Below are 71,484 nucleotides of genomic sequence, written 5' to 3' on the forward strand. Positions count from 1 at the left end.
CGTTGCCATGGCCGTGTCTGCTGTTGTGGAGAAGGTGAGACGCAGAGCTGCTATCCGACAGGGTTTGTCCGATCAACCACAAGCCATCGTAGATATGTCAGCCATGTGGTTGGTGGCACAACATTGTCTGACTGGCTTGGCTGAGGCCTTCAATGCAATAGGGCAAATGGAGTTCTATTACTCTCAGCTCCCAAAAAGCATGTCTAGCATTGCAACGGCTCTGTTCGGACTAGGCATGGCTATTGCCAACTTGTTGGCCAGTGTTATAGTGAAGGCTGTGGATGAGGTTACCAAACGAGGGGGAAAGGAGAGTTGGGTGTCAAGTAATTTAAACAAGGGTCACTATGACTACTACTACTGGCTTCTGGCTGTAATGGGTTCAGTTAATTTTCTCTATTTTCTTGTTTGCTCTTGGGCTTATGGGAGTTCTGAGGAACCAGTGATGAGAGATTCTAATGAAGGTGCAGAGATGAGAGTGAGAAACTTGTCCAGGTCTAGGGAATTGAGGGTGATTGCTTCACCTTGATTTTCATGTTCTCAATACTCGGTGGGGATGTGCTATAGGACGTTGTGGGGGCACTCTTGTGAGGGGCTGATTTGAAGTCGTCATATTATTTGACAAATGTACTTCAAGAAATGTAATTATTGTAAATGATTCTCTTATTTGACTTTGTTCCTCAAGCAAAAGACTCAAGCATCCTAAAGATGCATTTCATTGGACCACGTTCCCTCTTATGCCAGGCTAGATTAGTCGGTTCAATCACATCAATGATTGATGTTGAGATAAGTTACAAAATGCCATTAGGGTTTCTAACTACCAAGAGAAATGAAACACATAAACCCATTATTTCAAAGGTAAAGCACACTACCAAGAAAAGAAAAATGAAACTGATTGTCAATTTAGAACTCCGGGGACATAGGTGACAAGACGACAATGAGCTCCACCATCGGCTATTAAAGAAGAAAATTAATCAATACATCTGGAAAGGTATTGTAGAGTCTGGAGATCCAATCTCAGGTGCCCACAGTTTCACGGTTTCCGGAAAATATGTTGTTTCTGACGATTTTGGCGTTTTAATTTTGTCTTCATTAATAGATCCATATGTGTAAGCACAGGTTACGTGACGCAGTTTTTGGGATTTCACGCACCACCTAATTTTAAACGTCTTGATTCATGCAATTATACAAGTATCATGCTTACGGATGCCAGCTATGGGATGGCGGTTACAGCGTAGTGGTTGTAATGTTGTGTGTTTTATGAATGATGTACTCCAATTATGCTATTACTGATTTTTTGCAGTGTCTTTTGAGAACTTTTTCTATCAATTTCTTTTGCCGTTATGTGTGGATTGGAGGAAGGAAATGTGCTTGTTTACTTCTGTTGATGATTTTATTTTACTTTTATTTGATCGTAGAACTTATTTATGTTATATTTCATCCATTTATATATATATATTTTTTGAAAAATTGTATTTAATTTTTTTAATTGACCTTGTTGGCAATTCTCTGTATCAATTTCTTGAATGAATGACATATGCCTAAAAGCGTTTCCAAAAAAAAAAGTTATAATTTTCAAAACTGGAGATTGATATGGAGAATCAGTTCTTGTTTTTCTAAGAACAAGTAATTAATGAAAAGAAGAAAAATAAAGGGACATAGATTTCAAAATGGGGATTTGAACCCCACTACCACCAAATTTGGGGAGGGGGTTATAAGTTTGGTACTGCACTATTCAAACGGCCCCTATAACTAACTTGGGCATATCACCAAATACCAAAAAAAGGCAATATTTGATGAAAAACAGGTAAAGCCCAAATTAACTGTATTTTAAAGCCACTGTGCCCTTCATTGTAGGTGAGATCTCATCCTACAATTACAAACATAGCTCCCTTTCTCATGACTACGTTACTGCAGCCTTTAAAACCAAGCATTTTCCACATGACCTTGTTTTTCGCCATTCCTTCTTTTTTTTAAAAAGGAGCAGAAGTTGTTTTAAAGATGCATTCCTACTTGAATTAGTGACTCATGCACAGGAACCCAAAATCTTTTAAACTCTTGTGAATGCTTAGATGGATTAGTGGTAAAACTAAAAAAAAAAAAAAAAAAAGATAGGAATAAAAATGATATCGTAAGGAACTCAAGAATAACTTCAATAGGTGATAAAATAAGAAAATGTAGATTGAGATGATTTGGTTATATGCATAAAAAACCATTTACTTGTTGACCGGGTTAAAAGAATTAGGAGTAGATAGAAAAAAAAAATGAATAAATAAGAAATGATTAAAGCGCAAACAATATATAAACATTGAACAGAATGGAATGGCTAAGCATGATTCGGAGGGTCAACACCATATAGAGGGGACAAGGCCCAGATGATGATGGTGATGGTGATGCACATGCACACGAATCAATCCTGATTGCTTAGTGGTTTTCAATAGGCAGTAGCTCTCCACGGCAAACTTGTTCTCTGGATCATCATCAACCAGTAAGAAGAAGATAATGATAATAAATTAGTGGAGTGATAGAAAGTTGAAGGTACTTCATAATAATGGTGTAGTTTATTTTAAATGTCTTTGATTACTCAACGGGAGACATGTACTCATCTCCATATTGGAAAAATTCTTAAGTAGAGATGGCACAAATCACTGGTCCAATCATAGAAGAGTTCGATTCCCATGATCCCATCTCGTGCAGATACTTTAAGTTTATTGTGCCTCGTCATAGAAAAAAAAAACTGTCCCTTGAGCAATGAAGTCTTGTAAATTGTGATAAGAGGGGACCAATGAAGTTAAAAATGTAATGTGAAGTGTTTTAATTTTTTTATTTAATATTGAAAATTATAATTTGAGGTCAAAAATGGTTTTTTATTTGCAAAAATAGCAGGACAAGCCACTTATGACTCTTTGTGATGTATAGATATTGAAAAGGTACCCAAAATAAGAAGAAATGATCACTTCAATTGAAAAGGTACCCACTTATGACTCTTTATGACCTCCGAAAGTTTGAATGCATTGAATGTGCAATCCATGACCTAGTGACTGGGTCAAACAGGTCGACGGTTGAACCGTCTGGATTTGATGTTTTTTGACCAAGTCAACGTTTTCTGACTGAATGATAGGTCTTAACAAAACTGGACCTAAAATCCTGGCCAGGTGACCGTTCAAATGGTTCAACCAACTGGGTCAACAGCAGGTTGAAAACACTGGTTATGAGTGTAGATTGGGTCCTTTTATTGGCGGATTCTGTAGCTATGAATCTTGTTCATTTAGTTTAAGCCCAAATTTTGCACAGAACAACATTGAAAGATAAGAGAGTAGGCATTTAGGCAAGAAAAACGAGCTTGACCTAAGTAAATCTTTTTGAGGGTTGAAACAGTTCATACTTCATACTTCACATTCAACTAGTGCTCACGACCCTCTGAACGTGCACCATCACCATAGGATGAATCACAGGGTCCCAAATCCCAATTCTCTCAACAGTCCATATATGCCACGTCTAAAACCAGACCTAGCCATCAAAGATTACAACATAGTTTTAAAAAGGGTCATTTAATAGAACACTCTTTATAATTTCATGGATTTACTTAAATCTACCCTGTAGTTTTCATTTTATTAAAACACCCCTATAATTTAATCAACCTTTCACTAATCAGTGTTTGTTTTTCTATCTGAAAATAGTAACATTATAACCTAAATTGAGTGAAAAATGTTCAAGGGCATGTTCTCATTGCTGTTTATTCCAAAAGTACCCCTAATACTTCTTCGTACATAAAACAAAACAGAGACCAAATAGAACCAAATAAAGTGGTTGCTTGTGTCTTATTAAAATGGTATTTTTATTTTCATTTTCTTTTTTATTTTATTTATTCAAATGGACATTAGGGTTAAAGCTATCATTTTCCACTGTCATCTAATAGAAGGTCGATTAAGTAAACCAATTGCTAACTATAAGGGGTGTTTTAGTAAAACCATGAAATTATAGGGGGTATTTCGGTAAATGACCCTTTTAAAAACCAACATAGAAATTAAGCCATTTTGACCATCAGTTCCTGCATCAAATGGTCCAACCATCCGAACCCCAACCCTGATCAAACGGTTTTGTAGTCCAAAACTGGATCTGGAGCCATGACCAGTTTCCGGGTCAACCAATCCGACCATCCAGTCCGGTCTGGTTTTCAAAACCATGGATTACAGTCCTTGAATCTGTAATAGGGTCGCTACCCATGCCTGCTGCCTGCACATGTTATCAGAATATTGGATATTGAAGCGATTTTCCCCTACCCATGTTTGGATTGGAAACCATGATCTGATTATATTATAGGTCTCCTATTCCAGGATAACTAATTAAAAACTGAATAATTTTAAACCACCTTTTTCGATGCAACACTTGTGCCGAAAGTAAATTAGTATCTAAGCACATTTTTCTAGTTCTTATTCAAAGACAATTTAGAACATATTCCATTGATATCTCATTTGGATGGAAACAATGTAGTAGAAATAAAGCAATAAACACACAACTTCCGCTTCTATTTCGAATGTCTGCCCAAATTTATACGAGTTTGTTTCTGCGAAATTGCAAGAAAATTTATCTCAATTGAATCGTTTTGAGCATCAGTATGTATTATTGGCATAGGAAAGGAGAAGCCCCCGGGAGGATTGGAAGTTCAAGAGGGGGATTTGAGCCGAGACGGGAACAAGGCTCGAATGTTTATTTGTCAGCACTCCAGCAATTTTTTCAGTTCTTTCTTATTCACCTGAAATAAAATACTGAATGGTAAATATACATGCTCAACGGCAACTTCCTTTTTCCCCTTTATTTTATTTTAGGTTTTTGCATGGGATGCACTGGAGCATTGTCAAGAAGAAATGAAGAATAGAAGGAAAAAGAGACCACTCACCTTCCCCATGGCATTTCGAGGAAGTGAGTCCCACAAGAACAATCTTGTTGGTATCTGGAAATGGAGAAAAGGTGCAGTCATTAGTTTCTAGTAATATAATAAAACCAATTGAATTGAGATCCCAAGTTCAAATGAATGCTCAATTTTTTCTTGTGGAAAACACAATTGAGTTAAGACCAAGGTTGAGATATACAAAAAAGTCAATTATTTAAAAGAAAAAAAAAGACCATTATCCAGTGTTGGTCTCAGCTATTTGGGGTCTTGGGAGGGGTAGACTGGATACAAACCTAGCATTTGGCCAGTGTTGCATGGAATGGACATGGGTCTACTAGAAAAAACATGGATTCATGGGCACATTGAAAAGTAATATACTATAAAGATAGTTTATATTTTTTGAATTCTAGCATTATATATCTGCTGCAACCTGCAAAAAGGGGTCTAAAATGTTTTATGTTACCAAGTAACCTCTGATATGGAAAATGGCATCCATCTTGTATATTGGCTGTTCATTTATGTCAGAGAAGTTGGGAGGTAAAAAAGGAAATGTAACTTCAAAATGTCCCCAAGAATCAGTGGAGTGTAAGACCGAGTGTGTCCAACATAGACACATTATCCATTTACAGAAGTCCATGTTTCTATGCACAAAGTGGTCATTCTCGTACCCCAAACCCGTGTTCTTATTTATTTATTTTTGATCAATAACAGAAACTTTATTAAGATTTATGAAGCTTTAGGACAATAAGGGGGAGATAAAGAGTCTTATCTCCTCATCAGTAAATTACAATGAAAGAAGATTAAAAATTAGCCCAAAAAATAGCCTCCCTATTCACCCCCTGCTTGGCCAACCCAGTGTTCTTATGCTTATCAGTCCAAGGTTTTACCATTATACCAAACAATGGCCAATTAAAAAAACAATTATTTCAACTCAACTAAGTCTTGCCCAACTATATGGGGCTGGCTACATGAATCTTGTTCCACCATTCTGCTCTGTTCAGTGCCATGTTAAAAAAAAAGTCAATTATTTAAAACCAAAAAAAAATAAAATAAAACAGTAATAATAATCAATCCTTAAAGGAGAAATGGACTACTACTTGAATACTGAAAACCGAAATTGAAGATGATGAAGAAAGCAAAAGGGAAGACAGTCTTTGGAACTCAAAAGTTGAAAGGAATCAAAACAGGCACAGAATAAGGAACACCATATTGAAAATCTAACTTTGGCATTCACCCTTCAGTCGAGATCTTTCAAAATTTCAGATGAATAGTGAAAGTTTGTGAAAACAGGGAACATGACAAAAGTCTTTTTTTTTTATTTGAAAAGGTAAAATGAGTTTCACTTGGTAATTGAAGATCCAGGTTGGGGTGCTCATGACAAATAAAAAAACTGAGACCTGGTAATGGATTACACACTATGTGTGTACAAACTCCAGGAGTCCATAACTTCGCACTTGGTTGTCTGATTAGGGTGATCTTTAATCTCAATTTTGGGTAACTTTTTTCGATCTGCATGTGCCGAAGGCACCTTGCGCTGCTATTTTTGCTAAAAAATTTTTGGCCTCAAATCGCAATTTTAAGCATTTATTTACAAATAAAAATATAAATATAAATTAGACATTAAATAATACATATATATTACATGTAGAATGTAATTATGCATTACATTCGGTTTTTAAAACACTGATTTATATTATATATTTATAATATATTATAAATATAAAAAACTAGAAAACCAAACTGGTCAACTGGTTAATCGGCAATTTGGTTCGGTTTTGGTTTTGACACTAAACAAAAACTGAAGGTACCAGCTCAGTTTCAAAAATGTGCTCATGGACCGTGAGTACCTCTAGATCCAGGTCACTCTTTCAGTTCATATTTATACAATCACTGGGTGCCACTTTTTTTTTTTTTTTGATTAATAAAAATTTGGACCATTGGGTGCCACTTTTGAGAGATAATACATTAAGACACATGATAATACCTTGTATGGTGCAAGTTTCTCTTTGGCCCAAGTACGAAGTTCTCCCAAGCTTATGGCTGGCTTACAGTCTTCCTCTCCTCTTCTCTTTGCAGCTGCCTCTGGCACAATTATAGCACATACAGCTTCACCATAGTCTTTGTCTGGTAAGCCCAGCACACAACACTCTGAAACTGCTGGATGCTATACACAATGAACAGCTCAGTTATAACCATTAGTTTCCTTCCCACACCCACCAAAGAAAGGTTTAATTTAGAGAAATGTTGGCATTACCAGCCAAGTCCTCATGGAACCTCTAAATTACAAGAGGACAACGCCATAGAATCCCATGTATTTTACACTGGTGACCCTGTTTACACATATTCTTTTGGGTTTTAAAGGCCCATGATGGACAATGTAATATCCTTACATTGCTCATTAGTTATACAGGTAGCAGGAAATGAAGAGCTCAAATGGAAAGCAGTACCTCTAGAAGCACTGCTTCAATATCTAATGCAGAAAGCTTGTATCCACCAACTTTCAAGATATCAGCACTTGTACCTGCCAAAATTTCTGAAGGTTTAAGAAAATCACCCAAGAAAAAAAAATGCATACAAATCTACTCTTCCCTTGCACAATTAATCTTGGTACATACTGGTTCTGTAGTACCCTAATTCATTGAGAAGCAATGCTCATTGAGGCAGCACATGGTAAGTGAATAGCAGCCAAAGATACGGTTAAACTACTTGTTCCATGCTAAATAACAAACTCTCCATTTTCAGTGCAGGTCTTTGGGGCTGAAAATGGCTGAAATGGCTAACTGAATAACTGATTGACTTACTTCTTCATCCTTTAATGGAAAACTAATTAAATAATAAAATATTTAAGGTTATGCTAATCATCCCAACTTCAGCTTCAGCCTTAAGGAGTTTGCAACCTCCTCCTAAATAACTCATTCACTAAAAGGCAAAGCATTCAGCCACTTCAGTTGTTATCAAATGGCCCCTTATGTCAGACCAACTAAGCACTCTCTTCAATATTACTAATTTACTATGCATGAGAAATAATATGGTGAATACCCATAAGGAAATTCAGTCAAATAACCTTATAACCTTTCTGATCTTTGATCATGTGGTTGTTAGTTTACCACCTACACCTACAACTCATGATTTGACAAGAGCAGATTGTAGGAACTGGTAGAAATAAGACCAAGAACAAAAGAGCAATAGTAGAGGGGAAGAGTTCTTTTAGGCCTTCTACCAATCGGTAACATATCGGTATGGAGTTGTATGGAGCTGGCGAGCTGCCATCAACAAGGGAAACACATTAAATCAAATAGTCAAGGTTGCACTCTCTCTTTGAAAAGCAAAAAAACTCTTCCATCCTATCCAAGCCTCTTCTACGTGCAAAATGGAAACGTTTCACTCAGTGTTCTATATCATCTCTTACCAGATATTTGCAGTCTTTATTAACTTAAACATGAGATTGCATCATTATCCTAAATTCATAAAATACTCATTTTTTATGGTCAATTAGTCACTGCATCACTTAGGGAAACCAAAATGACTAATCATTGCCTCACCACATTGATAACACTGGATTCAACTTGTGATAGGTTGACATAAACTGAATCTCAGTTCAAATTTTTTAAATCACGTGGTGCATTGATGCAAATTAATTATTTCCCACCATGTAAATAGAGTTGTTATACCTAGCTGAGCATATTTCCCATATTTCATGTTTTATTGTATTCACATGTTTGTATATCTGTGTGTGTGTGTGAGTTGGTTTTGACTAGCATACAAAATGCCAGCAAATGATGGGCCAAATGTTAAAAGAATCAAGGAGGAAGGTCCTCCTATATCTGGTGGCACTAGAGACAACTATCAGAGACCTCTTTAACATTTAAAAGCACTTGCTCAAATGCCCACCAGTCTAGCATGCCAGATAGAATGAAGGAGAACAAGTGGTAGGAACTCATCAGTTGCTTCAGAAGACTTCTTATAGATTAAATTATGTCATGAGATGGAAAACGCAACCAAAGTTGGAGATAGTTGGCATTCTATATATGATTCAGGTAGAGGAAGGACTAGGAGAAACTCAGTAGATGGGAAGAAAGAGGGAGCCATTGGCATGTGCAACCCCTTTCATTTATCTTCCTGGATGAATAACTAAAGTAATGAAGATGCTTGATTGAATCTTCCTCATCCAAAGTAAAAGATGCTTAGTTGCAGGGAGAGACCTCTAGGAAGGAGATCACTCTCCTGAAAAACTAGAATTCTGATCTATCAGCCTATCTATGTTCACCTGTACTTTGTACCAAAACCCAGGTCATTCTGTAAAAAGTAATAGGTTACAAGTTCTAGAAAATCCAAGTTTGGTAAATATATTTAAATATCGTAGAAGATAATTATAATTCTCCACAGCCAGAGGTTCAGAAGGGCTTATCTTCTAAGAAAAAGCAGAAAAGAGTATCAACTTCTATGGCAATAAGAGTTATCTTACGTCCCAAAATAATGTAGTATCCATCTTCATCCACCTTAACAGTGTCTCCAGTCTTGAAGAATCCACCATCAACAAATGATTCCTTTGTTACCTACATGGATTATCACATGTGTAAGTCAAAATGAACAACCACCAAATGATTAACATAAAAGACAGAAGACATAGTTGCGCAACTTTAGGCATAGAATGTTCCACCCACTGTTCCTGTTCAGAAAATTTCAGGAGGAAAACAAATATCTCAGGACAAGTCTTGATTTTAGGTTCTAGAAATTATTTTTTAACCTATTTGTTCATTGTTATAGCTTTTCCTGATGTATGGTTCTGAGTAACCTACATTTCACTTCAATTAATATATATATAGAACCTTCAAATCTTACATGGATGTACCTTTATATTCCTTGACTTGTAACAGCAATGAAATATAAAAAAAAAAAATCAGAAATTACTGAACAAGAAGAGCGCAGTAGAGAGAGAGGAAGAGAAGAAGAGAAGAGAGGATAAACACCCCTGTCATGGAACACATTGTGAGCCCCCACTATCTTTTATGTTAGATGTTATAACCAACCAGGGAATTTACAGGATGCCCCTGGTTAGGAAGCAGCACTATAAAGACCAGAAAAAGAATATCAGAAAAGCACTGAAAAGACCAAAGTTCTTTTATTTTTTATAGATGTTTACGCAATCAGAGAAAACCTTATTAATCGGCAAACTTAAGATTTTTATGACATAAGAACCATTTTCGAACAATAGATATCAGGATTGCAAAGCTCATCCATATTGTCTTGAATATGGTCCCAAAAGTAGCAGGAAAAAGGTGTAGTCATTAAATTACAAAACAATTAAAGTACTTGATAAAATACTGGAAGGTCTAGAAAGTACCTCAGGTTGTTTCCAGTATTCCTTGAACAGTGAAGGACTTCTAACGCAAAGCTCACCTACCTCCGTTATACCATTTGTGTTTCCATCTTCTGCAAGGATTTTGACCTATCGTACATCAAAAGAAAAGATTCAGAAATATAGGCACTAATTTTCCACATGCTGCACATCAGTGGCAAGAAAAAAAGTAAATGTACCATTCTCATTTCTCATCAATGGTTACCATAAACAAGAGTCGCTTGAATTTTGGCATTTCCTTTAATGCAAGATGCATGTATCAAAATATGATTCAGTGAGATATACATAAAACTGATGATAGTGGAACGCTTTGTGCAAAACAATGCCAAAGGTTAGGTCCGTATCCAGTCTACCCCTCCCAAGACCCCAGATAGCTGGGACCAACATTGGCCAATGGCCTTTCTAGGATACACATGAAGCACTTTTTAGTAGATAAGATATACATAAAGCTGATGATACCAGAACATTATTCTTCTAGACAGCCCCAAATAGTTAGGATCTGAATTATGACAAAAAAGATTCAGGCTGCACCTCTAGAAGAAAGAGAGAAGATAACACACTACCCACAGCCACAGGTAACTTCAGAATAATTTTTTTATTACATTAAATCAATTATAAAGTCTAATATTTAAGTAACTAAAAATAATAATTATGGGAATTATCATAATGAATTAGTCCAAAAGTTACTATAAATAGTAATTTTTACTTTTACTAATAGCAGTAAATTTATAAAAAAATAAAATCTCTATTTACACCAAAAAAAACTAAAAGATTGCAAAGACTCAAAAATACTAAAAATCAAAGCACCCAAAATTTGTGAAATTTCCATTGCATGAGGAATTGGGAGAAAACTGATTTCTTTCTCCATGGACTCTTTCCTTGATTCCAGTTAGACAGTAAAAGGAAAGTAGAAACTCTGAAAAAGCCTTGCTAACCTCTACACCTGGAAGTGGTTTGCCAACTGTGCCACCCTTCCGCATGCCTCGTAAGGGATTAGAAAGTGCCATAACAAACTACAAGAAAACCAATTGTTTAGAGGACATTGCAAGAATATTAACCAAATGAACACCTACACCATGTTAACTACACAAGCAGTCTGAAAGGAGATAATGAACTTTAAACCAGATAAAACAATTTCACAGTTTTCACTTACCTCAGTCATGCCATAACGTTCCAAAAGGCGATGACTTGTTATACTTTCCCACTGTTGCATAATAGGATAAGGAAGTGCTGAGGAGCCACACATCTGCAAAACTAAAACTACCCAATCAGTGTCAAATTTAAAATATCAAAATGAAGTATAGAAATAGATAGTAAATAAATTTTACTAGTTCACAGAAAACTGAAGACCAATGAAACCTAGTTCAATATTTATAACATATGGATAGGAATCCCAAACAGCTACGTAAGACATCAGGGAGGTTCTGTGCTAGCTTTTCAGTTCTAATAGGACATGATGATTGGAGGTCCACCTTGTATCTTGAGTGACTTTTTAGTCCTATTTTTCCTTTTCTTCTTGTTTACAGGTAGGAGTATTTGGTTTTTGTGCATTTGGTCCATATTTGGTTCAGTGACTTCAGTCAGATCAGAGGGTTATATTTGGACCGTGAGGTTTATGTTGCTTTGGCATTACCGTTGCATGGACACTCTCTCCTAAATGGATGAAGCGTCCATTTCAGACATGTCAGATATCACAACTCCACAGATGCTGGAAGGACACTTCTATATAATATTTTCCTTTTTCTGCTTGCTTATTTGACATTATAGCTACTGTACATAATGAATGTTATTTTTTCCTATAGAGCATTACCAATGTCAGAGATGCATTTAACTTTATTTTCTATAGATGTACTATGTTAGAGTTCAAAATACATGAACTATTTTAATAGTATAAACTCCCCAAGTCCTTTTTCTTTTTACTTTCTTCTTTGTCTTGTTGAAACAGGTTCCTAGACATGAATCTTATTCCAATGCCCATGTACATATCCATAAAACACTAATTTGGAAGCAATTTTATGTTTAATATTTAAATGGTCTTCTGGATCACGTATGAACATGGATGATTAATAGAATTGTTTTGTTTCTTCAGAATAATTGAGATGGTTTAGTCACGTGCATAGAAGACCATCTACAGCACCGGTTAGAAAAAGTGATATGTTACAAGTTGAAGGGGCTAGAAGAATGTTTTCAGCAAGGAAGAAGAAGAAGAAAAAGAGGAGAAAGGTATGAGAGCCAAAAAGTCACTGTTGGCGGTGCCAACTTTTGATTAAATAGTAGGGTGACCAAAACATAATAAAAGAAGAGGAAAAGACAATAATGTCCCTCAAGTTGGGACATAGATGTCAATCATCTCCAACTTGTCACAAAGATCATAATGCGACAGTAAGCATAATCCTTTAGTAAAAACATTTGCAAGCCGTTCATCAGAGCTAATGTAGGGAGTGCACACTTGCCCCTTTTCAATTTTCTCTCTGATGAAATGCTTGTCAATCTCAATATGCTTGGTTCTATCATGGAGAATTGGGTTGGCTGCAATGTTAATGGCAGCTTTGTTCTCACAGTAGAGTGACATAGGATCATCAAAAGGAAATCCTAGTTCACTCATGTGCCCATGTTTCTAAAAGAGCAAACATGTCCCTAGGAATTTCTTCAAGTACCTAAGAACTCTGTCTACTACCTCTAGGTATGCCTCCTTGGGTGCATGCATGAACTGACTGAGGACACCCACAACATATGCAATGTTGGGCCTGGTCATAGATAGGTAGAGAAGCCTGCCCACAAGTCTTTGGTACTGCCTTGGATCTTTCAAGAGCTCACCATTGCAAGTCTGCAATCCCCAAGTTTATGATTTACATCCTTGGTGTGTCAACAGGTTTAGCTCCTAACTTCCCTGTATCTTTTAGGAGATCTAGGGCGTGCTTCCTTTGGGAAATGAAGATGCCTTGTTGAGAGCGAGCAACTTCAATACCAAGGAAGTAGCGCAATTGCCCCAGATCCTTAACTTCAAACTGTGTAGCGAGGAATTTCTTTAATCTCTGAATCTCTGAGACCCAGTCTCCAGTGATGACAATATCATCTATATAGACAATCAAGGCTGTTTTTTTTCTTGTTCCCTCTTTACAAAAAGTGTGTGATCGGATTGGCACAGCTTAAAACCCATCTATTGAACTGCCTGGTGAAACCTGCTAAACCAAGCTCTCGGAGACTGCTTTAGACCATACAAAGATTTCTTCAATTTGCAAACTTTTTGTTCACTTCCCTTAGGAAAAAAAACAGGGGGTTGAGTCATATACACTTCTTCCAAATCACCATTCAGGAAGGCATTCTTTATGTCAAGTTGATGAAGCTCCCAATCAAGATTTGTAGCTAAAGATAGAAGAACCCGAATAGGGTTCATTTTTGCAACTAGAGCAAAAGTCTCGGCATAATCAACTCCATGCACCTATGTGAAGCCTTTTGCAGCTAGTCGAGCCTTGTACCTTTCCACAGGCCCATCTGCCTTATGTTTTATAGAGAACACCCATTTGCACCCTACATGCTCCTTTCCCTTAGGAAGATCTACCAGCTCCCACGTGTCATTCTTGTGAAGAGCATTGATCTTTTCTTTCATTGCATCTGTCCACTGAAGAACAAGTAAGGCCTCCACAACACTCTTAGGAAGGGGAACACTATCAATGGTAGATAGAAAAGCACAAAAAGAAGATGAGACATTCTCATAGGACAAGAAGTGAGACATGGGGTGGTGTGTGACTGTGTGGTGCATGATCTGACACCCTTCCTTTTTGCAATAGGGAGGTCCGGATCACAACTTGAAGTGTCAATATCAATAGGTTCAGGAATATCAATTGGAACAATAGTACTTGGGTGAGGTGAAGGATCCCCTGAGGTTCTGATGGTATTGGTGGCATAGCTTCCGGTGGTTCTGTGGCAACTGAACTCTGTCAGCCTTGATTTTTTTTAGCGCAATCTCTGAAAGACACGAAATGGAGGAGGATCACAACTTGAAGTGTCAATATCAATACGTTCAGGAATATCAACTGGAACAATAGTACTTGGGTGAGGTGAAGGATCCAACCCCTGAGGTTCTGATGGCATTGGTGGCATAGTTTCCAATGGTTCTGTGGCAACTGAACTCTATCAGCCTTGATTTTTGTAGCGCAATCTCCGAAAGACACGAAATGGAAGAGGATCATGAATGAAGCCACAAAACTTGAGTCCGACTCTGTTTCTCCTCAACTATACTTTCCCCTCAAGGAGAAACAAGAAAATAGAGGACATCTTCAAAGAAAGAGACATCCATAGAGACAAAGTATTTTTTAGACACAGGATCAAAACAATGATAGCCTTTCTAAACAAGGTGATAACCAAGAAAAATACACACAATAGCTTTGGGATCAAGCTTACCACGAGTAGGAGATAAATCATGAAAAAAACACTTACATCCAAAGACACGCATAGGTATAGGAAACAGTAGAGCTTTAGGGAAGAGGAGTTGATGAGGGGACCTATATTCCAATACCCAAGATGGTGTTCTATTGATGACAGGCAGCAGTTAGGACAGAATCCACCCAAAATCTTTTTGGGACATTCATCTATAACATTAATCCCCGAGCAACTTCAAGGAGATGTCGATTTTTTCTCTCTACAACCCCATTTTGTTGAGGGGTTCTGGCATATGAGCTCCTGTGTTGAGAGCCCCAAGAGGCAAAGAAATCTGTGAGGTCTCCATGGAAGTATTCCTTGGCATTATCTATTTGAAAGATTTGGATCTCGGATTGAAATTGGGTGTAAACCATATGCTGAAAGTCTTCACAATTTTAGGAACTTCCTCCCGTGAATGCATAGGATAAACCTAAGTGTAGCGGGAGAAGACATCAATAAAGGAAATAAAATATTTGTAACCATTCTCAGTTGGAATATTAACAGGTTCCCACACATCCGAATACATAATGTAAAAAGGAAATTCTTATATTTTATTACGTAAAGGGAATGAGGTTCTATAATGTTTACTCAGTTGACACACTTGACACTGAAAATCACTAACAGACAAAGACTTAAATAAATCTAAAAGCAAATACTTCAAAGACTCAAAAGATATATGGCACAAACGGTGGTGCCACAAAATAACCTAACTCTTACTTGACGGACTCAAAGACTCTAAAACTATAAGACCAACTTTGTTCTCCAACACATAGAGACCATCCACCATGTTCCCTCTACTGATCATCCTCTCGGTAGCCAAATCCTGAAAAACATAAGAATGTGGAAGAAAGGTTACTGAGCAATTCAAGGCATGAGTAATACTACTAATGGATAACAAATTAATGGGTAACTTTAGAACATGTAGAACATTAGATAAGGAGAGGCCAAAAGGCAAAGATATAGATCCTTGACCAATAATGGAGGAAAAGGATCCATCTACTAACCTCACTTTATCTCTGCTAGAGAGAAGAGAATATGTTTGGAACAAGGTTGACTTACTAGTCATGTGGTTAGATGCACTGGAATCAATAATCCATGGGGATTCTGGGTTATCAGTAGACACATGGAAAGGTGAGGCAGGATTACCTAAAGAGGAGGCAAAAGAAGTAGAAGGTGTGGGTCCAGAATCAACATTGCGGAGAGCCCTACCATATTGCTCTAAGTGGTCACGAAAGGAATTGATAATATCTTCCTTTGGGTCAGAACAAGGGAAGCAATCCTGAGAAGTACTCTGATGCTCATGAGATGCTAAGTTTGTTGAAGTAAACTTCTTTTGGTATGGCTTCTTGCTCGGTTCTTGTGCTGATTTCTTACCTAATTCCTGTGCCCATTTTGGTTTCCCATTCAATTCCCAACAGGTTTCATGGGTGTGCCTAGATTTTTGGCAATGAGTACACCACAGTTTGTCTTTATCATCTGCCTTTTTCTGATTTTCCCCTTTTCTTGGTGCCCCAATGTTACCCCTCACAGCAAGAACAATAGTCTCCCCCTTAGGAGGATTCATGGCAGACTTCCTACTCTCTTCAGACTGAACAAGTGCATAAACCTCTTGGACAGACGGAAGATCCTTGCTGCCCAAAATCTGAAGACAAATAGGTTCATACACAGGATTCAAACCTAGAAGGAAAGCAAATGCTCTTTGCTGTGAAACTAGCTTTTTATATGCTTTAGCATCCTTTTTCACTTTCCCAATCAATGTTTTGACAATAGTCTAGTTGTTCCCAAACTAAAGTGAGAGCAGAATAATAGGTCGACAAGCTCCTTTCTCCCTGTTTACATGTTGAAGATTCTACTTGTAACTGGTAAATTTAGCATAGTGACTCTGCTCTGAATAAGTTGCTTGCGCTTGGTCCCGTATTTCTTTTGTTGTCTCGGCCCACATAAAATTCTGTTTGGCGGAGGGTAACATGGATGTCAAAAGCCAGAATATAATCATGCAATTCTCTTGGTCCCACTTATCATATTCAGTAGTACCAGCCCTAGATTCCTTTATTTTCCCATTAATATATCCTACCTTACCCCTGGCTGTGATATACAGCCGCATCTCCTTCGATCATGTCAGTAGGGCTGTTCATAAGAATGCCCAACCCAACCAAACCGACCAACCCAGACCGACCCAACCCGAGTCGACCGGGTTTTCATCAGTACTGGTCGGTTTCAGGTTGGGAAAATATATAAACCGATATATCGGGTTGGTTTCGGTTTTCTTGTGTGAAAACCGAAACCAACCCGACCCGAACCGAACTAGTCTTCTACTAGTTCGTTAGTCCCTAGTTTGAATAGTTTCCTACTTAACTATAACTAGTCTTCTACTAGTTCGTTAGTTCCTAGTTTGAATAGTTTCCTACTTAACTATAACTAGTCTTCTACTAGTTCGTTAGTTCCTAGTTTGAATAGTTTCCTACTTAACTATAACTAGTCTTCTACTAGAACTAGAAGGCCCATTAGGCAATTACAATTAGAATAGGCAATTTATCCTAGTTTCTAACTTTCTATAATCTTTAACACCAAATAGGCAACCCATTAGGCAATTACAATTAGAATTCAATTAGGTGTCCTTTTGTACAGGAGCAAAACCAAAACCGACCCAACCCGACTCAAACCGACCAGGTCGGTTTGGCCTATCAGTGGGTCGGTTTCAGTTTCCACCTCAGGTAACCCGACCAGGTCGGGTCGGTTGGGAAAACCCCAATAAACCGACCCAACCCGACCCGTGAACACCCCTACATGTCAGGTAATTCCTACCATCCAAAGGGGTAATAGTCATTGGGAAATTCATGGAGTCATAACCACTACTCATTCCACCTTGATTCATGGTGGTTCTTGAAGTTGCAGAATCTTCAATATTCATGATTTCAGCCAATACACACCCACAAAAAAGAAATTCACAGCCCTCACTCTAAGTGATTAACAATCAGAACACAATTCCAGTTCATGTAGAAACACACTTTGACATGTCAAATAGGTCTCCAAGGCTAATATTAAGCCACAACCATCAGTATTCTGCTGCTATGCCGGTCACCTGAGCACTCACAGGTGTAACAGATCCCCAAGGCTAATATTAGCCACAAACATCAGTGAACTACTACTGTACCAGTCAGCCAAATCAGGTCACTCATTGACCTACAAAATTTCTCACAAGAAACTTGGTTTCTGGATCATCCGACCCACAAAGGGGTTAAACCCACACTATATCATTCGGTTAGGGCAAACCTTAACCTGTTCTTGGTATCTACACCAAGAACCAAAAAAAAAAAGTGTTCAAGAAAAAAAGGTCTCCCTGTTCAGTCTGAGAGAATTCTGGGTTTACCAGTCCAAGACAAAGAAAGAAAACAACAAAAAAGAACAGCTGACCTCTTAGGAAGAATCAACCAATCATCAACAATTTCTGGAATCACTTCAGTTTAGTTTCAGTCCAGAACAGATGAGAGAAAAGCAGATGAACAGTTTTCAGGTCCAGAACGAGTTTGTTTCCTTCATTCTCAATCCAGAAAGAACAGAGCAATCCTTCAACCAATGCAGAGAGGAGATTTACAGAGCACTGACCTTCTCTGATACCATGTTTTCAGCAAGGAAGAAGAAGAAGAAGAAGAAGAAGAAGAAGAGGAGGAGGAGGAGGAGGAGGAGAAAAGCATGAGAGCCAAAAAGTCACTGCTGGCGGCGCCAGCTTTTGATTAAATAGTAGGGTGACCGAAACATAATAAAATAAGAGGGAAAGACAAGAATGCCCCTCTGTGGCATATGGTACAGATTACATCAAAGAGCTAGGGGCAGACCAAAAAGAACTTGGGTGGAAGTAATAACTAATAAGAAACTATTTAAGCACCCATAATTCAATAACAGATATGACACTGAACAGAATGGAAAGGTGAAACAGGATTCATGTAGCCGAGCCTATATAGTTGGGACAAGGATTAGATGATGATAATGATTTTTGTTTCTTCAGAATTATCTTCTCTCTTCTGTTATCAAAAAAGAAAAAAAAAAGCTTTCTTGGTTCTCATTTCTCTATGTTAACATACAATCCTTTTTAATATTTTTATTTTCCCTATATTCGTTCAAGTTCATGTTGTGTACCACTCAATTCCACTCTTAGTCCAGACATTAAATTTTTATCTCCAAAAAGTTTTCCATTCAACCCTACTCTACATCACAAAGATATCTTCAGCTTTCTTCTTTTTCCTTTTTTTGAAGTTTCTTTATTATTTATCTCCCAAACCTTTGTTGTATGATTACATCTTACCTTGCCCAGAATGGCTCCATAGCTAGGGTTTGGAGTTTAAGCTCAGATGCTTGGGCTACAGGTTTTCCTAACCTCTACTAAATCCAACTGATAGCCATCCCTATCCTATCCTCCTAGAGTGACACCCACCCATGATTCCATAACTTTATCTGCCTATAATTCCTTGATCTTCATTTTATGAGATTTCTCAACCATTCCATGCTGTCAACACATCTTTCCTCTGTGTTTCTCTGGCTATGTATTTCTTTTTTTTTTTTAATATGTGATGACTATCCTTTGTATGTTACAAAATTCTGTCTGCATGTTAGACCTTCCAGTAGATAGTCTCAAAGATGAAATAAAGATGCCAGTGAGTTGTTCATGCAGACAAGAAATGGAATTAGGTAAAGCATAAATATGGAAGACCTTTGTCACCTTGTAATTTAAGAACATCTTGAATTGACTCAAACAAAAAGTAAGCAAGTTGTGCAACTTCTGTGTTGAGAATTGAAACTTCTCATCAGATTGCTCTGCAGGTGATTAAAGAACGCTAGAGAAAGGGCCAAGTGCTGAACTGGATATTATACACAGAACAAAGAGATTTGATTTTGAAAGCATGTATGATTGATATTTTTTATTGGTCATATAAGGTTGGCATTTTGCCAACAATTTTTGGTCATTTGAATCAAAATGACACCATAGTGAGAACTGCAGCCTCAAGATTACCAAAAGCTGACTATTATTATGAAATGAATCATATTTAAGTAAAAAGAACACAACCGTATCTTGTTCCTCAATGGCATCATCTGTACAATGTACAAAACCAAGACATTCACGGGAAAATTCATACCACCAGACAAGGGTCTTCTCCCTTTTTCTACCTCTTTAAAGCCAATTAAATCAAGAACTTTGTCTAGAACCTTTATTTTGTGATACTCCAAAAATTCTTTGACAGAGTTCCATTTCTAAGAAGTTGAAGGAAGTTGACTGACAGGAACAAATGCTAATAGGTCCCACAGAGAGTCTCCAAAGAGGGACTACAATGACACCAAGAGAAGATGGAAAACTTACTGAACTTCAAAGAAGATATGTGCAGCTGACAAGCTAACAAGGTCAAATTCTTCAAAGAAGTTGTAATTGATGCAGGACAGCCTACAAACTCAATGCCAGCTCACAAGCCAATTGCCTTGGCAAAGGTCTAGCACGTAGCACCTTATTTTAGGGTTACCAAAAAAAATCTACCTTTCGGGATTCAATTTGATCTTACAAAACACATCCACCTGTAGCTAGCCTATTCATTAGATACTTTGGATTTTCTTTATAATTTTCTATTTTCCTTTGTTGTTTAAAAGCTTCCACTGTGGTTTCCTAGTAAACAAGTTTCAGATTTCAAGGTTTCTTTCCTACAAACAGCCTTTTATTCCCAAGCAAGTAGTTATACACTTCTCTTTTCAAGATTTTAGTGCACAGAAAATATTGTTGTCTATGAAGTCATCGGCTTCAGTTGTTCTTGCACAGAAATGCAATAAATGAAGGACTTCTAAAATGGAAGTAGTTTTCTACATGGTACCAAAAATGAACAGAAACATGGAAGAGCCATCCAAGTATCCAACCAGGACATAAAAGGGCAAGTAAAGGAGGGAATTCACTCTAACTACCATTAGGCGTAACTGTCTTGCCGCTGAGGCTGACTGAGATTGAAATTTTGGATCCATTGCTTCATAGCCTTGTAACAATCGAGTATACATTGTTGGAACCTGTGTATCAAAGTTCTATTTAGTTCCAAGCATTTATTGGAACAAGTAGAAAGACTAACCACACAAAAGGCTCAATTGAAATCATTTACATTGTTGTAGGAAATTAGAAACTTTCTATTTTTTTTATGGAAAGCAAGAAATTGATTACATTCTAAATATTCAACCCCAACAGCAGGAAAACAATGATAAGTGCTTAAAGAATCTTTGACTCTAGGGAGATTAAGGGGACATTTTGATAACATTTGTAGTGGCTTTACTGAAAAGCTTATTGCTTTGCCTCTAAATGAACAAGTTTTTAAGGAGGTTGTGGCTCCTTAATGGCTGAAGCTGAAGTTGGGTAGACTACTATAATTTAATTATTTTATCCACTAAAAGACAAAGCAATAAGTCTTTCAGTTCAGAAATTTCAGCTGTAATCAAATAGTCCCTAATGTAAAGATGGTCCTCAATTTGTAAAGCCACTATTAAAGCACACTTTATCTAAAGCTACCTAAAAATTCAGTCATTATCAAGGAGCACAGGCTCAATAAGTTGAGTAATAGAACATGTAAGACTTAAATACTACAAATAATATTTGCCGCTTTGGCTAAAAAAATGTGGGAAACCATATATGCAGATTATAAAAGATTAGTAAATAAAAGAAATAATAGAAATAAAAAACTTATATATATCACAGTCATTGCAAACAAAAGACTCAGATGATCATTATTTTCACCATTCTGAATGACAAGGATGATGATAGCTCTAAAGTAAAGTACTTCACTTACTCCTGTGAACACAGTAATAGCATCATCAACCTTAACTCCGTCCTTTGGACATGATTCACGCCATCTTTGCCAGATTCCCCTAACACTAAATTTTGGCATGAATTCAACCTTCAAAGACACCAACAAACATATTATAACTGAAACTAGAAAGGTCAAACAAGATTAATATTAGTTGTTGGGAAGAGCTCTTGTAGCAGACAGTAGTAATTCAACGCCATTAATTTGGTGAAACTAAAAAGAAGGGTTAGAATTTACCAAAGCACCAGCGTAAAGAGGCGCAAGTAGAGCATTGAAAAGACCATGAACATGTAAGTAAAGGTTAAGTATCCAAATTTCATATTTATGCCTTCAAGTGTATAGTAAACATGACAAATATAAATGAAAAGTCTGCAATAAGAATACCAAAATACGCAAAACAAAATGAACTGGTTCTTTATTCAAAAAATGCATTATGCTCAGTGGATATGGTGTAAGGGTAGACAATGCAGAAACTGATCGGAAGAGGTATATCCCCAGGCTTCTGTCAACATCTGAACCTGCAGTTTGACCCAAAATTGCAGCCAAAAGATTACTAACAAAACCAAATAGTATATGAAGGAATTGAGACAGCAAGAGGAGAATCAGAAATTGTAGTTTCTGAGAAAGTGTATTGGCAATACCACCTTGTATGCTAATTCTGAGATATCACATGCAGTAAATTGTTGCAAATATGTGAAACAATAATTTTGTCAAAGTGCACATGTAAAAACAACCAACTACAAAAAGTAATGTAAATACACATCTGCAGTGTTATATGTATAATCAGCAGCAGCAAATAAGAAACTTTCTTGGAAAAAGAAAAATATGCTTCGTAACACCCAGACAGCTAACTATGATGGACATAGCTAATAAGTATCAAATTTCTTAGTCTGTCAACTCTTTGTATTCCCCTATACATAGAGTAGAATGACTACAGAAACGGATATACAGAATTTCTGTTATTTGTATTAATAGCTACTCTAGGATTTTCTTGAAGAATAGAAGTCCTTAGGAGTTAGAAAAGGCCTTCTATGAAAGAGAAAAGACAATTGAAATTGTTCATTGATTCCCTCTTTTTTAATGAGCAAAGAAAATTTATTAATTTCTCATTAAAGTTTAGTATAACAGGTTGGAACTTCAACCGCCCAATAGTACAAGAAAGACTACACAAGTGTGATATAACAAAAAGAGTTACATTACTGCCCAAAACAATTGTTGTCTATAAACCCCCTGTTTTGCTAGAGTATCCACATCCTATTTGCAGTCCTTCTCACCCAATTAAAGGTGATGCTTAAATCCTTTCAGAGGCTTTCTATCTCCTGAAAGCATGCCTGTAGATCCAAGACAATTGTTCATTGGGTTTTTTTCACTTTTTTTTTTCATGCATCAGGAACAACAAAGTGGGCACATACATGATAAGGGAAACTGTAAAATTGTCATTGGAAATAGTAACACAATACAAATGGACTCCATAATTGGCTAACTCCTTAGCAGACGCTTTGCCAAAATCTGGGGTTAAAAGAATTAAAGGTTTTGCCATAGTTGTCAAGGCGTCGCCTAGGCGACTAGGCACCCTTGGCTGGGCGCCTCGCCCAAACGCCTTGACTTTTAGCAACAAGACACCCTTCTAGGCGACTAAGCACCTGCCTAGGCAACAAAAATGACAAGGCAGGTGCCTTTTATAATATCATTTATATTGCCGTATCTTATTAATGTATGTGTTAATACATTTTATCATATGCTATATATATCAATTATACTTTGTTTTAATGCTTTACTATTGAAATTTAAAAGATCAAAGGGTTTTAAGGAGAGAAAAAGAAAGAAAGAAAAGAAAGAGGAAAGAAAGAATAGAATAATAAAGTTCTTTTTTCTATTCTCTCTCTCCAATTAAATAAAACAGAAACTCCATCCTTGTTTTTTCCTTCTATTTTACTTTCTATCTTGAATATTTATCATATAAAGTTAATAACCTTCTTTGGCTGCTAATTAATATGAATTTGCTCTATTAAATACTTATTATAGTAGTATTATTTTCGAAAATAATGAAATTAATATATGTAAAAGATTTTTATCTTTTAGATGTGATAATTTGCCACGTTTTTAGAGGAAATGTTCTTAATAAAGAGAATTGCTATTTTTTCAATTAACATACATGCTGAATAATATATAAAACTAGGAAACTAGCCAAAAGTCAGTTTTTTTATATTATAGAAAGTTTATCACCTAGGCCGCCTAGGTGACTAGGCAACTAGGTGCCCCAGTGTCACCCAGAATTGCCTAGACGCCTTGAAAACTATTTGGGGTACCATACCAAATGGAGGGAATGTGTACTCCAGGGGGTTATCTGAGGTAAACGACCCAAAATAGGCACAATGCACTTAATCAGTATATGTAATTTTATTCAAAGCAATAAAATTGTTTTACTGTTACCATTCAAAAAAAAAAAAAAATAGAGACACTAATCTTAGACTATGTGTTCATAATTTAGCAATGGATATGGCATTAAACAGAATAGAATGGTGAAAAGTGATTCATATAGCTAATCCATATAGTTGGCATAACGCTTAGATAATGGTGATTTTACACTACATCAAAATTACTGCATTCAGTAGGTCAAGAATGATGATGTACTTTGTAATTAGATTAGTACCTGTGCTGCGATGCTTTTGTGTGTGTGAACAACACCTTTTGGTTTACCAGTCGTACCACTAGTGTAAACAATCAATGCCGGATTCTCTCCTACACCATAAAGATTATTATCACTGAACTTTGTTTTACAATCCTATAAGTTGTAAAGTTATGAACCCTCGCAAGGCAGACAACCTTCTACAATTTTTGAGTTTTCAATTTCCTTCAACAGATCTTTCTCCTCTGTTTCTTCAATGGAATAACCACTGGGAACTGGTGGAATAAGAGAAAACTGAGCAGCACATTTAGAAGCAACATTCTCCATAAGCTCTTGATAATCTTCAGTACTCAGAAGCATGGAAACGTCCTGTAAACAAAAGTGATCTAAGGCCTGTGTACATCATCCTGTGAGAAGACTAACAGCACTCAATTACAATAACAACATTTACTAGAACTTGGAAGTGGAATGACTTTCAAGCCTGTGCAGTTTTCAAATGAAATCTTCATAAGAAATAGTTCCAATTTAGCTTTGTAAGATTATACTACAAGCTAATTTGATCATCTTATCTTAATAATAACATGCCTAATCTGCTACAATCTCTGTATTGAGGAAAATACTATTGAAAAGGTGGGAAAATGATCCACAGAATCAGCAATCATATGAATGCTTAGAAAGAATGTATGAAATCATATTCTGATCAGAAATATGAAACCTGAACAGATTGAGTAAAACATGGGAATCAAAGTTTGGATTTTATGAGATAAGTAATACTAGCATGTTTAAAGTAATATTATTCAATATACATAATAACCATTGGGTACATGGTTTTAAATTTCAATGAGATTTGTGGAATTTGGGGGCCCCATTCCAGCTTCAAAGTAGGTGGACTTAGAAGTTCTTAAAGAAAACAAAAAAATGTAAAATTAAGTTCTAGATAAGATAATTAAGATAAAGATAAAGATCAACAGAGAAGAAACAGGAAAGATATGGAAAAGTAGAGAACAAATAAGAAGGATAGAGATTAGAGAAGTAGGAAACATAGAGAAGAAATGGAAATAGAACTACCATTTTTGAGGGGTGGAGGGTAAGAAATCCTTCTCATTGGATTTCTAATTCAATCTAAAAGTTTTAGTCAAATTTTCAATTGTAGTCAAAACCTTGTATTGACACTTGGTTTGAATATGAAAATCTCAACTTTAGAAAAACAATGGCAGCATTTACTGAATTCTGACGATAAGAAGCCTTCACAAAAATCAAGAAAAGAATGTGAAAGAAAAAATAGGGAAACCTATTACATCCAGATATCTGGTTTTACTATAATGAAACCAATGAAGAAGAAAGGGAAAATGTTGCAGGACAAACCGAGTCTTTCATCACATGGAAGAGTTCAGCTTCTGGGTAGCTGAGTGCAAGTGGAACTGCAACTCCTCCACTAAGCCAGGTCCCAAGCATCCCAGCAACGAATTCAGCTGAAGGTTTAGCCACAATTCCTACCCGTGCTCCACCAAGATCTTCTATTCGATTAACCCCTTCTGCTGATACTGGAGATATTTTATTATTACTCCCATGGCATGTCTGAGTGACCAAGAAGCATAATATTAAGGGGGGGAAATAAGAGAAAAACATAGAAATGAAGAATAGAAAAAAGGTGCACATGGTATTACAACTGAAACCTGCAAAACGTGATAAGCATTTCATCCATATGCATTTAAAAGAAATGATGATTTTTGACTTACAGTTTTAGAGCTCTCATTGCGTAAAAGATTTGATATTTTGCAAGCAGAAGAGATGAGTTGAATGTAGCTGTAACTCTTCTGCTCTGCTCTAACAGCTATACTTTCACGTGCTGCAGATCCCTGCCTAATAGCTGCTTTGATCACCTCCATGAATGTACAAGATGATGGTACTGTACATGTGGATGTAGAGCAGAAAATGTAGATGCAATTAATAAAATTATTTCATTACTGGATAATGTAATGAAGTATGAGATATCATCACGACATCATCCAACCTTTTCACAATAAAACAAAGTAATAATAAGATCAGGACTTCAGTTCTCTTTTTCAGGTAATAACAAAGTAGCATCTTGGTTCAGTTTAACTAATTTGATCACTGACAAACAACAACAGGTTCTATCTGTTACTTCCTATTAAATGAGCTTCCACTATATTTATATTACCACAATTTCAGTTTAACTGCTGTAAAGTTAGTCACAGTCTAACAGGTATGAAAGGCTGCAAAAGAAAACGATAATTAAACATCCATGGATGCATCAAAATCCATTCTTACTTTCATCTACAATTAACAAAATGTAACCAACGTAGTACAGTATAGAAGTGAATTTTTAAAAATGCAAATCATCAGCGAGGAAGCAAACATCATTTTCTCGAGATAAAGAAAGCAAAAAAAAAAAAAAAAACAATTCCTAAAAGGAGAATGAATTACGGAGCTACAAACTCATCCAATCGGTTCCATTTCTATCCATTTTAATCTCCAATGTTCATCATCTGCAATTCAGAACAGAGAATGAGGTTGGAACAACTTACTTGAAAACAAGCGAGACTGAGAGATCGAGAAAGAGGGGTTTCTCTGACGAGATACAAACGGAATCCCTAAGTGTCTGAAACTCAAAGAAGTTGTAGTCTCTGGAAGTAAGCGAAAACTAGAGAGCGGCTTTAGGTAGGTAGTTGCCTTAAATGAGCTCATTTAGTCTTATTAATGGCCGCCCCTTCTGTTTTGAACTTTCACGGAAAGAGAGAATTGAATTGACTCAACAGGTTTAACTGCTGGCTTTGCAAAAACTGTATCTGGTTAGCTCTGACGGCAAAGGCGATTACTGATTCGTAAATCCGGAAACGGCGGACGCCGGACGCCGGACGGTCGGAGGATGGTCCCGGGTGGCGAATTTGTTCGATTTTAGTCATTTGACTCTGCCTTGTAAGCTTGACCGGACCGGATGGTTGAACCTTTACCAGAATGGGCTGACATTGTTTATCACGACTCCGGACTCCCTTATCACATTGTTTAGATAACCGGACCCGGGATTGAACCATGGCCTTCCGCCATACCCTAGTAATTGGACTTGCTCAAAACCCGCTGAAAACCGGCTAATCGGCCAGTTGAATCAGAAAACTGATGAATCAGTCCCGATTTCATGAAACCGTTAAAGTCCTACATAAGTGAAATTTTAAAATATTATTGATGAAATTTCAATTCAAAATCTCTCATTTATTATATATATTACATTATTATGCATTTATTTTAAATGAAATGTAAATTAAAAGGTTTATATAGTATTTATATAATCCATAATATATATATGCATATACCACATCATCAAAATTCGACCCTAGTTGAATTTCTGACCCATGAATATCTCCCTTCTTCAGTTCTATGTTCGATCCGGTTTTATGAACATTGGTTTATCACAATATTTAGGCTGAAATGGGGTTCAGACTCTGATACAAGCCATTTAAACCGTTCTCACAAAACCATTGGCCCCTCATAAGGTAAACTCGGATTCATTCCTCACAAAACCGTGTTACAGTCACAACCTTTTTGCAGCCGTCCACCGAACTCCCTATTTCTCATGTACGAGGAAATATTTCCAATGCAAAATTGTAATGCTCTCCGATCTCTGGACTTAATGTTGAATGATGCTCACCCCGCAATATGTGGCAGTGGGATGAATTGAAGAAAGACGTTGGACCCCAACAAAAAAGAGATCGAATAGGGTTTGAATTTATTTTAGCAAAATCTCTGATTTAACCATATTTGCACGAGTTCAAATCAGCCCCCACAACGTCCCACAGTACATCTCGTCATGTATTGAAAATATCTCTTGATGATGATATCTAGAATGATGATGTCATCATCGGGAGATGTTCCCAATACATGACAGGGATGTGCTGTAAGACATTGTGGGGGGCAGATTCTGTCTCTATTTGCATATGGAACTGTGTACACGTGTTCGCAACTAATGTAATACATTGTGGGAACTGCATATTCCTCTCATGCTATTCTTTTGGAGTGTCAATTTGTCATTCTTAAAGAATAAGTTTTTGTTTTTACATTGTTTTCTCTCGGGAATGACTCATTTCTTATGTTTCTTTGACAAACATGTTTTTGTTCCATGAGGGTATCGAAAACCATGGTTTTCAAAACCGGATCGAACTGGATGGTTAGACCAGAAAAACCGGGACCTGACCAGTTCCGTTTTTCCCAAAAATCAGATTCCCCCCCAAAACTGTTGATTTTGGTCACCGAACCACTGACCCAGACGGTTAATCGTTCAAACGATTTTAACCATTTTTTATTTTTTTGAATTTTTTTATTTTTCTATCAAAATGGGCCTAACGGTCAGACCATTCGACCCGGTAGCCAGACCTCTAATTAGTTCAATCACTGGATCAGTTTTAAAAACCATGCCGAGAACTAAAATAACACTCTCACTAAACGTTGCCAAACGGTTCTGTGAGCACTGAATCCGTATTCATATATGGAGGCCGCAAATCCGCTACTACTCTAACAACTCAGATTTATTTCCCAAAAACACGCTATCCTACAACCGTGTTGTGGGAAGCAGTGATATCCTAATTGGTCAATCAGCGAAGTTGGTTGTATTTGTAATGGGATCCCCTCCTTACAAAAACTCTGCACACACCCTGAAATCGCATCACAATAGGATCATCACCATGATTTTAACACACATGAATGGAAGATAGGGAGGGAATCCAGGCCTATTTATCCACACCTTTTGTTATGTTCGCTGGCCATCAGTTCTGCTACTAACACTACGTACCCACAAGACATTACAGCCATGCACCAGCAACATAACATGATCTTGGATCTACTCCCATCAGGCATTGCAGAACCACTTCCAATAACATATCTCATTAATGACAATTAAGATGTTTAGTCAAGATGCAATGTATTGTGAGTAGCAGATCCAAACTCTGCTTTTTTAATTATTATTATGGTAGATAGTGTAGATCTTCTAGTAACAAATAAAGTTGCATACATCAAGTTTGAACACCTACCAATGTATTAGAATTTAAAGACACACGCACATGTTTATTTTTTCATATGTCCGAGAGAGGTGGTACAAAGCTGTTTGCTTTGTTATTACCACCAGATGTAGATGTAGTCATGTAGATATAGACTTGGCAATAAAATCACCCCATAATCCTCTCCCAATCACAATAAATCATGTCTACGTCCCATGCATGGAACTGACAATAACAAGATGTATATTGTTACTAGCCCAATTTACTAGTTGTGTTGTGAATATTTTGAATTCATCCATCCCCAAGGGTTTAGATAGAAGTAATAAAAAATGATTCAGGGGCTGTTTGGTAATATGGTTATTTTCATTATAAATGGTGTCACATCAATAAGAAGAAAACCATTTGGTTAGTCTGTTTCAAACAGATTTGTTAAAAAAAAAGAAGGATCTGCATTGTATTTCAAGACATTACTTTGCTCCAATTAAGGGTGTAGCTTAGGTTAGGTTGGGAATTTGTTAATTTTTTAATAAACTTGAACCCTCTAATCCTAGTTGAAATTATTCAAATCAGGCAACCTAACCTGTAGTCCTAGAAAGGTTTAAGGTGAATCGATACCTTTTTATTTATTTTATTTTATTTTTTCAAAATCGGTTAAAGGGGCCGATTTAGAGCTCCTCCACCCCCTGAACCGGTCAGACCCCTGATACACCCACTGTAGGAGCGTATCGGAGAGGTCCTGGAACGATACGTATCGGCTGATACATGTCGATACTTTAAACCTTGAGTCCTAGTTCTGACCACCTTTTTTTTATTTTCATACATATGTAAACCCTAAACCTTAAAATCTAAACTCTTGATTCCTAAAACCCTAATTAAACCTTAAACCTTAAAACCTAAACTCTTAATAACATTTCATGGGGTTTTTGGTGAATGTTACTTTTAACTACGACGTGTGGTTTCAACCTTGGGCCAAAACAGTATACCACAGCCATGATTTCATTATTTTAGTCCAGGGTTAAAATCACAGTGAAGCAAAAGCAAACATATGGTGTTTGGCAATGTGTATGGTTTTTGTATTTGAAAACAAAAACAGCACATAGATCAGCACAATTATATTATATGATACTTGTATTTGTTTTATAAATAAATAAATAAAATCACACATTGCCAAATACACCCTAAAATGGCTTCCTCAAGATTACCAACTTTGAGGCATTTGGAATCACTAATTTCTAAAAAAAAAATAAGTGTTTAAGCATTTTTTTTCGGTGTTTTAATTTGTTTAAGTGAAATAATGTTCAACTGAACATAGTACTGTGTTTTTTACAAAACACATGCAGGTGTTTGCACATTAATTTCAAGATTGGATCACCTACCAACAAAACATGTTCCAACCCTCTACCAACATCATCTCATACATGGCAGGTCCTACTTTTATGGTGGGTCTCAGTCTCAAGTTAAGATGTACAGTGTGAAATGATGTTGGTAGAGGGTTGGAACATGTTTTATTGGTGGAATATCACAATTCGCATAATATTGCTGCTGACATAGACACATTGCTTTCATGTTGTAAATCTCTCTATTTTGGCTTTTGATGAACAATCAGCTTGCCAAATTAATTTATGTATCAATGTTTTTTCTTTTTGGAGAAGGTGAAATCATCAAATCAATTCTTCTTACTGAACGTAACTTTGAAACTGCTGCTAGAGCCCCTAATAATATATTATCTATATATTGTCTTGATTAAGACTGCATTTGTCATTCCTTATTTTAAAGATTTATCTCTTTTTTAGTAGTTAAAGTGCCCTTATGAATACTCAGTTTTTAAAAGAATGCCAAATGCACCCTAAATCATTTCTTATTACCTCCATCGAATTCCTTTTTTCAGTCCACCCCTAATTCTTTTAGTCCGTTTGACTTGTAATGGATCACTTTTTCTACTATTTTTATTAGGTGGTCTTCTATGCATGTAACCAAACCATCTCAATTCTTAAGTTCCTGTTCCTCCATATGACTTCATTTCTAATATATATTAGAGCATTCATATTCCGGTCATAGTACTCATTTCTAGAGGTGTCAACAGTATTCAAAAATCCGATTTCAAATTCGATATTTGATATAATCGAATCGAATTCGGATCATTCGAATATATAATCAGTCAAATTCAGATATTTTATTCTTACCGAATAGTTAATCAGATTCGAATCCGGATATGACCTAATTCGATTCGATAAATATCCAAATTCAACCGATTATTTAATTCTTATATACAATATATAAAATATTTTATATATTTATATATTTTATATCAATAAAATATTTATTTTTATATTTATTAATTATCTAAACTAATTAATTAATTGAATTCAAATCAAATCAAATATTCAAATATTTAATCGGATTCGAATTCGGATATTGCTTGATCCGATTCGAATTCGATCCGTTTACACTCCTACTCATTTCTAACCCTCGTAATATATTTATTATGAAAATCTTTTGCTGATGTTTTATCCTTCATGGTTACCTTTGCTATGAGTAGTGGAGGTAGTTTATGTTTGTTTACTTTAATTTGGTTATTTGAATTAGCTACTAAAACTCTACACATGCTAGGGTATATAAACTCTGCACAAACTAGTCATTTCAATTCTATGATATCTAGGTAGGGATGGAATTCATATCAAAATTCACTCGCATAATCCAAACAAATCCTAAATTATATTCAATTCATTAAAACAGAGATGCACCATGAATAGAAATCCATCTCTTTTTTTTTGTGAAAAATAGAAATTTATCTCATAGTTTTAAGAAATTAAAAAAAAAATTGTGTACAACTTATTGCATACTTGGCATAAATCAGATCTCGAATTGTTATTTTATTTTGTAATTGCACTTACACATGAAAATGGTTTAATTTTTCTTCTTGATTTCTATATAGATAAAGCCCAATATCTACACCACAATGAAAAAAATCGTACAAATAGAAGAAATTGTAAAAACATTTCAATAATCTTTTTTACTCTACTTCAGTATAGAAAAAACAAAGATGCAAAGAATACTTGCACAACCAAAGTCATTTGGCACAGCTGCCAACCATTGCTAAATTCTGTCAGATGGGCTTCCAAGAGTGGAATCCTGACCTGCTGCACTAAGCATGTTTCAATCCTCTACCAACACATGATCTTACACCGCACATATCATGCATCGCGAGTCCCACTTTTATGATGGTTCTCAGTCTCATGGTGAGATGCGCCGTATTAAATCAAGTTGGTAGAGGATCTCAACTCTCTAGACTCGGTGCAGAAGTCACTTGGACATGTATTATGGATCACCTGTCACATATGGATATAGAAAAGTACAAAGATTCCACTGATGTTAGGGTGTTATTAGTATTGAAAAAACAATGAGTGATTTTGGATTAATAATGGACCCTTCACATGGATTAATCATGATATATTTGTTTGGTTTATGGTTGACCTGGCCAATGCAGCAGTTTCCGTGGCCACCTTATTTCTCCAGCTATGTCAGTACCACACAGGATAGATAAGCGTGACCGAGTGTTCCATAAGACGAAGAAATTAACCCTGTTAGGGAAGAGGAGTCGTTCCAAAGACTTTGGCAGGCAATCTCATCTGAGTAGAACATGGACTTCTAGTTATAAATAGATAGTTTCTACTCAGGGTAAGGGATTTTTGGACTTTGATACCTCTATTTTAACTCTTATGCTCGAACCAACACTGTTCTTACCTACTCGGCCCGACCACCTACCCTTCCATTCAACTGACTTGAGCATTAGAGTGTCTATCCGGGGAATAACTCCTCAGGCCTTTGACTTTCCCTCTTGGTTGCAGATCACAGTGCACGACTTCATCCTTCTACATCAGCCTCGTCCAATTGGCAAGATTATCTGACTACATCCTCGATTCGAAACACCTTGGATCGAACAACATCAAATTTGGGAAGAGTGCACTAAACTCACATTTGGCAAGATGTGAATGTGCATTTAGTGCAGATTCAGTTTTGCTAGTATTTGGTAAGAATGTATTTATATATTGAAAGTGATAGTTTTCACAAATTACAAGGCATATTTGCACCCAAAATGAGAGCAAAGTTTTCACAAAGTGCATATATGCACTTTGCACTTAAAGTTGATCAATGTTAAAAAGGTATATTTCAATCTTGTGATTCGTATTTACCTATTACAATTAAAATCATTGAATTGCATTTGCATGGATAAGAAGCACTCTACATATTTGTATTTGTACTCTATTTGCATTTTTCTCAAATGAACCTTGGGAGTGAACATCGGGAGTTATTTCCTTCTATTGTAAATGAGGATGCTATACAAGAGGATAAATTCTGTGATGCTTTTTTTTTAAGATGAACGAAACAAGCCTGAGGGTTATTTTCAAAAAATAAAAAAGAAGAAAGAAGGAAGACAAGAAAAAAAAGCAGGGCTCCACATGACTGAGAGTAGGAAAGTCAGTAGTAAATGGGCAACGACATATGGAAAATGTTTTTACACCGATTCAAATCTTCTAAGGCACAAATCTATGCAGATATAGCGTGTGTTTGGAACTGTGGGCGTATATTGAATAAGCGCTACCACATAGGCATCGCTTCAGCATTTTCCCATTTTGTGAATCCGTACGCATAAAGAATTGCAAAAACAGGCCTTGATTTATATGCATGCCTACCGTTGGAGGAAACTTCATTTTAGCACTTCCCTCAACAGGTAGGCATTTATTCACTGTTTTGCTCGGTTTTGCAAACAAATCAGGTACAAACGTTTAGCGAATAAACACCCATAGTTCCAAACACATATATAATCTTGTAAAACAAAAAGTATTCTATTGGAACCCAAAAGGGTTTAGACAAAGATGTACAAATCGTGTGCTCCAAAACCCTATCCCCATGCTCTTTAGGTGTATGTGTGTTGTTTTGAGCATGAGCAAAGTCTGACATTGGACCATTCAGATCCTTGTCCAATAAGCAAGTTGTAACTTGTAAGTAATGCCGTCATGTACCCTATTCAGATTCAATTCGCATGTGTATAAAATAAAAGGATAAAAAAAACTAATATATAGGATATGATGCGGTTTTTTTTATTTAATGCAAATTAATGTAGTGATTTAACTTTTATTGCTTTCACATAAACAAAGCAAGTATTCGCTTTATATAAGTGTCATGTAAGTGTTTTTTAAATATTTTCTGACAGATTTGACAGTCAAAAGGCGATGTAAGCTTTTGCATTAAGATCTTAACAACCTAAAGATTGTTTGGTTAAGGCCTGTGTGTTTTTTCACGAAAGTACAATGAGAAAAGTGAAAAGCTCTATTTGGAACTTCCTGAAAATAACCCAAAATGAGATTTATACATTTTTTTGAGATAATATCTTTTGGTAGTTAGATCTTTTCTCAACCAAAAGAAAAAAAAAAAAAAGAAAAACAAAATACGAGCTATAGGACTTGTAAACAACCAATAGCCCATATGAATAGACACACCAAACAGGGCCTAATATAAATATAGATGTAAAAATCATGAGCTCCAAAACCCAATTCTGATTCGGATAGCCGAAAAAACTTATACACGTAGGATATAATGCAGTTTTTTTTTTATGGAATGCAAATTAATTAAATGATTTAATTTTTATTGCTTTCACATAAATAAAGCAAGTATTCGCTTTATATATTATAAATATATCTTAATTATTCAATTTTTTTTTATCTGGGTTTATGCCACTTGCAATCTGATTTGGGCTGTAGGGAAATAAATTTTAGATAAAAATAAAAAATGAACGTTAAAACTAATTTGATAAATTACAATATAAAGTGGGCTTTATGACGAAACATAAACTGACATTGGACATCTAGTGACTCTCCTATTTGATTTGAGGTCTGGATCAACTATGCACAAGACCCCTTTCACATAGCTAAAAAAGAAGAAAACAAATAATGGATTAATTAAAAAAATCTACTTTCAAATGTATAAATCGGATTGTCTGATTTGAAGAATTTTAATGGGTGAATGTATGGGCCATGGGGCCAGTGACAAATAAATACCCACTCTTTTCATGAACGATAAAGACCCCCTTGACCGTTAATGAATTGATAGAAGGTGTTAAATTATTAAAATGCCCTTTCTGTAATTCAAGGGGCGTCAAGATGAAATTTTCACAATGACAAAAATGAGCAAAGCCATTTCCTCCTTTTGTCTATTCTTTGCCCATTTTTTTAATTTTCTCTTAAACCCTAGTCTATACAAATATATAGTCGAAGAACCGTTTGAGGAAAACCCTATATCTCTCTTCGCCAAAAGTTGATGCCACCATCTCATCTCATGCGCGGAGAGCTGTCCGGTTCGATTGCCAAATACAAAATACTAGAGAAGAAAGTATTTTTTAGGGAAAATTCCCGATTATTATCTTGTATTTTGGGCTTAGTGTTATTTTGGTTTCTGGACTTTAAAATACGACAATTCAGTATCCTGAATTTTTAAAATGTGTCAATCTAGTACTTGTCGTTAATCAACTGTTAATCAGTTGTTAAATGACATTTGAAAAAGACAAAAATGCTCTTCAAGTATTATTTAATTTTCTTTATCAATCATCCAAGCATTGACAAAAAATTAACAGTCCCAAATCCTTGCATATTTTATTCAAGAATGTCGACAAAAAATTAACAGCCCCAAATCTTTGCCTTTTCTATTCAAGAATGTTGAATAAATTAACAGACCCCAACTTTCTTGAATAGAAGAGGCAAGGATTTGGGATTGTTAATTTTTTTTTCTCAACATTTGGATGGGTGATCAAGAAAATTAGATACACTCGAACGGCATTTGTGTCTTTTTCAAATGCCACTTAACAGATTATTAACAACTGATTAACAACAGGTACTAGATTGACACATTTTGAAAGTTCAAGTATTGAATTGTTGTATTTTAAAGTTCAGGGATTAAAATGGCACTAGGCCCAAAGTACAGGGTACTAATCAGGAATTTTTCTTATTTTTTATTGTCATAGCCCAAGAAGAACCCATGTACACATATGCCATGTTGGTTATTATATTAACCATATGAGAACTAATATTTTCGGGAATTGCTGGATAAAACCATCCAAGCAAATAATAAAAGGGCAATTTTAGGATTTAAAATAGCTTTAAATAGATAAATGAGAATCTTTTCCAAAGTTAACTGATAAAACGCCTATAGGGGAGGTCCTTGTTGCAACATAAAAGTTCAGGGGTAAATTGTAATTTACCCAATTTTAACTTCATTATATAGATTCGGGTTTGGGTCATTAAAAAAATCAACAAATCCCATCCCAAGGCTCCAAACCCCGTATCCAAGTTGCACCTCTAACACTTTTTAGCATGGTTTTAAAAAATAACCCAGAAACAGAATCGTTCCGGTCACCAGTTTTTGGGTCAACGGTTTGCCTGTCCGATTTGAACGAATGGCCCATTTTGACAAAAAAATAAAAAAATTGCAAAAAACCGTTGAATGGCTCAACGGGTTGAAGGTTTGATCGCCCAAGTCAGTGAGTCATTAACTGATTCAACAGTTTTTGGCCAAGGACCAGGTTTGGGGTAAAATAGAACTAATTGCTTGAACGGTTCCCAGGCCAAATGGTCCGACCGTCCGAGTCAATAACGGTTTGAAAACCATGCCTTTTAGTTTTTACCAGAAAGGTGAGAGCCGTGAGACTTGTTTGGGAAGCTTCCTTCACGTCGTTTCTTCCTTTTTCTGCTTTTTAACTTGTTCCTCGTACATTGTTCACTGTAATGGGTGGCGGGTTCACTGATCGACAAAAAACAGGTACACTTGCTCTAATTTATTTCGACCTTCCACACTCCGTTTAGGGTATTGTCTGAGTCCGTCAAACAAAAAGATAAATCTGTACTCATCAGGATCAAAACTATACAATGTATGATTCGTCGTTTCTGTTTATCCACATTAGCTTTTTTCCTTGGATTTCGGCAAAACATCTGTAAATGCGTTATGGAGAATTACAGTTTACAGATAGAACTGCATAGTAGAGAGGCGACAGAGAAAAAGTTGTCGAGTTCTGTCCCTTGCAATTTCAAACACACCCTTATTTATATCTGTTTTTCTTGTTTTTTACCAGTGAGACTTTTTTCTCTTCGATCGCGTACTCTTGGAGATTCTGGATGTTTTAACTGGGGGCGGGGGGCCGTTTGATAACAGCTAAAATAACTGAATTGAATGTCTTATTACTTTTGTCTTTCAGTGGATATAATAATTAATAATAAAATATTCTGAGCTACTCAACTTCAGTTTCAACTATTATGGAGCCCCTGACCTTAACCTTTTCAGTTCAGCCACCTCAGCTGTTACCAATAGACCTCTTATTATTCAACCATTATATTGAAAAAACTTTATAACTAATTAACCTGTATCATAAAAATGATAATAAATTAGATGATTATTTATCAAATTCAGGGAGGTGGGGTGAGGTGGGGAGTGTAAATACATTCAAAATAATACAAAATACAAAGTTTTGCACTCTATATATTTATATTTTTACTCCTTCCAAAACGAGCTCTAAGTCTTTTTCCAATTATATGGGATCGGTTGCATGAAATCTGCTTTGTCATTCATTTTGTTCAATGCTATATTCATAGAATTATGGATGCTTAAATAATTTCTTATTAATTATTTTCAGGCAAGTTTTTTTGGATTCTAACCCCTTCAATTTGTAACAAACTATTTTTTTTAAAAGGTGCTTTAGATAGTCTTATATGCATGTGACCAGACCGTCTCAATAATGATCTCTAAGGGCCTGTTCTTTTGCTCTGAAGTCTGACATCTGAAAGTAGTGGTGGCAATTGGGTGGGTTGGGTTGGGTTTGGTTTGGGTTGAGTTTCAACCCAACCCATTTAACCCGCCAACTCGTTAATGACCCAGTTATATAGAATTAAATGGGAAACCCACTTTAACCCAATCCAACCCGCCCAAACCCATTAATATTATATTTATGTACTTAAAACAAAAAACTAACTCCTTTTTAACAAATAAGTTAGTCATAGCTTAATGGTAATAGTAGTTGCTATTTACACAAGTGAGGAAGGTTTAAATCACATTACATGCATGTTATTTTTATACAAGGAGCAAATCTATTTAACTATGTTTGGATTTCGGATTTGACGAACCACATAGGTTCAAACCGGTCAGACCAACTTGAACTATCCAATTGGATTGTCTTCGAGGTAATCACATCAAGTTCAAGAGTGGTTGAACCGTTTAGATCCAGATCAGTTCGGGCATACTAGACCCTGCCTGAACCAGTTCAGTCTGGTCGGACAAAATCTGATTGGACCAGATTCAGTCTGGTCGGACCAGACCCTGACCGGATTGGGCTAGTTCAGTTCGGTCGGACCAGACCTAACCAGTCCGGTTCAATTCAATCGGACCAAACCGGACCGATTCAGTCAATGGTGGGTTGACTTGGGTCGGCTCATATCAGGTTTGTGCACGGGTTTGGGGCTGAACTGATTGGCTCGAAGCAAGTCAAAAGAAATAAAGCGGACCATGTCGGATTCGGGTCGGGTTGTGTGGGTACGAACCAAACTAGGCGATCCAAACCGGGCAAAGCAAGTGGGTGGTTTAGGGTTCAGACCCCACCCGGTTCGACCCATTTTGGATTCGGGTCGAACCGGATCAGCTTGCACCGGGTCGGGTCGAGCTATGTGAACAATGGTTGGATCGGACGACCAAAATTGGGCAAAGCAAACGGTACCGAGCCATCCCGTCCGAGGTCTATTTCGGGTTCAGGTCGACCCAGATCGGTATATGTTGGATCGGGTTAGACCGCGTTGATTATAGTCAATAATTAATAGAAAATTAATGCATTAATTATAAATTATTTAATTCAAATGAAGAAAAAAAATGCTAAGGAATTAATACTAATTTCTATAATGGTTAACCCAACGGTTATCCACAACCCAACCCAACCCAACCCATTTAAATGGGCAGGTTGGGTGACGGGTTAATCACACAACCTACCAAGTAAATGGACGGGTTACTGGGTGGGTTGGGTGAAAAATTGCCACCCCTATCTGAAAGTGTAATAATTACATTAAAAGGTATATTGGTATTGATGAACTTTTCTTTTCTCTGAACTCTGAATGCAGAGAATGTTGTTCTTAATTCTGAATTATGAGTATCAAATATCCATTTTGACCCCATATATGAGAGGTTTTATTTGTCTTTTTGGGTGTATCATTGCAAAACAAAAAATTGTATGATTACACTTTAAGAGATAAGAGATAAGAGGAAACGAACAACTATTTTTCTCTTAAAGTTAAAAGATTCCTCTTAAGAGATAAGAGTTAAGAGGAAACTAACAGGCCCTAATGGTGGTTCAATTGGGGATTTAAGATGGGCTACCCTTTGCTTGTGTAGCCCCATGAAGCCAAAAACAAAGTAATTCAAGTTAGGAGGGCTGAGACGGATTTTAGCTCAACCCAGGCCCAACCCCAAAAATTGGTGGGCTTAAAGTCCAAGCCCAAGGTCAAGCCTGAACTTTTCAACCTGAGCCCAACATGCATTAAAATTTGATACACTTTGGTTGGGCTTGGGCCTGAGTAGTTGGTCAATCAGCCCACACTAAAAATTGATATACATGTAAATGTGCATATATGTATGTATGTATGTATATATCCTAGGTCCCTTCTTATGACCTCCATTTTTAATCCTATCCTTTCTAGTTCTACCACTCATCCATCTTTCACATTCCTGCAAAACTCATTTCTTGGACATGTTGTTTCTTAACTATACCCAATACTCTGCTCCATAAAACATAATTAGCCTTAGCTTTATAAATATTCTATAGAATTTTCATTTTAATTAAAGTGGTATTCGTCTATCACATAAGACCTTGGATGCACTCCTTCATTTTGCCCATCACATTCTAATTCTATGGGTGTGTATAGAATTATCATTTTAATTGAAGTGGTATTTGTTTATCACATAAGACCTTGGATGCATCCCTTCATTTTGCCCATCATATTCTAATTCTATGGGTGTAACATTTTCATCAATCTCTCATTTGTTATGAATTATTGAATCACAGTAACAAATGATTATAGATCATTGATATTATAAATTAAATAAAAAAATAAAAAATAGATATAATTATAAGAAAAATAAAAAAAATTGTAGAAAATTTAGACATATTTTTAATATTATATATTCATCATATTAAATAACACAACTGTGATAAATGAAAAATATTGTTATTAATAATTGAAATTATTAAAAACACAAAAAGAAAAAAAAAGACTTTATGTCTAACTCGAGACTATTGATTGAATCAAACCATTAAATGATTCAACTACCCATTTCACTATAGTCAATATTTTTTTTACAAGTGGTTGGGGGTGAAATGGATTGAAAATCTTGTTGAGTGATGTTTTTTATTATCTAGTTCAATCATGGATTAAAAACATTTCTTTGGATGTGAAGGATAATGAATGTAAGTCGGATTGGATTAGGTTGGGTTGAGGTCAACCCTAGCCTATCCTGAGGTTTTGAACTCCAACCATAACCTAGCAGTCGATTCTAACCTTAAACCAACCTAAAACCCATCAATCCTAACCAAACTCCCAACCTTTCTCCCATCCTCATCTCTTAAGTTCTCTTAGGTTGTCTTTGATAACACTTTTAAGAAGTCTGAAATATAAAAGTGCTATTTTTCAGACTCTAGAAGTGTTTGGGTATGCATAAGAAAGTTCATAAACGGTCAAACTGCAGGCCATCAATGAATGCATTCAGATGTGTCTAAAAATCTAAAATGCCCCGATAATATTCAAATGGACAATGTATATCCCTTTTTAAACCCAAATTTCTTTTCATTCGAACTCTTTTTCTTGGACAATGAAGGGAGCTACCGCACTGCTTCTGCTACTACCTCATTGAACACACCAGGCGATGAGTCCTCTCTCCCATAACCGTCTTTCTCTCTCTCTCTCTAATCATCCAAATCCATCTGAAGTCCCTTGCTTATTTCTTCCAACCTCCCAAACTCAAACCAGGCCTAGATACGACAAAATAAGGGAGGTGGGAGCTTTTCTTCCCTCTAATCTCTTCTCCGATCAGCCTCTCTCTCTCTCACCTTCTCTGATCCCCAAACCATTCATCGTTCCCATCGTCCTTGTCTTCTTCGTTGATTGAACAGGATTGACAAAGTTAGGTGATGAAATGGGGGTCTGAGGAGGTCATCAAAGTCAGGTGATGAAACCTTTGCCAAGCTGGTTTCTGTAGAACTGTCCTTTGTAAGATCCATGGCCGATGATGAATGCAGTGATGAGAGGGGCTGCTATGTGTTTGTTTGTCACTATCACTGTTCATTTTCATTTCAAATGCTACTTCCATGTTTTAAATTCCTTGGTTCCCGTTATTTGTTGTTAGATTGATCCTTCATTTGTTTAGAATCAGTAATGGTTAAATCTGCATCTGTTCTAAGGGTGAAGTAATAAAATTAGCCATTTTCAGATGTTGAAATATTCATCCAACACAAATAACCTTATCTATTTAGAGCATCTAAAAAGTAGAAAATAATATATGCTTATTTTCAGATTTTAGACGCACATAATATCTTTTTAACTTTTCAGATTTCAGATTTATCAAATGCCACCTTAGTCTTTCACTAAGGGACATAAATTCAACTTATATGACATTCTTAGGATCTTTGAATCATTGTAGCAGAGACCTAGGATCAAATCTCGCTGCTGCCAAGGTTATGGGGGTTTAAGGGGATGGGATACCCCCCATGAACAACCATAACCCTAACCAAATCATCAACCGGACCCAAATCATTTTTATTCCTTTCCACACACCGAGATGGTTTCATAGCTTATAAAAAAATTCTAGTTACTTAATAGAAAACTTGATTTGAATGTTATATATTCACTAAATAATAGTTTACATGAATATATCTTATAAAAGATACTTCCAAGTCATTTCTATTCCTTTTTTTTTTTTAATTTTGGTATGACATACTATGCATTACGTTACAAGGGAGGCAGAGTAGGGTGCACATGAGGGACACTGCCATACCTACTACAAAGAGACTATAGTATCCCGTACTTTGGTGCCAAGATGCCAAGTGACCATCTCAACAAATGTGGGTTATTGGCTAAGTCATTTTTCACTGCAGAGCTATAAACATTCAAAAGCCCTCCATTCTATACACCAATGCCCGTATGTGAATTGGTATCAATTTCGAGCTGGCAACTACCCCAATTATACTTTGGGCCTAAAAATTCTGACCCTGGGCTGAACCGTCATTCTCCTGTCATTTTATTGATGGAATCTAATTTTAAGTCATTATTTGTTAATTAACAATATAATATTCTAATCATTTAAGTTTAATTATTAACTATTAATGATATTAAAAAAATAAAATTAGGGATAAGTAGATTGCACTCCCCCTTAGAAAATATGAAACTACAGCCCTTCCTAATCTATTAGTAGCCCCCCCATAAATCACATCCTGTCTATGGATTTAGCATCGATACTAGGAAAATGATCATATTTAAAAATTCTGAATCAACTCTAGGAAAATGAATTCTTCCAATTCTAAAGAAAATAAGAAAAAGAGTGAAAGAAGATTACGAAAAAGTATGGACAGGCCCAATATAGATTTCTGAATTCCACTACAAAGCTATAAATTTTTAAAATGTCAAAAACCCTTACTCTATACACCAATGCCCACTCGTGAATTAACATCAATTCCAAGGTGACACCTACCCAACTGAACTTTGGGCCTAAAAATTCTAACCCTAGGTTGAACCATCATTCTCCAAAGAAAATTAGCTGAAGGTAGAAAACAAAATAATACGAATTTCAGAGGTATCTTACTGCCCAAGTTTCTCTGCCCGTGAGAAGCAGAATACAAATACAACCCCTTGTCCATGTACCGGAGAACCCGAGTAAAAAACAAATCCAAAAATACGAATTTCAGAAGTATCTTACTGCCCAAGTCTCTCTCTCTCTCTCTCACTTCTTACTGTCTTACCGCCCAAGATTTAACTCACTGGCCGATATCAGATACCGAGGATCATGCTAAGTTGCTGACGACCACGTCAGCCGGATATACGAGACTCGCATTACAAAGCTGACGTGGTGAATCGTGATTGGTTCAATATGGCTAATATAACTGTAGTAGTCTAGTAGATTCATACTGATACTGGGCTCGGCGTCTCATTTCCTACACTCTTTTCGTTTTTTCTTTTTCGACACTTTATCCTGCACTTCCCATTCAGTCTGCGGATTTTGAATGACTTTTCTTCCCCAGAGGCCGAGGAGGAGGAGAGGAAGGACAAAGAGCTAACCAACTAACAATCAGCCTTGCTTTCCTTCGGTAATAAGTAAAACAAAGAGAGCTCTCAAAAAGACTCAAATACCCCTCATTGTTACTTGTGAAGCTTAGTGGTCCAGCTGTTGAGCGAGGCTATTTTCGTCATTATACAGTGCAACGGTCGCAGAAACAGAGGCTTTTTTAGTAAATTAACAACCAAAGGAAGGGCGTTTAAATGAAAGGCCACACTGCCCAACTGAGAAAAAGAAGTTTTTATGGTTGGATCCCAATACCTCAAAGAAGCAGGGCGGGGGGTGGAGAAATCAGAAATGCCGTTTGAAGGGCGGGACCCACCTTTCCCTGCTTTCCGCAATTCAAAAAAAAAAAAAAAGAAATATTTCTGCTCTTGAAATTTATTGAGAGGGACGAAAAAAGTGCAGAGGTTGACTGGTAAGACATTTTGACCACCAACTCTCTCTCTTGTTATTCATTTTTTATAATTTTTTTTCTTGAACCCACAAGACCAAACAAAAAGAGTCTATATATCAATTCTACTCTCACTGTGTTGAAACGCAATCTTCTTCTTCTATTCCTAGTCAGTAGTTCTTCTTCTTCAAGACCAAACAAAGAAAATCTTATTTTTTTCGAACCATCCAAGACTGTTTCAGCTGCTACTGTTTCATCTACCCTTGAAGTGGTTCCGGTTCTAGTTTTAGACTTTGGGTTCGAGAGAATGAGTGCTTCAAAGTTCATTAAGTGTGTCACAGTTGGAGACGGAGCTGTTGGGAAGACCTGTATGCTCATTTGTTATACCAGTAACAAGTTCCCAACGGTAAGTTTTTAGTACATAGTTTTCTTTTCCGATGTCTGCACTCTGCTGATGGCTTGTAGATGCAGTGGTTCTTCATGGAGTCTAATTTCATGAGCTGGGTTTCCTCTTGCACCCTTCTGTTTCTTTTTCTATCCATATGGTTTCCCTTTTTTTTCATTCTTAATTTTTCCCTTCAGTTGTAGTTTCTGCTCATAGGTTGTCGACTTTTATGTAATGGTTCTCTAAGAAAAACAATTCTCTGAGCTGGGTTTTCTTCGGTATTCTTTTCGAGTTGCTGGTCTCCCTTGTTCAGTATGCTTTTCTTGTACCAGTTTTGTTTTGATATTTTTCATTGCACTTTTGTGTCTTCTCTTTGGTTTTCAAATTTCTCTTTATATCTTTTAATGCAGTTTTTCCCAAAAAAGAGTTTTTGTTTTTGCAGTTTTTAGAAAATATGTTTTTGAAAAAAAGTTATATATACTCCGTATTTTTATCTTTTTCCTCTTTTACTTGGTTTCTTTCAGTTTTCATGTTTCCCCTCTTCCTGTTTGCGTTTAGGGGTTCTCTTACGTTTGAATGCCACTTCTGGGAACGTAAAATTCTTACTCTCCATCTCTAATTTTGGGCATTGTGAGCAGGACTATATACCCACTGTCTTTGACAACTTCAGTGCTAATGTGGCTGTGGATGGGAGCATTGTCAACTTGGGATTATGGGATACTGCAGGTGTTGCTACTTTGTTTTGCTGGTTTATTCTGCTTCATGTTTGGGTTTTTTCTGTTGCTCAGCAAATCTGGTATTTGGCTAGTCTGTTCATCCATTCTTCTTTGTTATCTGATTACAGGTCAGGAAGATTACAGCCGATTGAGGCCACTAAGCTATAGAGGGGCAGATGTATTTGTCTTGGCTTTCTCCTTACTGAGCAGGGCAAGCTATGAAAATATTCTCAAGAAGGTAGTCATTTCAATCCTTCCTTGTCTTTTTTTTTACTTACATTTTGTACTTACAAGAAGTTGATACTCTTCACCTGAAACCAACATAACTGACTCTGTTTGAACATTATGATTAATTTATTGATTTAAGTTAGTTATAACTTCTGTCTCTCCAAAATCCAAACAAGTTGCTTCTTGCCACCAGGTTGAGATCATGGTTTCTTTTTCTTTTATATATCTCTAGCAACTGAATTTTCTCTTGACTTTTTTTCCTCAGTGGATGCCTGAACTTCGTAGATTTGCTCCAAATGTTCCAATTGTTCTTGTTGGGACAAAGCTAGGTATGTAACAATCTCAGAAATCTGATGTGAAACTTATTTCTGAGAAATATATTTCTAGTAATCGGCATTAAGGCAACTACTTTTTCTCTGTAGATCTTCGTGATGACAAAGGATATCTGGCTGATCATATTGGCTCTGGTGCAATAACATCTGCTCAAGTATGTAATGGTTAATTTCATTCAATTTTGTTATCCTGTCTGATAAATGTAATTTATATGATAAAGAAGAAATTGACCTCCTCTTTGGGGTTGTGGTATTTAGGGAGAAGAGTTGAGGAAACAAATTGGCGCAGCAGCTTATATTGAGTGCAGCTCTAAAACTCAACAAGTAGGTGACTTGAACCCATGTAGGGAATATTTTTTACTTGTTAGCTTTGAACTTCCCCTTTTCTGCTATTTTACTAAAAGGTTTTCTTGATGCTTGGATGTCTTTTTCAATTTGAATGGTTAGAATATCAAAGCTGTTTTTGATACTGCAATCAAGGTTGTCCTTCAACCTCCAAGGAGGAAGGAGATGGCAAGGAAGAAAAGTCATAGAAAGTCAGGTTGCTCAGTCCTGTAAGTGTTTATCCTTGGTACACCTGAATCTTCTAATCAAATAATAAGGTTTCTTTGTATTTGGTAAAATTTATCCTTGGTACACCTGAATCTTCTAATCAAATAATAATATTTCTTTGTATTTGGTGCAAATTGTCATGATTTTGAGTAAAAGAAAGAACCTCTGAAATTGAAAGAAATATATTGTTAAGAAGCCAAAAGGATTTTAGTCGACATATAGAACTATTTCTTTTCTTTCATTAGGATGCAGCACCGAGAATGCACATGTATGAACTGCACAGATGCATATTACTCTGCATTTTTATGTGCCAATAAAAGCATGCAACCTGCTTTCCTGAACATGTCTGCATGAATTTTATATAGATTGGAAGCTGGAAATTCATCACTTGATCATAAAGTTAATATTGTTCTTACTGAACATGATATTGTAATAGGCCATCTGTTCCCCTTAGTAGAAGAGTTAACAATCTACTGGGAATATGCCACACATTAACATTATGCATGTAGGATCTTTGGTCATCAGAGGTCCTAGCATCATAATCATCATATTTAGATAATCCAAGAGCTATGGACCTATGGCCACCTTTGACATGTTTTGTCCTCCACTTTTCTTCTCTGCCATGGTAGTGAGGTTAAGAATATAACTAAATGGTTCCTTCTTTTTTGAATCATCTGCAGGAGCATCATGTGTGGAGGCTGCGTTGCATAAAGGATATTTGGGTGGGGATGGGTGACCCTCTTCAAATGCTATTAATTCACAATTTTGTGAATGTTCATATTTGTGTGGTATCAACACCCTCATATTAGTGTTGGTTATTTAGTTGTTCCTTCCACATCTAATAGGGGAAGGGTAGAGGGAATTTTTTGTTCTTTGCTGCCTTTGTTAGTAAAAATATCTTTTACTTTGTTGTTGTTGTTAAAGTAAGACCTGTTTATTATGCAGTATATCAAATATAAGCAGTTTCAAATCAGCCCCTTTGATGTTTCTTATGCAGTATGATAACTACAATAAGTCCTTTTTTTTTTCTTTTTTTGGTATTACATATTACACATTATATGGGGATTAAGGGGTGGGGACAGAGAGGGTGCATGTGAGATCCACTCATCTTACCACGGAGAGCCTGTTCTGTTACATGGGTTTGACCCCATGCTTCCCATATTCGAAGGGGATGCCAAATGGCAATTTGATCACTGCTTCTGAAACATATGGAAAAGCAAGACATATTGTTATTACATTTACTGAATATCAAAACTATGTCAATTGCAGAAAAACAACTCTTCATGGTGGCCATTCTTCATTCATGTGTTTGTTCTTACATTCTTTTGAATGTTGAATTATGCTAACTAGTTTAGGTTATATTTAGTCCAAGTTTTACATTGTGTTGGTTCATTCTATGATTGTTGAGATGCGAGACCTAAGGCTAAACAAATTCTAATAACAAAATGAAACTCACCATGACATATGGAATAATGGGAGTGGACATGGGTCCAAATGTCCAATGTCTCTTAGGGAACAGGATAAAACTTGGTTGGTTATTATCCATACTTGTTCATTAATACCATCTTGATTCTTGAGTGTGAAAGAGTTTTATTGTAACTATAGATTCCAAACCTGAATTCATTTTGAAATAAACAGGGATGAGAGGAAATTCTCCCTGCAGTTGTGTAGAAAGCTTTTGGGTTAAACATGCCTCATTGAAAGAGGTCGATGGGCCTATTTTAATTTTTACAAGTTCAAGCCTATTTGATATTTATTATGGTGTGAAAGAGTTTTATTGTAACTGTAGATTCCAAACCTGAATTCATTTTGAAATAAACAGGGATGAGAGGAAATTCTCCCTGCAGTTGTGTAGAAAGCTTTTGGGTTAAACATGCCTCATTGAAAGAGGTCGATGTGGAGTAACATATGGACTCATTTTGGGCTCTGTTTGAGCTGTTACCTATGGAAAACTATGTAACCAAGGTCCCTCACCTGTTGTACCAACAGAAATGTCCTTTCGTTGTAGATAATGTTATTTTTATTTTATTTTGTTTTTTTGTGAGGATGAAAGCAAACAATGTAGTAAAGCCTTACTAAGGTTGCGTTTGGAAACGATGCAAATGGAGTGTAAATCCCGGTTCAGGGTAAATTTGCACTCTGGTTCACTTTTGCCTGTGTTTTGCAACATTACATTTATGCATTGACAAATGACAGACCAATGCATATTTACATTGATAATAAGATGTAAAAGTACATCAATAAAAAGAAGTAAATTTGCATTCAAGTGGTCTTTTGATAAAAAAAAGCATATGCTTTATTGGTAAGAAGGTAAATTTGTCAGTGCAAAACTAACCCAACTTTACAATTTATATGAACTGCTTTACACTCTACATATTTTGCATTCACACTTGTTTGCATCGTTTCCAAACGCAGACTAAGGGGTTGTTCAATACTGTGGCTCAATAAAATGTGGAATGTTTCAATCTATTAGGCCCAATCGTGAAGTGGTTGAAAGTTGAAACCACACCACACTCTAAGAAGATGTTTTGCACCCGTGTGGATAGTGTGAATGCTTTTGTCAAACAAAATTTTCTATATAGTACCATGGGAATTTATTGCAAGATTTTACATAAACAATTGCATCTACTGTGACATTGATTGGTCCATGAGATTTAAATGTGGACAATAAATTGTAAGATGTTCTAGTTCAATTCATGCTATAGTGTGGACCGAATCGAGCTGTCTCAAATGAACCACCACTGAACAACCCCTAAGTGGGCGTTTTGGTACTAAAGTCTCAAAATTCGTACTTGAATGTAAGCATTGGAAATTAGGAAGTAAGGTGTTTTATATAATACAATGCATAGTTGTTTATTGTAGTTTTAAATATACAAGTGCCATTAGGCACCACATAAGACAATCAAAGTGGAAACACCACCCTGGTGGGGAAAATGCCAAAACGGATGTTGGGGCGGAGATGGGTTTTGGGATTTTATAACCTGCGTGGTGTGTGTACGAGTAGTGTACAGTATTAAGGTAAACCTGACCCTCCCATTACCCATATACTAAATAATTTATGCATTTCCTACATGTTTCTTCAATCAAATAATTAGTGTACATGAAACTAAATGCATGATCCTGATTTGCCCCACCCTTAAATGCGGCCCTCAAATATGGGAAGGGTAGGGTTTTTTTTTGCATTTTCATGCCATGTTTGAATTCTGAAAATTCAACCCGCTGTGGATTTTGGAGTGGGTACAAGTTGGGAGGTTTGGAGAGACTGGGAGGGTCTACAACTTAGAAAACCCTCCCAAACCTATCCTGTTGCCATTCCTACTTCCAACACCCCATTTGCATGATTCTATGCAAATGGTGATATAAATGTTCAAAGTTGAATATGCCCAACCAAATATGATTTTGATACTGTAAGGTTAAAATGCTTACCTGCTGCTTATGCGAAATCTAAACACCACGGTTTCAAACACTGCACTAAAAGTAACAGTAAGGAGAATGTTTAATCAAACGGAATGACTACTTTACCACAGGGACATTAAGGTTTATAATAAATGCATAAACTTGAGAAAAGAAAGGGGCACTGTAGTCAAATAGGATCTCTTGATGTTTTGTCTGTTTGTTAACACACAATCATATGCCCCACTTGCAAGTTCTATGCGAATTTTCTGAGGCCTTGCCTTTACAGTAAAATATGGTGGTAGAAGTTCTACTTCTTTTCTCTTTTCACTGTCTTATTTGTTGGAGGGTTGTTTTCCACATGCTGAAGTTTTCTGGAGTCATGGTTGGATTTCATGTGCAGTACTTAGACATGGTGTTCTGTGTTATTAATGTCGGTAGCTACTCTGAGATGTTGCTGGCAATGTCTGGGTGAATGCTTACTCTGGAATTTGGGTTGCTGCAAAACAAACGATTCAAAATTGCAGAAACCGTGCACAGTAGAGAACTATTCTGTTAACTAACTGAGCCTTGGAGGCTAAAAAATTCAATCATCCGAAGACAACTTCCTAGCTCATGGTGAACATCTGAAGTAAATTTTGGACCATGCGAATGGATATATGGTTATTTTGAAACTCTCTCAACCTTCTGAGCCATTGGAGGGTCTGGAGGGGCTCTATTGCCCACTTCTACTGTGCATCGATCACCCCATTTTCCACCTCATGAATTCATGATCGCCTTCTGTCCTTGGCAGAGGGCTGATGGGTTCACTTGATTGTGGTGTTTCTCCATTCTCGGTTGTTTGGACCCTACCCATTTGATCAAAGATATCCAAATAGTGTAATTGGTATTTTTCAGATAACCTTGTTTCAGGAGACAGGCTTAAATATGCATCTGTTTCTGCTGAGCTTTGTTAGTGTCCTTGTATTTATCAACAATCAATGATCTGGAATCAGAAGATTAGACAATGTTTCTTGATTTGGACAGGTTTGTTGTAAAGCCATTATGACCTTAATAATGAAGATGATCATTGTAAGCAAAAAGCAGAATTTACACAGGTTTCCCTCAACATTTTTTCCATCAAACAAAAAACAGCCCAAGGACTAGAGGCCAGGTGGTGAAGGACAAAATGACTACAGACATTGCAGCAAGGTCTATCCCATATCAGGCCTCTCGATTGTAGATCATTCTGTTTCTGTTTTGGTGCAGTGAAGCAGAGAAGCATTAATACTCAGTTATCTTTTGCAGCTCAATGGGGAGTAGCAGGTGGTGGTGTTCTGTTCACTGAGAAGCACTCCTGCCGTATGACTGCAAGATCAGCTGATAAACATTTATTAACAGAGCTGATACGAGCACAGTGTTCTTACTAATAAAGTGTAACGGGATGCAGAAAATTTCCAAAACCGATCCCTCAATCTCTCGTTACAGGAGAAGAGGAAACAAAATTCATTGTTCCATCCATGACATAAATGCACAGTGCTGAGTCATTACTCTCATGCTCAAGGGCAGAAGCTAGTTAGGTGTTACAACATTAATTGTCATCTGGGCTATTACACGACTCTGACATTGTTGCTGGAAATTAGTTAATATCTTAAATATGTTGTCGTCCTAACCAATGGTGAAGTCTTTGGGATTGGGTTGTCGCCTGTCCTAAGGAAATGACGAAGCTCTCCATTGCAGAGATTCCTCATTACGCCAAAAATCTAATCCAGAGCTCGGGTGGGCTTCTGCCTTCTGCGTTGATTGACACGCTTTGGAGAAGCTACCTGAGATAATTTCACCAGAAAGTCAATTTTACGACTCATGTAAGCCTATTTTCGGTTTTCTAGATGTTTACCAAACATGGTTTCATGATATTTCGAGCTTCTTAGGCTATGTAATGCCATAATCCGCTTTGTTAAGAAGTGGGATCTGCTCCTCGCACAACGACCACACAGATACATCCCACTGTGCATTGGGAACATCTCCCGTACTTGCGGTGGGATGTGCATGGTGTTATTATTATTTACGGAAGATGTTTGCAGTACATGGTGGGATGTGCCCGTAAGGTCCCTGTGAGGCGCCATGTTTGAGGAGCACTCCTTTGTTAAAGCCCTCTCAAACAGGCACCCGATCAAAAATGAATCGAGCTAGAGCTGTCAATCGGTTGGGTCTATCTGATTGACTTGAATAGTGGTTCTAGTTCTGAGTTTTATGTCTCGATTATAATTGGGTCGGGTTTGTACTTGTTGTTTCAAATTGATTAAGAGCCCAAATCCACTATATCATTTCCTACTAAAAGAATTAGAAACAACTAAGTAGTTAATTATATAGGTTTCATGGTTTTCTAATAATTTTTTTCACACTTGTATTTTATGTCTAAAAGGATAAATTATAAAATAATTTTAGTTGATAAAAACTGGTTTTATGAACAATTTACTATTTCTTCTCATTTTTATTAAGGTTATATTATAAAAAAAATGAAGTTTCAAAGTTGTTATGTTATATAGGTAATTATAAATGTCAAATATAATTGGGTCAGACTCAATTATACCAATTAATAATCTATTTGATTCTAGGTCTGGTATGAGAGAACTGATAGGATCTGATTAAGAACTGGTACCACCCTGTCAACAAACCTGATCCACTGACAACTCTGCATCACCAGCGTATCATCTTATGTATAAAAGAAGGGACCTTCATGTTAAATTCCTAATTTGTAGGAGTTTGATTGCACTAAGGGGGCGTTCCTTTTGGATTTTGAGAGGGGGAAAATTGGTCAATGGGATTTTGGTTCCCATTGACCAAGAATCCCATGTTTTTTTACAGATTTATATGTGGGCCAGGGAAAGTTTATTTTTCTGGGTATCAAGTGATGCCCATATCATTGGTGGGTAAATAATTTTCTCATTTGGGGGAAAGTTGTCAATACTTAAAGGGACAAAAATGCCCCTTTTAATAATGGATTTTTATGGATAAAATGGTCATTGCCTTGTTTATATGGGAAATAAAAGAACATGGGTAAATGCACTTACCCGGGTATGTGTTTCCCACAAAAAACTTACCCATGTACTTGCATTTATCTGGATAAATAACTTACCAAAAAGCAAACGGGTCCTAAGGGCTATTACCCACTATTTAATTCCAGCTAGTAGGGGTGATCATTCCTAGCCCAGCCTGTTAAGACGGGTTAGGGTTGGCTTGGGCCTACATTTCAAGTCCAATGTGTAGGCCCAGCTAGGCTAGGACTTACATAGAGGCCCTTACACCAAGGCCCAGTCCAAATCTAGCCTGCGATCTCATGTTTTCATGCTTGTCAGCCTGAAATTTTACCACAGCATCAAGGAATGGCCCCTAGTTTGGTTGCAATTTTGATATTCGGCATAATTGCAATTGAAGAAAGTTGCATGGTTTTTCCATTGAAAACAATTTCTAATTAATGCATATAAAGAAAAACACTATAGAAACTGTCAATAGATTGAAGCTCCAATGGAGATCAGAAGCTGCTTCTTTTAGCCTGGAAGTTGGAATGCAAGTAAAATTCCCTGCCTCTCTAGGGCTAATATGGTGGCTGGGTTGTTATATATATGCATATAGAAAATCACCTTATTAGTGATTGAGCTGAACAAGAGACGCCCAACCTAGGAGGCATGGACTCAACTGGAGGAGTTTTTATGCACAAATACAACCAAGGTTATGAATCAGAAAATTAAAAGTACTTTCACATGCATTCTTCTAACAAATCTGAAAAACCATATGACCATTCTTGGTGATAAAATATTGCAATGGCTGCTACACATTTTATGTGAAAAATCAAATTAAAATAAAAAAATATGTTGGTTGGTTTTCTCAAACTTCAAGTAACACCCAACATGAGGGATGCTAGGGTTATTAATGACTTCACCACCACCTCTTTCTTTGCGGTGGAGGAGGTGTTAGTATATCTAACATTGTCTGTTTCTCTTTTGGGGTCAATGGAACACCTCTCACTAGGTTCAATGCCATGATATGCACATTTGTTTTCTGTCTATGCTTCTGATATGCCCATATCCCTGCTGCTGCTCCTGCAACTAGAAACTGTAACCAACCCCAACACTTGAATATTAGTACAGTACAGAAAATATATGTCAGTTTGGGTTATGCCTAATTGTCAGTCATGCAACTTACAGGTGATAGCCACAAAGCTGCAGTCTGCAGATCAAAACGTGGGGCATAGAGAACAGTCTCTCCAAAGTCTTTCTCAAGCTTTTTATAGATCTCCTTGTCAGTCTTCCCAGCCCGAATTTCATCACGAATCAACTGCCATATGGGCTCGAGCAACATCAGCATGGGTATAGGTAAAAGCCAATGTTTGTGTCATTGATGGTACACACACACACACAAATAAGAATTGCTTTTCCACCCGCAGATTTGAGTTACATGGATATTTTCTTTTTCCTAGGTAGAAATTGGGAATTCTATAGCTATAGCTGCTTAACATAACAATGGTATGCAATTTGGAAATAAGTGAGTGCAACCATAAGACTGGTCCTCTTATACTAGTAAATTGGTTGAAAAACTCAGCAGGGTTCAAAAAGTCAATTGGTGACAAAAAAACAAGTCTTGTGAATTTGGTCAGACAAGAATTTTCCATCTTACCTACTCTAAGACAAGTTTTTTTTTTTTTTTTTCTTAACTTGACGATTTGAACAAAAGCTGCAGTTTTGGAAAAAAATTATAATTGGGTTCTCACTTGAACCAACGATATTCACTTTCAAATATTGAAAAACCTGAGAGCAGTGTAATTGTAGCGATAAAGAAGCCAGAAAATGAAAACGAATGGCATACCTTCCTGAGCAGAATGGCTACATCTGCTTGTGAGTCCTCAATGGATTGGCTCCCACACTCAGTGCAACGAACATTGTGGCTGATGTTTCTAGCCCGAGCTTCAAACATCTGTGCCTTTTTCATTGCATCCTCTTCACTCTCCATCGTGGAACAGGTTGCCTAAGCTCAAGACGACTGCAAAATGCAAATAGAACATCCAAATTCTAAAAGTAGGAACTAAGTAAAAAAAAAGAATGGCTCATTGCCATGCCCCATCTTCTGTTAAACATTCCATCAAAAGGTTTCTCTGCAAAAACAACTGTGGAACGTCTCCCAAGCCAGAACTTCACTTTTTATATATATGGATGACAGACAGAAAGTTTATAAAAAGAAGAATGCGACCAAACATTAATTTTCCATCAAAATCCATATCTATGACCAAAGAGAAACCAAAAGCGCATTGCCACGCCTCATCTTCTGTTAAACATTTCATCAAAAGGTTTCTCTGCAAAAACAACTGAGGAACGTCTCCCAAGCCAGAACTCCACTTTTTATTACATGGATGACAGCCAGAAACTAGAATTAATGGAACCCAATTCCTTAGGGAGTTCTTGTCAAAAAGAAGAATACGACCAACCATTAATTTTCCATCAAAATCCATATCTATGACCCAAGAGAAACCAAATGACGTAAGCTTGTAACAGTGTAACTGAGATTAGTCAAATGTCAAGTGGGTCTTCCAGTGATTTTATCATAGAGAAGAGCATAAGCGAATATCAAAATGTGATCCAAATCTGTAACTTCTTACTTGGAGAAAGAGAAGAAATTAACCAGTAACTAATTCTATTAGGATAGAATTAAGACAAAGCACATCTCTCCACAAAATAAATCAGAAGCCATATAGCAAATCGAATTAAAACGTTTAAGTCAAAATTTAAAGAAAATGGAAAATTACTCTGAACTCGAATACACAAATCCAAGCTTACCTAACTTGTAAAGGCCAACCCAGAATACGAATGGAGTTTCGAGAAGATCGAAGAAGAGGAAGACGGTTCAGAGTTCAGAGTTCATATTCTTTGAGCTGCGAAACTTGAATTGAGAAGAAGTAAGCCTCCGGGTTTGTTGGTGGTGGGGCCCGGGAACCCATCTGACTTGATTCAATCCAACGGCTGGGAGAGGCCACCTTCCCATCTCACACAAACAGTCAATAACGGTATAAACCTATGGTGCTGATAAATTCTGAAATTTCTGAGCTCTGCAACTGAAAACCCTAAACTTTTGACGTTGCAATCAACAAAGCTCGAATCTTGTAGTATCTATCTACGAAATCAGAAATTCTAGATTTCTCTGTTCGCCATGGATCCTCCTTCTAAGAGTTGGAGCATCTTTAGCCGAACAGAAATCACTCAACGGTATAAGATCCTTGAGCAAATCGGCTCGGGCACTTACTCCGACGTTTACAAAGCCGTTCGACTCTCCGACGGTCTCATCGTCGCTCTGAAAGAGGTCCACGACTACCAGAGCGCTTTCAGAGAGATCGAAGCCCTTCAAATCCTCCAAAACTCCCCAAACATCGTCATGCTCCACGAGTACTTTTGGCGGGAAGATGAGGATGCTGTCCTCGTACTAGAATTTCTAACTACGGATCTCGCGTCGGTTATTAGAGAAACTAAGAGGAATCGGGAGAACGGCATCCCCGTCGGGGAGGTCAAGAGGTGGATGATTCAGATATTGCATGGTGTTGATGCCTGTCACAGGAATTCGATCGTTCATCGAGATCTCAAGCCCGCAAATTTGTTGATTTCTAGTGATGGCGTTCTCAAATTGGCAGACTTTGGACAGGTGATGCTCTAAAATTTACAGTTCTTCCTGTTCCAATTATGCATTTCCTGCTATCAGACTTTAATTTGAAGTAGAAATCCGAACATTGTTGCTTTATGATTATGGAATAGTCAGTCACCTTTGGAATTATTCTAAGAAGGTGAAGCTTTCAATTTGCCATGGCTTTCAGTTTCAGATGAAGACACTTGGATGGAACTGGAACTGTGGAAGTTTGTCAAACTCGTTGTTCCTTAGGAGTTATAACTTCTGCTTGAATTGCCAAAGCTTCCAGGCAATGAGTAGAGCTTTTGATTTACTACTTGGGGACTAGACTAGTAACACCATTGCCATCATTAGACACCAATACAATTGCAAATGTATCCAGTTCAGACAACACAACTCTCAACTGAGTCAACTCAACTAAGCCTTGTCTCAATTATATGGGGTCGGTTACATGAATCCTATTCCTCCCTTCAACTGTTCATTGCATATTCATTGTTAAAGTAGGGGTCCCCAAATTGTTCCTAATTACTTTTATCCATTGCCCTTCTGGTCTGCCCCTAGCTCTTCTAGACCCATTGCCCTTTTGATCTTAAAATACCAAATTCCTATATTTCCTTTACTTGTGCATCAATCAATGAGGAAAAATGTTCACAAACTCCACTGCTCAACTATTGCATCAATCTAGAAGGAAATGATGCCACCAATAATGCTTTGTTATGATGGCTTTGGTAATGAGATAGGTAGAAAATGTTAACAGCATTGCAAGGATTGACATTCTTTAGTGTCTATATTTTTTCTTAATTAGTCCTTTTTTTCTATCCTCCCGACCATGTTTTTTTTAAAGGTGAAGAGAAATGAGGAGAAAGAGCATATTCCACCCAGAGCTTACAACAAGATAGCCATTGGCCAAAGGAAAGCATAACTAAAAAGTAAAATGATCATCCCAGATGATACTAATGCAGAAAGTACTACTACATGGTATTGGTAGCTCATTTTGTTCCAGTATCCTAGTTCTGCCGATTCTATTATAAGGTTCTGCAAGAGTAGTGATTGGACCAATGTCAGGTATTAGAACCCATTCTAGATTTGGAAAGCAAAATGGAATTATAACCTACATTTTGAATGATTATGAGATACAGACGTGAAGAGTGCTCCCAATGCTAGTGCATAAGGTGCTTCTAATGTATATGTTTATGGGCCAATTCATTTTGTGAGTTCCCTTTAATGTAAAGGCCTTTTATCTATTAACATGTGTCCTACAGAATTTAGCCAAAGAGAAATCTATATACATGGATTAGGTTTTTTTGAAACTTGAGAGACATACCCAGATTTTGAGACTTTAAATCTCCTGTAAATGGTTTTTCTGTATATGTATCGCTTTGCCCCATATAGTTGAGACAAGGCTTAGTTGAGTTTGAATATTTCCTTGGAAAAAGTAAAAAACTGAGAGAGATTTATCAGGAAAGCACCATATATGAAAAAAGAAGCAAAGCGGGGGGTAGTTCCCTTCTCTTCATGGTGGTCCATGATGGGTAGAAAGTATGCTACAGAGCTCTTTCATTATTTGTAAGTTATTGGTTCATCATCCTATATGAGCAGTCAACTCTTCACTTTAACTAGTCTTGCTAAAGGCCCATATCTGAAATTGGTGTCATGTTTCTTTTTGTGTTATTACATTATTTTACATGAACGCTGATACATTTCTCTTTGTTCAACAACACCTGCTGCTCTCTTTCCTTATGAAAGGACATATTAGTAAAGTTAAAATTCCTTCTAAAACCGGAAATTTATAGTTTGATTTGTATTGGTTTGCCAGTCAAGGATACTTATGGAGCCTGGATTTGATGCGGGAGACATGAACCCACATGAGCAAAATATTCTGAATCAAAGTTGGATGCTTCAACACTGTGAAGTTGTTCCACAATCAGACAATTCATGCCCAGGAGACTCCCAAAACCAAGAACATAGAACAATGAATAAAGAACCTTCGAGAGAACCAGATGACTTCACGACTAAGGACTCAATGGATGAAACTGATAAGGAGACCAACTTTCCTGATGGAGACACATCTTGTCTTGCTACATGCACAACAAGTGACAGGGAAGATGAACTTTCCAAGAACTCTTATTGTTATGAATTTGAGGGTGGAGAAGACACATCAGGTGGTCTAACATCTTGTGTTGGAACTCGTTGGTTTAGAGCCCCCGAACTACTTTATGGATCCACAGATTATGGGCAAGAGATTGATCTGTGGTCATTAGGATGCATTTTTGCAGAGCTCTTCAATCTAGAGCCTCTTTTCCCTGGAACTTCCGATATTGATCAACTTAGTAGGATAATTAGCGTCTTGGGCAACTTGACTGAGGAAATCTGGCAGGGCTGTTCAAAACTTCCTGATTATGGTAAAATCTTTTTCAGCAATGTTGAAAATCCAAACACTTTGGAGTCATGCCTGCCCAATCGCTCCTTTGAGGAAGTCAGTTTTGTGAAGAGACTTATTTGCTATGACCCAGTAAGCAGAGCTAGTGCAATGGAACTGCTCCGTGACAAGTACTTAAATGAAGAGCCTCTACCAGTTCCTGTGTCTGAGCTGAGGGTTCCTTTGACAAAAACTGGGCCAGAGGAAGGATCTCCTGGAGGGTGGTGCAGCTACAAGGACATGAATTCAGACTCGGATTTTGATGAATTTGGCAGTGTGGATGTTTCAACCACTGGTACAGGTTTCTCTAGTCGGTTCTCTTGACATTCAAGTCAATGTTTTGCATCTATTCAGTCACCCTGGTCTCAAATACATGTATAAAAAACCTATACTTGAAAGGACGATTAGTTGTAATATAAGAGAACCATGATTATAGAAGTGTATTTGGAGTTTGGTACTGAACTACAATAAATCCTTCACGTATATATGAAGGAAGAAGCATAGGACATGGTTAAGAAGCCCATGACTGTAATCTAAGAGAATCATCCAGCCACACATTTGGAATATCTCCTGTACATGTATGTTAAATTTATGGGGAGATGTTTCCAATGTGTGGCTGGATGCCTGTGCTTTCAGAGTGTTAGCATAGTTTTTGCTTTCAAGAGATCCCATCTCCTTTGGCTGTACCTTTGTTATCCCTATCGTTATCTTTGTTGTGATTTGTGAAATTTGGAATGTGTAGCTGAATGCGATGGCTATTTAGTGGGCTGTGGAACCAATGGCAATGCCCCACACCAGCTATAAAATATTTGGGCCCACAAGTGAGAGGTTGAATGATGTGGATCTCATGTATTTTATGACTAGTATGAGGCACTATCATTGGTTCCACAACGTGCTAAACAGCCATTACATTCAGCTAATCTGATCTCTTAAAGATTGCTCATGGTTAACCAAGGTCAAGATATCCGAACATTGGCCTGGATATGGATGGGCTTGGTTAGGGCTACTTTTTCATCTGAGAATACCAAATTGGTCTGTAATCGTTGGCGATCCATCATATTGATGTGGGTCAGGTCATGGACTCATCGGCTTATAAACAGGGTTGGGTGGACAGGACAGGTTTTGAAGAGGAAACAGCAAAGGTCTCGTGTGTATCAGCTGTGAAAAGAACACCTTATATAATTTCGAGTGCTGGTTTGGTCAAACAATTAGTGCCCTTTTAGAAGGGTTTCTGACGTTCCAAAATGGGCCCAACACGGGAATGCAGAAGCAATGTTTGGTGAAAATCTGTGAAAATCTGGAAACCGACCACCACGCTTTGGATGCAAAAAACACAATATGAACTGCTGGTAGCATCTCTGGAACACAGGTGCTCAACCCCCACAAATCAATCAACGCAACTCGCCTCCAACTAGAGGTGCAACTTTTGCGGGTTAAGGGTGAGATTTTGTCAAAATTTGAATGAACCCAACTCGAAGCCTGAGCCTGAAACAGTTTAAACTATTAACTCGGGCCAACCTGAGTTGCACCCCTACCTCCAACACAAGCCATCCCAGATGGTTCTAAGTGCATTCATTTGCAACTTATATGCTCTTTCTAAACAATCTGAAGCTCATACTTGAATGACTTCATTCTGGTTTCTGGCTGTCGCCAGTCGCCACCATGTATACAAGCCCTGCACTTCTCATTATCATTCTCCTGTTTGAGAACCTCTTTCTCAGTGATTCTACATTCCCTCGAGAATTTCAAACATGGTAGCAAAATAGATTCATGGATGCATATAAATATGAAAATATGTTGGATTTAGATTGGCCAAGGCCTAAGCCTAACCCAACCCAACCTTAAGTTCATATTTTTCAACCTTAACTCAAATTTCAAATAAACCCAGCCCAATCCAACTTATTTTTTGGGATGGGTTAAAGACTAATCCAGCCCTAGTTGCACCCACAGAAACAGGAAATTATTGCGAAAAAAAAAGGAAAACTGGAAATGATTCTTTACACACGGAGGAACAAAAATTCTCCCACATATTATCAATATATTTCTGAAAAATGCGTCCTTAAAGCATTTCTAGAAATTTTTTCCATATATCAGACACTATTATATACCTGTTTCCTGCTAACAAAACACGCTCCAACACCCTACGAAAACACATTCCAACACCCAACCAACCTGATCTTACATCACACCTCACTATGAAATTGGGGGCCACCATAAAAGTAGAATCTGCCATGCATGAAATGTGCGGTGTCAGATGATGTCAAGGAGTTGGAACGTATTATGTTGGCAGGTGATCCCGTCTCCATGTTAGAATAAACAGAAATGGTGCACCCCGCACTAAGGTCATAAAGATGTCTGAAGGCTCCATTTGGGAAGAGTACAGGTACAAACATATTTGTATTTACACTCTTCCCAAACTGAGCTTAAACTGCCAAGAGGATTGGTTTTTAACTAGTGAATTCAAAACCATCAATTTCAAATTAAAAAAGGTCCTACTACTGTGTGGAAAAAAAAGTTTTTCATACGAGAAATGACAACCCCAGTCACTCATTTCATGGAAACTTAAGGTCATAAAGTGGGAAGCATTCCAGTTCACGGGCTCAAAATTATTTTCATATCATGTGCAAAAACGCACATACTAGCATTATAATTTTGAGAGCTTTTGGCCAAAACTAACAAAATAATAAAAAGGTAAAATATTTACAAGTAAAATTAGATACTCGAGTTGTATTAAGAACAAGAAACAGAAAAAAAAAAGAGAACAAAATGAATTGGGAATATATCACTTATCATTCACGGGGGATGCTCCCAATGCATGGTAGAAGTGTCTTGTGGGTAGGGATGTGGGAAAAGTTTGTGGGTAGGAGATCCGGAGTGTTTGAATCTATACTCCGAACCATGTTTGAAAGTGGTCAACTTCAAAAGCTTGGAGGCATGCTAGCAATGCTAGCAATATGGGAAGGTTCTTGCCATACCTGTTAAGAGATCACCACCACAAGGAACATTGTTTACATTTCCCTAGCATTCCTGTTGCTAATAATAAATTAAGAAAGCAGATAATATAATTGGTTATAGTTGAAAGTGTTTGAAGAATGAATAACAATCATGCTACCATTAAGCCTAATAAGGAATTTGGTTAGGGTTTGAGGTCACCTGGAATTTGGATATATCCCTTAACAAATGCTTAAGCCTCTTGAAACACTTTCAGATTAACAGTTATTACACAATCAGCTATAGTTGAAAGATTTCTTAGTTAGCATACAGCATGTCACACATGAGAAGAAGATAAAGGTGTAGGTTGCATCCTCAAGCCCCACTAGAATCGAATAAGCAAATAATAAATAACTTAAAGTGGTTAATAACAAGAATAAAAGAACTTTTTCTATAAGTTTCCCTTCTTCGCAATTGCACATTCCCTATACTACACTACAAACTAACAAGGATGAACACCCAGGATTTCCCCCTTTGTCCTAAAGATAATTTGTCATAAAACATTGAAAAAAATACATAATTAACTGTAAGTCAAGCTGATCTTTCAACTAATCAACCAGCCAATTGCCTAGGTCTTATATTCCAGAATCCATGCCTTCTAAAGATACAAACTGGTCACTCATCTATATGCATTGACAGGATCATACCCATGAAAGATTTAGAATGTGACAGAGACGGCTAATACTCCCAGCAAGTTTCCTAAGAAGCAATTACTAACATTTAATTTATTTAAGTGGTTGCAGAATCCACTCCCAATGCTGGTCTCGAGTTTGACTGGAGACAATGGAATAATGACTTTCATATGTGAAGTCCTCAAAATATTGCACCAGGACATAGGTATCCCCTAGTCACAGCATTTAAATTGGAAAAGAAAATAAAAATAAAAGAAAACTGAACATCTTTAGCCAATTCCATTGAAAACATGAATGAAAGACAAGTAGGAAAGGAAAATCTTGTGGACCCAAGAAACAGATTTATATTCTAGGGATAAAGTTTGATTTATTTATATTTCACTTTAATACCAAATTTCATGCCATAAGTCTTATTCCCAACTCATCCAAAGATTCCATATTTGCATCGTATAGTAGAAACTTCCTTCCCCTGTTGGATTAGCAAATCTTGCAAAGCTTTGACACTAGAAGAGATCCAACTGAAATTACCTCTGCAGAGTTGCAACTGGAAGGAGTACTAGTATAATTATACATATAGAAATGATTTTGAGATCACATTGTTGGATCTAAAACAGCTGATCGCTATGCTCTTTGCTCCACTTCCACTACTAGGTTAGTGGCAGAACGTCTGGACACTTCACCATCAATATCTACAGTTGAATGAAACAGAGGAGTCATTCAAGAGACTCTCTATCCAATGAGAACTGTTGAATTTCATTAACCTGCAAAAGCATGAAACCGTCACAGTACACTTGGTTCTGAAAATCATGAGGTCTATTTCTACAAGGTTGAAGAATATCAAAATGCCAGCAATACCTGCTTCACCACAACTTGCTTTTTTTTTCCCATATGTGGACCTGTAAAAGCTCCATGAATCAAGGTTTCAAGAATCACGATGCCTGATCTATGTGTGATATGTGAGAAGTTGTTTTCTGATACTTAGCTTTTTAACAGAGTTGCAAGAACATTTGGATGACTTATGATGACAGAATAATCAAAGAAAGCCCCTGAATTTGAAAAAAAAGACATTTCTGTCTAACACAATTTTGATATCATGTGATGCTTCAATTTCCAAAAGTTGCATCCCTAAAGCTGCATCTCCACCTTTTCATCATTGTCGAGGGCTTACAGGTATAGTTGTGAGCTTCATCCTCTGTCTCTTATGCCCATCCATATTAATCATGCCAACTCTATCAATAGATGTTGTCTTTCTATATGGTAGATCACCACCTTCAATCATGTATATATTTCCTGCCTCAGGAAGAGTAAAATCAGCTGGGTTTCTATTGATGGTGCAAATTTCAGTCTTACGAATGGCTTTCACTGGTGATATTGTTTCAGCTTTCTTACTGACTTCCAGTTGAACATGCTTGGTTGATTCTTCTCCAACCTGTGATTGTACATCATATCGAATAGAACCCAAAGATGAGAACCCTTTTGGCAGATCATGATTAGAAACATATCCACGTATCTTTCTAGAAATATCATTTTTGAAGGATGACCTCTGTGATTTCAGGCTTCTGGTTTGTGCCAGAGTGGAGGAACTTTTTGTTTTCCTCTTTTCTTGAAATGTAAGCGAGTGGGGTTTAGTTTTATCCACAAACACATCTGTAAACCCAATAGCTCTTCCAAAATTTCCATCTTTATGTAATGAAGAACCAATCTTATCTACCATATGAGCTGGAGGAAAATGTTCAAAAGATTTTCCTGGATGATTGTTTTTGTCAAAATAATCACATGAAAGTGGGTGAATCAAGGCCTCACTCTTCTTAGATACTCTAAATTCTGGCCTTGACAACACCTTGTCATGATGATCATTGAGAATGAGAGGCTTTTTGGGGAACTTCTCCAGGTTCCCATTTACATTGACAATTGTACTTGAACATGCCCCAGCATCCATGAGTCTAAGCAGATGCATTGCTGATATTGTTTCATTAGTATACAGATCCAATGGCCCTACCGTTTTGGAATGGCACTCATTTCCTTTATCCCTGAAAGCAAGATGTGGCCTATTCTCTATATCCATTTCAAAGCCTACTTTTTGCTTTTGAAGATGGGATACATTTTCATTAATCAATTTCAGGCCATGATTCATGTTCAGGTTCCCCTTTTGTAATGGGACTGAACACTGGGAGAACATGTTTATGTTACTTGATTCAGTGAGAAATTCCCGAGGGCTATTAATTCCAAAAGACATGTTATTTCTTCTCACAAAGGACCAAACATCATATAATTCCTTGCAGCATGAATTCTGCCGGGAAGAGCTCTGACACAAATTATGTGCTTCTATTGGTTGGAAACAAGACCCAGGACATCTGTGCTCAAACATATCCCTACTCCAATTACAATTTTGAGTACCACAGTTTCTTTCAGAACAAGTGAAAGGAAACTGAAATCCAGTTGATAGCTTCCCTTGACACTCTGGAAATAGAGTAAATCTCATAGAAGCAGGTTCTTTCTCTGACTGGCTAACATTGAAATTGATGGTGTTATATCCATTGGGATGAGTAGGGCAGCCAGCATATTTGGTTGGTTTAACACTTTTACTTTTATAACCTATGCCACTTCCTGCATTCCTGGACCAGCTTTGCATGAGAGAGCTCTTCCTATGCAGCAATGCCAATGGCTCATCCTCAGAAGCTTCGGCAAAGTTTGTTATATGAGCACCCTTGATGTTGTCAATTGTTTCTGTCAAGTTGAACCTCTTCTCAGAAGTGTCTTTTGCATAAAAGAGACGCCTCTCATATTGATTTTTGGCCATAAGTTCAACAATTTCCATGGGGATGTCATCAGAAGCTGCCTGTTCATGCACTTTATCAGCCCCTTGATCACATTGACTTGTTGAAATTTTTGGAATCCCATCAACTTCAGTAACATTCTCATAATTGCACATATTGGATGTTTCCTGAAATAAGTACATCAATACTTCTCTACAAATGCAATACCTTAGGAACAATTCAAGAAGAAAATATTTAGAGAAACAAAGAATAGAGGAAAAGAACTTATCAAAAGAAAAAGAGATCAAAGGAAAAGAACATAAAATTCTATATGCATGTACTGACATAAAAACGGTATATACATGGATGTCTACACGCAAATTTTTGTATATATATGCATGCCTACGTGAAAATTTCATCCATAGGCACTGATAAACAAATCAGGATTACACAAGTCAAAGAGATTAGACACAATACTTTTTTAATGAAGAAAACAGAGATAATTTAAATTCAAAAAAAAAAAAAGACCCAATCAACCCAGTAATGTGGTCATGATACAGAAGCAATAAATACATATAAACTGAGACACCAGAAGCCCAAAAGAAGTACCAGTGCCTCTTCACTGGATAGATGCTGATATACTGTTGCTTCAGAAGTTGGAAACAAGTAGCAACGAGATAGTTTATAGTTTTTGTGATGAAAAGCTAAACTTAGTCTTATAGCCTGTTTCTATGACCTTTTGTCATCTTCTATCAAAATACCTACATTTAGGCCAAAAAACTTGAGAGACAGTTTAAAGTCAATTTTAACATGACTCAATAATGTGATAACACCTTTCTAACTACCCTTCCAGTGGTATTTTGCTAAATCATCTTGTTATTATATCTAAATTTAACTGAAATCAAATCTGGCTAACCAAAGTGTAAGATGCCATTTTAAAATATGTTTAGATTGAGAACTTCTATAAATTCCAGGCTTAGTCACTGGATGAGAAAATGGTCATCTTGTTTAAAAAAATCATTGTGTATCTCATGGAGAACATACTCGATTAAGCTAAAAAGTACATATTCCTTGGATCTCCAGAATGCAAGGGTAAACAAACACTTGTTACCAAAATTATTTCATGACAAGAGAACAATAATGGTTCCAAACTAACAGAATAGTTGATCATAAATACCCATGTTAACATGTTATATGCTTAGATCAAAGCAAATAATCTGTTTAATCTATTTAAACCTTCTTAAGCTATAGAAGCTATCAAAATTTTCTCTAGCCACACAAATATTCATTTATTGTCAAAAGTTAGTTGTTATTCTCTGATGATAATGCAGAAGATGGAGATTTGGGATGCTTCTGTAACACATAAAAGTTCAAGGCGTATGTTTCATGCTTAAATGTTATTGGAATGATCAGCTTTTAAAGTTGAGTGCGAAAATTAATCCTACATAGCATGATATAGGGTGCACATGAACAACAAAGGAAAGTGGATCAGAAAAGGGAAAAACATAACACCACACAACATATTTCTAAAGCAAGAATTGCAGATAAAGTATCTTGCAGTATTGAGATGAACAAGGAAGGAAGACAGACTAAAAAACGTACCTAGCAAATACCTAATAAAGAACTGCAAAGAATAAGAGTGCCACACATATAAAAATGCAAGCAAAAGAAAAGCCCATACCTTTGGTTCACATGTTAGGAAAGAACCTCTGCCTTCAACAGAGGACACATTGTCACACTTCTTACTCATGATAGACTTTCTATCAGTTGCTATATGATTTTTCATACTGCAATGGCTACCCATTCTAGAAAGTGCACTTTGTGAAGATTTATAAGGACCTGTTGCATCATTCAAGGACATTCCATCAACTGGAGGAATTCTATTTTTCTTCTTACCCAAAATATGTTTGCCACCATTGTTTGGCGGAACAACATAACTTTGAAGACCGGATATCTGATCACTCCCTGCAAATGCATCTTCTGCTGATTTAAGGGAAATGGTTTCAGCCCCAGCACACTTGACTTGTAAATCCCTCTTAACCTGAACTTCTCTTTGAACACTCTCTTGCCATTGTTCCAAGAAAGGTTGCCTACATTCACTTTTAGGCATCTTCTTTTTACACAAGACAATCTTTTTATCTTTTCTACATTTGGCCAAACCTGCCTCAGAACCAGGATGTGAATCCACCTTAATGGATGTATCAACTACTGCTTCAAAATTAGTAACTGTAGTATCAATATTTCTTATTTCTGCATCTCCCTTAGAGATCCCAACTTTTTGAGGAGCATCCTTGGGCTGGATCATTCTGGAGGGCCCCTTGTCTTCATCCCAAGATATCTTCCTTTTCTTTTTCTTGACCAGAATATCCTGTTGATCATTTCCTTGGATGGCGGTGTGACTTTTGTCCTCAGGAAATAGGCCTGCCTCAGAAAAAGAATTTTGTGATGCTTTACATTGAGCACCCTCAACCTTGGTGTGATCAATGCTTCCATCTCTCTCAGAGCTACAATTTTTGTTGGATGCAGCCAAAACCTCGCTTCTTATTATGTCAGTCAACATACGAACCTTTCTTGTTTTGATCTTCTGCAAAGTAACACCAATACCCCCAAGTTGGTTTGCATGATATTCATAACCAAGATTATCTCCAATCAAGTTCTCATCATTTTCAGAGAATTCATAGTCACTCTCATCCAGATCCATTGGATTAAGTTTTCCCATCTGATAAGTGGCAGTATTTGGAGACTCATTCTTCTGAATGCCTGCATCTGCTACCTTGGATATCACACATTCTGTCATTATGTGCCTGTGTTGTCCATTCATTTTGCCTACATTGCCAGTGCAAACTTCTGGGTCCTTGTTATACATTTTTTTGGAATCATTTCTCATGCATTTCAGCTTTCTAACATTCTCCCTGGCAACTGCACTTCCATGCCTTTCGTTGTTTGGTTTATGAAATTCAATTAATTCATCATTCTTTGATTTCAGAGGAATAGTTTTAGAAGCTTTCTTGTCATGAGAAACAAATGGAGAAGCAGTTGCAGTTTCCCTGGCAGATAGATTGCAGCCTTGCTTGTCTATTTCAAAAGTAATGGTAAGTTTACCTTCTCTACTGAACTTTTCCTTTCTGCAGTATGGATCATCTTTTGTTCCACCATAAGTTTGTCTCAAAATTACCTGGTTAACATAATCCTCTGAACTACCATAATGGCCATTACATCTACAGATATCTGCAGAAAACAAAGAAATGAGAAAACGATTTTGGTTTCTTCTTTGAGATTTAGGGGCTAGAAATGAGTATACCTTCTTTGATACTACATGCAATTTCAGCTTCCTTTTCATTCTTATCACCACACAATAATGGCCTATACTCAACACCATTCACATTAGTAGAAGCATCTAATTCGGCTTTTCTTTCTCCACACATGTTCATTGCAGGTGCATGTTGAAAATCATGAAGCAACCTTTGTGCATCACCGTGGGATAGTATAACAGGAGTTCCATCTGAAAAATTCATGTTGATTCTAATTCCAGTATTATGACAATTGGCAAGCATTCCAGCTTCAGATGGAGAATCTTTAGCAACAATTTTCTGCAGACAGCTTTGGCAACCCCACCATCTGAATTCTGGAACATACAAAGGAGGAAGCTTTTCCATATCATTATGGTTACCAACTGTTGGAAATGGCCAACAAACCTTCCTGTCTTTTTTGCGCATTTCAGCAACATATCCACTGTGTTCACAAATAAATGATTAATTACCAGAAAAGTTTGAGAAAGAATCTATATATCCCATATCTACAACATGAAATAGAAGATTATGCTTGTCAAAGTACTCTCAATACACAAGCTTCTAAGAGCATAACCATAGGCACTCCAAAATAGGTTCCCTTGATCAACCCAATATTCAATCTCTTGTCCATTTCTCAGTAAGATATTGCAGGGTTGGATGACTGAGGTTTCTATCCTTGATCTTTGTCTGTGACTACTTAGACTGCTTTCCTGTTTTATTTATTTATTTATTTTTTTTTTGAAAAAGGTAAAGTACAAGTTCATTAAGACAAAAGAAACGGTACAATAATCCAAGTATAAGTTCATTAGACTGCTTTCCTCTTTTAATAGTGTAAATCACTTGATAAAGGACTACAATAATCCAAGTATCATCTTGAGAAAGAATGTCAAAATAATCCAGTACTTTGATATCAAGTTCATTTGTGGAATACTTTAAGTTCAGATAACTTAGATTGAAAATGTTGTTTGAGGAAGTAATTTCACATATCAAACTCAGCATAAAAGGTTCCAAATTAATATTTTGATTTGACTCAAAGAAGATGACAAATATCCAGAATCATAATTCATGAACAAGGGCATGATGACTACACTAGTTAAGTTGGCAATATTACCACACCATTCTATTAAAGAAAATCCTTATCATTTAATCCATATGAAACAAATTAAGGTTGATGTTTATCCTAGTGAAGAATTTCTGCAAAAAGAGTAACTAACTTTAGCATGCTTATAAATAACTACATTTGAAGCTTACCGAATTGAAAAGTGCCTACACTTGCCTCCCTCTTTTTTATTGTCTGCAGAGACATGCCCAATGGATCTTGATTCAATGACTGACATAGTAGACTTGGCAATAATAGTTGAATCACTTCTTTCACAGTTACTTGACCCCATAATATTCTCCTCCATATTACACAACAGAAGGAGCAATACTGCACTCCAAAGGGATAAAGTTCCTACACACATTCATGCAAAAAATAATTGAGTAACGGGATGATCAATCATGTTAATTACTGAAGAAGAGTACAAATCCTAGGGTAGTCCTACTATTGCACTTGAGGAATGAAACAAGTAAAATTATGGTTTAACAGAGAAAGGTGGAACTGCTTGAAACCAGTCACACGACTAAAAGACTCCTTTCAAAGATCTAGTTGCATCACGATAACATCATCCAGATTGAACATGAGCACATGATTGGTTTTAACTGCAAGAATTAGAACAACTCACTTCCTCAATGAAGCTAAAGAGAAAAGATGTTTCTTTATGCTTTTCCACGGTTTTCATATAATACAAATAACTATCTAGCTGAACCCACCTTCAGAAATTGCAAATTACAACATAAAATAACACTTTCGAAGAGAACAAACAAACACTTGTTCTGGTTTACTTGCTAACCGGAGAGCTTCCAACAAGAAAAGGTGTTTCTTATGTCTTGTGGTTCATGATAGAACCCTCAACTATCTTGAGGCGTATTTCTACCAAGTCTATAATATAACATAAAATCATGCATCTTAATCTGAAAACAAATAGATATTAGGGTAGTATATGAGAATGAATTCGCAACTGAGAAACAGTAAACTCTACACACAAAATACAACAGAAACAGTAATTATATATAGCCAGAAGACTTAAAGTTTTAGCATAAAATGAACTGAAAAGCAATAGCCAAAGTCACAAGATGAACCCGACATGAAATTACATCCAAGCAAACCTAAAACACGGACCGGAGCTAGAACCGAGCTGCCACTTACACGGGCGTCTAAAGAAAAGATCATAGAGTAACAAGAAAGATCCAACACACCTTATCTCAACGAAAATCAGGAGAAACGATGTTCCATCAGCTCGATCTCGGATCTCAACGGTACCCCTAGTAACATATCTTAGAACAAAGACCATTTGAGAGCGAAGCTCAAGAGATCAACCCAGCAACAATATTCGAAGCTGCTTGATCATAATTCGAGTGCGAAAGCTGGTGAAACCCTAGCTTTTAGGGTTTTGAATGGTTTTTTCGATACGAGAGAGAAAGAGAGAGAGAGTGCTTCTTTTTTTATCTTTTTTATTCTCATCTTCCTTTATCCGTGAAAGGGAAAATTTTAAAAGCGCGCCATGACATATTGACATGTCGTAAGTTGTACCATTCGCGTGTTGTGTGTGGTGTAAGAAAGAGAACTCAGAGGAATGGAAAACCTCCTACGTGTCCTCATGTTTACGGTGCTGCCCTTATCATCACCACCCATTTTCTTAAAAATCCTAATTTGTGGACAACCAAAAGAAGGAACCCTAACCCTAGCCCAACCACAAGCAAACCCTAACCCTAATAGCGAAAGGTAAATTGTTGTCTTCATACCCTTAACTAGTGATGAATAGTGCATATTAATCTGTTGACTGGCCACCTTTTCTCTTGCCACCAAAATCTGAGAGTAGAAATGAGAATGATTCATGAGATAGTTGTTCTTAATTTTTGGATACAATGTGCTATAGAACACAGCATATTAAATGGAATGAATGTTAAAAAAAACATCTAATGATCATGTGGATGGATCATTTAAAAAATTTAATTGAAATCACAGACCATACGAGTAAATTAATCTCCAAATAAGGGGACCCCATTTTAAACACATCCCTCAAAAGATTAAATATGAGGTATATAGTAGAGATTCCCAACCACCAATATAATCAATGGTTGGCTTCTGGATTGATTAGTTGATTGATGGGAAGAGACTTTGATATTGCAAATTAAGTGTTACTGTTCTAAGAAAAAACTAACT

At 36.8% G+C, this 71,484-nt stretch overlaps 6 protein-coding genes across 7 annotated transcripts in view; 3 read left to right on the forward strand and 3 right to left on the reverse strand.

Annotated features, from left to right (window-relative positions):
• LOC104595149 (protein NRT1/ PTR FAMILY 1.2) overlaps window positions 1–663 on the forward strand; it is a 2,514-nt gene extending 1,851 nt beyond the window's left edge. Inside the window, exon 4 of the mRNA XM_010255750.3 lies at window positions 1–663. This exon is cut by the window's left edge and continues 390 nt beyond it. Within this exon, the coding sequence (XP_010254052.1) occupies window positions 1–526 (526 nt within the window). The 3' untranslated portion in view covers window positions 527–663.
• Window positions 664–4,402: 3,739 nt separating this feature from the next.
• AAE13 (AMP-dependent synthetase and ligase family protein) lies at window positions 4,403–27,027 on the reverse strand. The gene is made up of 17 exons (XM_088897571.1): window positions 26,675–27,027; window positions 25,865–26,034; window positions 25,491–25,703; window positions 24,323–24,494; window positions 24,150–24,238; window positions 21,943–22,014; window positions 21,734–21,784; window positions 21,479–21,586; window positions 20,613–20,711; window positions 11,404–11,496; window positions 11,186–11,263; window positions 10,236–10,340; window positions 9,357–9,447; window positions 7,339–7,412; window positions 6,876–7,055; window positions 4,898–4,951; window positions 4,403–4,753 (listed from the first exon to the last, which is right to left on the reverse strand). The coding sequence occupies exons 1-17, from the start codon at window positions 26,832–26,834 to the stop codon at window positions 4,715–4,717; spliced, it is 1,848 nt and encodes a 615-aa protein (XP_088753697.1). The 5' UTR covers window positions 26,835–27,027; the 3' UTR covers window positions 4,403–4,714.
• Window positions 27,028–43,942: 16,915 nt separating this feature from the next.
• On the forward strand, window positions 43,943–47,063 carry LOC104595151 (rac-like GTP-binding protein ARAC7). The gene is made up of 8 exons (XM_010255752.3): window positions 43,943–44,283; window positions 44,901–44,988; window positions 45,107–45,216; window positions 45,472–45,535; window positions 45,629–45,693; window positions 45,797–45,862; window positions 45,986–46,092; window positions 46,771–47,063. Exons 1-8 carry the CDS (start codon window positions 44,185–44,187, stop codon window positions 46,799–46,801), a joined length of 630 nt encoding a protein of 209 aa, XP_010254054.1. The 5' UTR covers window positions 43,943–44,184; the 3' UTR covers window positions 46,802–47,063.
• Window positions 47,064–53,237: 6,174 nt separating this feature from the next.
• Window positions 53,238–55,447, reverse strand: LOC104595152 (cytochrome c-type biogenesis CcmH-like mitochondrial protein). The gene is made up of 4 exons (XM_010255753.2): window positions 55,294–55,447; window positions 54,329–54,502; window positions 53,669–53,800; window positions 53,238–53,578 (listed from the first exon to the last, which is right to left on the reverse strand). The coding sequence occupies exons 2-4, from the start codon at window positions 54,470–54,472 to the stop codon at window positions 53,402–53,404; spliced, it is 453 nt and encodes a 150-aa protein (XP_010254055.1). The 5' UTR covers window positions 54,473–54,502; window positions 55,294–55,447; the 3' UTR covers window positions 53,238–53,401.
• A 76-nt stretch (window positions 55,448–55,523) lies between these two features.
• LOC104595153 (cyclin-dependent kinase F-1-like) lies at window positions 55,524–59,041 on the forward strand. Its single transcript, XM_010255754.3, has 2 exons — window positions 55,524–56,149; window positions 57,948–59,041. Exons 1-2 carry the CDS (start codon window positions 55,664–55,666, stop codon window positions 58,872–58,874), a joined length of 1,413 nt encoding a protein of 470 aa, XP_010254056.1. The 5' UTR covers window positions 55,524–55,663; the 3' UTR covers window positions 58,875–59,041.
• Window positions 59,042–62,418: 3,377 nt separating this feature from the next.
• On the reverse strand, window positions 62,419–70,780 carry LOC104595154 (protein EMBRYONIC FLOWER 1-like). 2 transcript variants are annotated; one of them, XR_734841.3, is made up of 6 exons: window positions 70,518–70,780; window positions 69,471–69,672; window positions 68,231–68,661; window positions 66,611–68,157; window positions 63,029–65,117; window positions 62,419–62,934 (listed from the first exon to the last, which is right to left on the reverse strand). XR_734841.3 is itself a non-coding variant. In XM_010255755.3 (5 exons), exons 2-5 carry the CDS (start codon window positions 69,623–69,625, stop codon window positions 63,324–63,326), a joined length of 3,927 nt encoding a protein of 1,308 aa, XP_010254057.1. In that variant the 5' UTR covers window positions 69,626–69,672; window positions 70,518–70,780; the 3' UTR covers window positions 62,419–63,323. The 2 variants fall into 2 exon arrangements, 1 of the variants encoding a protein (XP_010254057.1); XM_010255755.3 differs by having other exon boundaries at window positions 62,419–65,117.
• Window positions 70,781–71,484: the final 704 nt, after the last annotated feature.

This window comes from Nelumbo nucifera, chromosome 2, assembly GCF_055504915.1.
Source record: "Nelumbo nucifera cultivar China Antique chromosome 2, China Antique-T2T, whole genome shotgun sequence".
Lineage (NCBI taxonomy): Eukaryota > Viridiplantae > Streptophyta > Magnoliopsida > Proteales > Nelumbonaceae > Nelumbo > Nelumbo nucifera.

Coding starts and splice junctions, on each gene's coding strand:
- AAE13 (XM_088897571.1), bottom strand. CDS start 26,834: ATGAGCTCATTTAAGGCAACTACCTACCTAAAGCCGCTCTCTAGTTTT. Junction 24,495..25,490: donor TCCATGTGATGAAAGACTCG/GTTTGTCCTGCA, acceptor TTTTGTTTACAG/GACGTTTCCATGCTTCTGAG. Junction 10,341..11,185: donor AACCACTTCCAGGTGTAGAG/GTTAGCAAGGCT, acceptor GATGTACGATAG/GTCAAAATCCTTGCAGAAGA.
- LOC104595151 (XM_010255752.3), top strand. CDS start 44,185: ATGAGTGCTTCAAAGTTCATTAAGTGTGTCACAGTTGGAGACGGAGCT. Junction 44,284..44,900: donor CCAGTAACAAGTTCCCAACG/GTAAGTTTTTAG, acceptor CATTGTGAGCAG/GACTATATACCCACTGTCTT. Junction 44,989..45,106: donor GGGATTATGGGATACTGCAG/GTGTTGCTACTT, acceptor ATCTGATTACAG/GTCAGGAAGATTACAGCCGA.
- LOC104595152 (XM_010255753.2), bottom strand. CDS start 54,472: ATGGAGAGTGAAGAGGATGCAATGAAAAAGGCACAGATGTTTGAAGCT. Junction 53,801..54,328: donor TAGCCATTCTGCTCAGGAAG/GTATGCCATTCG, acceptor CCCATATGGCAG/TTGATTCGTGATGAAATTCG. Junction 53,579..53,668: donor CAGCTTTGTGGCTATCACCT/GTAAGTTGCATG, acceptor GGTTGGTTACAG/TTTCTAGTTGCAGGAGCAGC.
- LOC104595153 (XM_010255754.3), top strand. CDS start 55,664: ATGGATCCTCCTTCTAAGAGTTGGAGCATCTTTAGCCGAACAGAAATC. Junction 56,150..57,947: donor AATTGGCAGACTTTGGACAG/GTGATGCTCTAA, acceptor TTGGTTTGCCAG/TCAAGGATACTTATGGAGCC.
- LOC104595154 (XM_010255755.3), bottom strand. CDS start 69,625: ATGGAGGAGAATATTATGGGGTCAAGTAACTGTGAAAGAAGTGATTCA. Junction 68,662..69,470: donor TGTAGGCACTTTTCAATTCG/GTAAGCTTCAAA, acceptor TTGTGAACACAG/TGGATATGTTGCTGAAATGC. Junction 68,158..68,230: donor TGCATGTAGTATCAAAGAAG/GTATACTCATTT, acceptor TGTTTTCTGCAG/ATATCTGTAGATGTAATGGC.